This window comes from Pelmatolapia mariae, linkage group LG2 (genome assembly GCF_036321145.2).
Source record: "Pelmatolapia mariae isolate MD_Pm_ZW linkage group LG2, Pm_UMD_F_2, whole genome shotgun sequence".
Taxonomy (NCBI): domain Eukaryota; kingdom Metazoa; phylum Chordata; class Actinopteri; order Cichliformes; family Cichlidae; genus Pelmatolapia; species Pelmatolapia mariae.
Genome location: NC_086228.1, coordinates 12,579,526 through 12,650,155, shown reverse-complemented (window position 1 = coordinate 12,650,155; position 70,630 = coordinate 12,579,526). Strand labels below are relative to the sequence as shown.

The 70,630-nt window shown below is 41.5% G+C and overlaps 4 protein-coding genes across 5 annotated transcripts; 1 reads left to right on the top strand and 3 right to left on the bottom strand.

Moving 5' to 3' along the window:
* Positions 1-630: 630 nt before the first annotated feature.
* Positions 631-2,055, bottom strand: neurog1 (neurogenin 1). Its single transcript, XM_063485021.1, has one exon. The coding sequence runs from the start codon at positions 1,895-1,897 to the stop codon at positions 1,310-1,312; it is 588 nt and encodes a 195-aa protein (XP_063341091.1). The 5' UTR covers positions 1,898-2,055; the 3' UTR covers positions 631-1,309.
* A 12,372-nt stretch (positions 2,056-14,427) lies between these two features.
* LOC134640975 (polyadenylate-binding protein-interacting protein 2-like) lies at positions 14,428-18,439 on the bottom strand. Its single transcript, XM_063493116.1, has 4 exons — positions 18,316-18,439; positions 17,917-18,059; positions 15,679-15,858; positions 14,428-14,823 (listed from the first exon to the last, which is right to left on the bottom strand). The coding sequence occupies exons 2-4, from the start codon at positions 18,055-18,057 to the stop codon at positions 14,758-14,760; spliced, it is 387 nt and encodes a 128-aa protein (XP_063349186.1). The 5' UTR covers positions 18,058-18,059; positions 18,316-18,439; the 3' UTR covers positions 14,428-14,757.
* A 1,279-nt stretch (positions 18,440-19,718) lies between these two features.
* Positions 19,719-45,235, top strand: LOC134638322 (uncharacterized). The gene is made up of 44 exons (XM_063488833.1): positions 19,719-19,777; positions 20,321-21,299; positions 22,332-22,393; positions 22,811-22,849; positions 23,238-23,338; positions 23,715-23,758; positions 23,860-23,976; positions 24,419-24,544; positions 24,629-24,877; positions 25,749-25,873; positions 26,973-27,402; positions 27,477-27,674; positions 27,747-27,837; positions 28,025-28,041; positions 28,444-28,566; positions 28,782-28,910; positions 29,518-29,646; positions 29,729-29,859; positions 30,054-30,270; positions 30,493-30,604; positions 30,686-30,801; positions 30,905-30,943; positions 32,943-33,061; positions 33,300-34,116; positions 35,126-35,187; positions 35,359-35,397; positions 35,895-35,989; positions 37,705-37,748; positions 37,935-38,051; positions 39,210-39,335; positions 39,421-39,609; positions 39,934-40,058; positions 40,320-40,734; positions 40,811-41,008; positions 41,081-41,171; positions 41,359-41,375; positions 41,771-41,893; positions 42,066-42,194; positions 43,262-43,390; positions 43,473-43,603; positions 44,278-44,551; positions 44,645-44,783; positions 44,884-44,999; positions 45,128-45,235. Exons 2-44 carry the CDS (start codon positions 20,586-20,588, stop codon positions 45,185-45,187), a joined length of 6,864 nt encoding a protein of 2,287 aa, XP_063344903.1. The 5' UTR covers positions 19,719-19,777; positions 20,321-20,585; the 3' UTR covers positions 45,188-45,235.
* A 71-nt stretch (positions 45,236-45,306) lies between these two features.
* LOC134640963 (matrin-3-like) lies at positions 45,307-62,859 on the bottom strand. Of its 2 annotated transcripts, none has more exons than XM_063493096.1 (22): positions 62,697-62,859; positions 55,273-56,258; positions 55,055-55,116; positions 54,935-54,973; positions 53,389-53,450; positions 53,264-53,307; positions 53,057-53,179; positions 52,804-52,929; positions 52,348-52,464; positions 52,152-52,276; positions 51,396-52,057; positions 51,232-51,322; positions 50,997-51,133; positions 50,765-50,901; positions 50,598-50,670; positions 50,452-50,477; positions 50,238-50,369; positions 49,587-49,717; positions 48,488-49,502; positions 47,978-48,044; positions 46,667-46,788; positions 45,307-46,584 (listed from the first exon to the last, which is right to left on the bottom strand). In XM_063493096.1, exons 2-22 carry the CDS (start codon positions 56,221-56,223, stop codon positions 46,552-46,554), a joined length of 4,275 nt encoding a protein of 1,424 aa, XP_063349166.1. In that variant the 5' UTR covers positions 56,224-56,258; positions 62,697-62,859; the 3' UTR covers positions 45,307-46,551. The 2 variants fall into 2 exon arrangements, with proteins under 2 accessions (XP_063349166.1, XP_063349174.1); XM_063493104.1 differs by having other exon boundaries at positions 53,273-53,307.
* Positions 62,860-70,630: the final 7,771 nt, after the last annotated feature.

Genomic DNA, 70,630 nt, shown 5'->3' with positions numbered 1-70,630 from the left:
CATAGGAGGAGGAGAAGTCAGAGGATGAAGACAAAGAATAAGAATAAGAAGTAACAGAAGAAGGAAACAACGAAGAAGACTCCTGCAGTATGACTCTCGGTCAGATTACTCCTACAGGAGGATTATTCTCACTCTATACTCCTCTCTCCTTCCTCTTTTCTCCTCCTCTGCAGTTGGTAGCACTGTGTCCTCCCTCGGGTGTTCCCTGATCGTCTGTCCATCCTCAACACGTGCAGAGACAACAAGACTGCTGTGACTCCCAGAGGAGGAAGAGGGGGAAGAAGATTAAACACCTCCCTCCTCTGCCATAATATCTTTCATTATATTTTAATTTTGTATTTCACAAACACTCTTATTCTGAAGCGTTTCCAGGTCTCATTTTATTGTTTTATTTTGAAATTGGCTCTCTAATCGCTGGTACACATGCGCAGAACAACAGGCTGGTGCATCTGTAAAGCTCATTAAATCACATTAAATCCTTTAGTTGCAGTTTGCTTGTTTATGATCTTCCACCGCTTTTTATTTGTGCCTCATTAACATGACAGTCAAACTTTAAACGATCTCCGTGACGTGCTTCCACCTGCTGCTCTCAGCAAACCGTTATCTTATTAATATTAATTATCATTATAATAAAAATAAAACTCACGCACGATCCCTGAAGCCATTGTCTGCGCCCGTGCACGGCGGTTAAACCCGGATTAAACTCAGATTACTGCAGCATATCTGCGCAGACTGAGGCTCGGGATCAAGGAGAAGCAGGCAGAGGCGAGTTTTATAGAAACGTTATAACTTTATTATTTAGTAGAAAAGTGGCACCAAAGCTCCAAGTAAATAGAATAAAATCTCTTTATGTACAAAATACAAATTTCATGTAACAAAACGAAACGAGTCGAATAAATAAAAACACAGCAGAGAGAGGGTGTGTGTGTGTGTGGAATACATAATGAATGCGGGCAGCTCCTTTCAGTCTATTGTGGGAGCGTTGAAACTCGATTTCCACGCTCTCTTTTCTGCAGAATCACTCTACTAATTGTAAAATTGACTTTTCACCTCGGACACGAAAACAGAAAAACTGAGACTGACTGTAACCCGCAGACTGTGGGGGAGAGAGGGGGGAGAGGGGAAAGTGCAAAGGTTTTTGGAGAAATTTACAAAACCCAAAACTAATAATAAAAAACAGATCAAATTCAGTTCCTCTCATTTTCAGTCCATCCGTAGAGGCACGACGACGATGGTGAGGAGGAGGAGGTGTGAGTAAGGCAAATAGCGGCTCTCAGTCTTATTCCAGCGGGACCTCCGGGCTCATGGATCAGTAGATGCCCGGCACGAAGCTGCGGAAGCCGTACAGCGCATCCTGCCGCAGGTAGCTGTAGTCCTCGGGCGCGGCGGGGCTGCCCGGGCTGGAGGCGCAGTAGGCCGGGGAGGAGGAGGACGAGGAGCCGCTGGAGCTCCAGGAGCAGGCATCGCTGCCCGGGCTTGGGGCCTCGGCTAGGCACGGGCTGAGCAGCACAGGCGGCTCTCCGGCCTTGCCCGCCTGCAGGTCCGCGATGCGGATGGTCTCGGACAGCGCCCAGATGTAGTTGTGCGCGAACCGCAGAGTCTCGATTTTCGTCAGCTTCGTCTCGTCCGGGAATGCGGGCAGCACGCCGCGCAGCGCGTCCAGCGCGTCGTTCAAGTTGTGCATGCGGTTACGCTCGCGGTCGTTGGCTTTCAGGCGCCGGTTCTTCTTCACCACCTGCACCGTGGCGTCGCTGCGCGCGCGGCCGCGACGCCGCTGCTTCTTCTGCTGCTGCTCGGGCTGCGGGGACGCGCAGCGCGGGCCGCTGGACTCCTCGTCTTCGCTGTGCGGGAAGAAGTCGCAGCTGTTGCTGTCGATGTCGGAGTAGAGCGAGTCCATGACTGCGGGGAGAGGAGAGGAGGCGTGAGGGATCCACGCGAGAGGAATTCACCTGAAGTCTGTGGCAGTTCGGAGAGGCGCGCGTGTCTCTGCGTGTTTTCTGCTCTGGATCAGCTCGTGCGAGCCGGTGAGCCTGGCACACGACCGGCCTCAGCCCGCTTATATAGCGCGCGGAGGACAATGACCGGCCCCCTGCCCCCGCGCCCCCCTGTGACCCCCCCGGCCTGGCATCAGCGCGCAGGATGAGGGGATGAATGCTGCGGCAGGTCTGCCCCGTGCCGCGGGAGAAGCTCATTAACATAATGACGCCCGCGGTGTTTGTCCGCCCCGCACAGAGAAGCGTGCCGGTAATCACGGCCAGCCAATCAGAGCGCGCGGCCGTCCACGCGAACTACACGCAATGCCCCCCCCCCCCCGCGAGACAGAAAGGACCAAACCCACTACGAGAGTTTAAACCAAAAACATGAAAAAAGGTGGAAGAAGAAAGCAGAGGCAGAGAGACCTCCACCTCCTCCACCCCGCCGGGCTGAGACACGCTTCGGAGAATCCATCCATCCATCCTCTGCTTACTGCTCCACAAACACAGAAAGAGGAGCAGCAGCAGGAGGAGAAAGGAGCTTCATCCGAACAAAGAAAACTAGTCCTTTCTACCCGGAAGTCTTCGTCACTGTTCGGCTTTTTTCCTTAAAGTGAAGGAAACACGTCTCAAAGTTTAACTTGCACCTGTTCATTCTGTGCACCTCAGCAGCCATACAAAAAACTACTGTTCACCTTTAAATCCGACAGACGTGCAACTATGAAGCCTTTCACAATAAAAGTCTGACCACCAACAGCTTTTAAACATAAGATTAACAACTAGTTTCTTTCCCGTCACAGAATATATATTTTATCTTTACTGGAACATTGTGAAAAATCAAACCTGATTTCTGCATAAATGTCACTTTGGATAAAACCAAAAAATGTATCTCATGTTTGTTTAATTTCACCAGAGATCATTATATACCCTTGTGTCCAAAAACCTAGAAAATAGCCAAGTATGTGAACAAAAATAATTACACTCTCCACCAGAATTACAAACATGGCCTCAGAGCATGACACAGAGACACTACATTAGCATCACACTCCACAAAATACAATCAAATCATCTCTCTTCTTAAACACTTAAAAAAAAATAGAGAGTTTGGTTGATGGGGGGCTCTGCTATGGGAACATTTGCACTTCTGACCTCGGTGTTTCTAAAACTCTGAATGGCAGCATGTAAAATAAAACGGGAGCTACAACAGCGCCCTGAGGTGCTCCAGAGTTCACCGGCAGACATCACTAAGAGAGCTGCTAGAACGCTTCTGTAAGAGATAAATAGAATGTAAACCACAACCCCAGCATCTGAACACAAGCGTTAAAAATGACCTCGATCTTTGGGTCATTTTTATCTGACACGTCGGGCTTCGGCTGAACTGTTTCACCTTATGAAGTCTGGCTTTTTTGTCCGTCTTTTCATCCCTTCAGGCAGCAGTAAACCCATCCAGCGTGAGCGCACACAGACCAATTTTCTTTAAGTGTTTTTTAAAGACATCTTTATGAGACAGGCATACAATTTTCCATTAATTATTCCATTTATTCAGTATGCAGTCCAGCGGAGGAGAAGCAGAGACCTGCAGAGTCTTTCTGCTGCTTTCTTCTGCATGAGGAGGGGGGGGACACTCATTTATAAATAATTACACAATGTTTAGAGTCTTCAGGCATGTATAATATATCAAAGCGATTATAAGGTGAATTGTTCCATTGTGGCTGTCCGCCCTGCACTTCTTTTCACTCCTCTCCTGGTTTGTCCCTCGTCCAAATTCAGCTCCTCTGGCCTTTTGTGCTGCTTTCTTTCTGCCTCAGCCACTCTATTGGCATCATTCTTATTCAAATGGGCCCCAGCAGGAACAAAACCAAACCCAGGCTGCACACAAATCATCTCTGCCCCGGCTGCAGGGCCGGCACAAGCCTCCGTGAGGCCCCAACAACGAGCCAGCAAATCCTATTTCACCCAAAGAGGATAAAGCACGCTTAATACAAGAAGAAATCCAGTTTTCTGCATTTTACTGAAGTTTAAAAACAAATGTTTCTGAGGGGACATGTCTGCAGAATTTTACAGACCTCATGTTTGCTTTAAGGTTGGAAACTCTTTAAGGAGAAAGAAAAGAAAGGAGCCTTCAAAGGAAAGAAAGATGAACCCTTGGGGAAGATTTTGTTGAATGCAGAAAGAAAGAGTTAAAGAAGGAAAGAAAGGGAGTGGAAAGTAGAGAAGAAATAAAGAAAGGTAAGATGAGGAGAAACCCATGAAGACGAATAAGAGATGAAATTCAGAAACAAACAACTGACTGCAACAGAAAAATAAATCTTCCAGAGGTTAGTTTTATGTCTGCAGAATACAACTCAGGGAAATTTTTTTATGAAGGAAAGAAAAAAAGAGAAAAAGAGAGAAGATGAAATATTGTCAGGTCAAAAAGAAATAGTAAGAAAAAGGAGTGTAAGTGTACAACAAATCCTTTTCTCTGCAGAATTTGTCATGTTGCTTAGTTTGGTGCATGATTTTAATGAAATGTAAAATTCTGCAAAGTAGGAAGAAAAGAAACGAAAGAAGGTTGAACCTTCAGTGCTGAAAGAAAAGATCTGAGGAAGGAAAAAGGAAAAATGGAGTTAAGAAGGATTAAGAAATAGTGACGGAAGAAAGTAAATAATTGAACTTAAAAATAAAGAAGAAAGTGTGGGTTTGAATGAAATAAAAGCACCTGTTTAAGAAGAAGAAGAGGAAAATGGTGTGCAAAAGAAAGAAAGGTAAACCCCTCAGTGAAGAGTTTGACTTTAGATTAACAGAAGAAAGAAAAAAAGAGTTAAAGAAGGAAACAAAGACAGAAAACAGGAAAGAAAACGATCCAGAGGAAAAGAAAAACAAGGAAGGAAAGGAAGAAAGAGAGTCCGATTAATAAGAGATACAAACAGATGATTGTGAAAAACAGAAAGAAGAAATTCTTAAATCAAATCATTAAAACTCTTCAAATAAAATCAGAGGTCTGTGTCACTGACCTGACATGGACTTTATAATTTCCTCCAGGGGACGCTAAAAACCACCCAGACACCAGCTCTTCCCTGCAGACAGGAAACTCTCACCTTTATAATTTTTACTTCTGATTCACATACAGTCTGTTTAATCGCAAATCAGATTAAGATTTATTTGTTAAACATAAAAAAAAACACTTTGACTAAACTCAAACGATAACAATAATCTAATAAAGCCAGAGATGGGGCATGTTTTAACCCCAAACACCATCTTTTTGTAAATCTAACTAAGACGTGTTTAGTAGGTTCAAGCAAAACAAACACAAAGATCCAAACTGAACGCAGTTTCTAAACCTCCTACCTCTGAGTACACTCTTTGTAGGTTTCTAAAACAGGACTGTTATCTCTTTGTGGTTGGTACCTTCTCCGTAATGCTGAGACCAAAGACGGACGTAGTTTCCAAGTCTAAAAAGAGAAGCTAAGTGTCTTAAATCTGTTCTGTAGAAAGACTTTGGTCCTATAGAAGTCTGTCGAGAAAACAGTCCTCGGCACTGACCTCAGTAAAACTTTCCTGATGAGTTTTTGGCCTCAGTCACTGAATTAAACATGAAGTCCATTTTCCACGTTTTGGTCATTCGAAGTTTCAGAAAGGAGGATAATCCTGCTCGTGCTCGCTGGGTGAAGACTTTTTGATAACACAGTGGTGGATCTGTTTTTCATAGCAGGATGTAAACATGGCTGTAAATTTCTGTTAATACAATTTTGAAACCAGTGTCATGTGCATATTAGAGGAACTGCAGGGTCTGGGACATTTGGTTGGATAATTTGATAGAAAAAACTAACATCTAATGTATCTGCAGCTCAATAAATACATATGAGAAGAGGAAACTGAGGGGGATCAGAGTGTAAAAGCTCACTATAGTCCCTGGAAGCAGCTTGACCAAATAAATGTACCATTTTCTAGTTTTTAACCCAGAGTCATTTCTAAAATGGTCTTTTTGAGGCAGATGCTGCGCTGTCTTGTCTGAACCACACACAGAGGGGTCCTGCAGTGAGGAGGAGGAGCAGCTTAAACCCCAACAGACTGCAGAAGAAGAACAAGGTGGAGGTAGGTTTTTTATTTTACAGCCTCCGTCACTTCAAAGTGATCAAACAGCTTGTCGAGCTGCAGTTAAAGTGTATGGAAACACTTTACGGCTGACATCCTTTTGGCTGAGAGCTGACGGACACGTGGGTGGCACAGTTTAGATTTGCATGATGTTGTTTCTGAGTGAGGCTGAAGGATGAAGGTCATCGGTGTGAATATGGAGGGGGGGGGGGGGGGTTAGCTTTAAACAACCTGTTAAACAGCAGTCATGAAATGCAGAGAGGTGGGGAGGACCTGGGTTGACCAGTGACCTCTAAAGCTATACACCTGGAGCTTCTACAGCTCACCCTGGACCACTTCCCAACTGGTTGTTCCTAATGCACTAATGTAGCACACAAAACACACCTAAAAAGAGGTACAATAAAAACACTTGCCATGCCCAGTGAGGGGGTCATTACAGTACGCAGTATAAAGAAGTATATCTACTTCTAATGGGAGGAAACAGCTGTGAAAGTGACCACGATGATTGTTTTATTTCAGCACACTTCAGTGTAATTATTAAAATACTTTTCTCTTTTCTTTCTTTGTTTAAAAAAAAAACAAAAAAAAAACATGTTTTACAAAGGCTTGCTTTGTAAGATAATAACTAACACGGCTGCTGTAACCTGGCTGTAACTGGTATTTTGTCTGTATATCTGCATGTCGCTAAATGGTAGTCCTTGACGTCTTTAAGAAATTAAATTCTCTCGATAATCACAGTAATGTTTTTTTTATTTATTTTTCATTTTTATCGTATGGTATGATGTGTTTTATGTAAAGTGTGTTTTTTATTATGAATTAGTGTTGATTCAGAAAGAAAACAACACGTACGTTGTATTTTGTGTTGTATTTTGTATGGGAAGGTTCTGTATGAACACAGATGAGGACAGGAGAACAAAAAAGCCAGAAGAAAATACAAGTAAAAACAGGAGTGAATGAAAGAAAGGGAGCAGAGTGAGAGGTCCGTCCGGGGTGAAGCTCTGACAGGATTAAGTCTCAGCGACACGAGATGTGATTGAATTTCAATGAAGAGAAACACGTGAGAAAATGACACAGAAAGAAATGAACTAAAGGACCCCCCCGACTCCCAAACACCCTCCAAAAAAACAGAGGAGAGAGAAGCTGGAGGACTCTCGAGGCAAAAGAGGAATCAAAAACAAGTGATTGAGCTGAAGGAGAGAAAAAGTCTAATCTTCTCAGACTCTGATCGAGTAATCCCGTAACACAAGCAGAACAAAATCTATCACTTCACAAACATATTCTGGCTGAGAAAATCCTGCTCGAACGACTGTGGAGATGAACACAAAACCTCTGTGTGAGTGAAAGCGAAGAGAAAGATTTACATCAGTGTTTTTTATTTGTTGCTGCTGCTTTGTATTTATCAGACCGAGAGCTGAAAGGATTAAAAATAAAATCACACGGAGTGCCAAAAGTTTTCACAACGTGACCGAGCATCAAAATTGTAGTTCCTGAATTTGCCATCAGAGGCTCCAACAGCAAGGTTTCTCCCGTGACGTCATATGCACCTTGTTTGAGAGATATTCGCCAATATGGTTGCTAGGAAACATATAGGCTATTCCCGCTGTTACTGGTTGGGAGTTCGCGGTTGTACCTGGAGGTTGCTGGCTCTCGCTGGGTTAAATTGGTTTTAAAGATAGTCCTGCACCAAACACCTCACCATGTTTGCCACAGTTGACAGCAGATTGCCACGGTTACCTGTAGTTTTACATTTTTGTCTGCAAATACTTGCTAACTACTCGTTGAGCGGTAGTACAGCTTAATAAAGCGCTGCATAAAAGTAGTATAAACTTGTGCCAGCATGATTCAAAGGGTGCAACTTTTACTTTGAAAGTAGATGGTCTATATTTCCAGTTTGCGTCAGGCTTTTCACACCATAGAGTGGACATATAAACTACAGGCAGCTAGCAATTTGCTAGCAATCAATGATCTCAAGAAGGTTTACTCTATTTCCCTCACGACAGTGGTTGCCAGATGGTCATGGACCAGTCTCTAGGCCTGTATAAGGGTGAGGGTGGGAAATTTTGCTCCCAGGAACACAAATCGTAGGATTAGAGGTCTATTTCATGAACTGCTACTTCCTTCTAGTTCAAAGGTGCATCCACCTGCAGAACAAGAGAGCTTTAACCACCAGCAGTAGAGTTGCAACAAGTCATTAATTTCATTATTGACTTCGTATTCAGAGCCACAAACGTGCTTTTAAATGTCTTCTCGTGTTCAGCTAACGGGGACGAACTCTTAAACATGTAGTTTGCTTTGTAAAATCACAAGAAAAAAGCTGGAATCAGAGAACAGTTTATTTTACTGTTGTTTTCACTTATTTCATCCTTCAGTTGATCTGCTCCATATTTTCTGTTTGCTTTCCTTCTGGTGTCAATTATAATTTTTACTCATCTTCTTAGATTCTTCCTTGATCTCTTGCTTGTATTTCTTTATTTCCTCCTGGCTCTTCTTTCTTCAGCTTTATTGATTTTTTCATTGTAATTTTTTTACGACACATTTCCAACCTCAGGACTTTGAGTTGTAGCAGTCGAAGTGAGGGGAGATTAATTTTGAGCCCCTCATTTTTCAGATTTTTCCTGATACTGTTGCAGTTTCTTTTCTCCTAAAGAAAAAGAAGAATCTCGACAGCTGAGCAAAACAAAACAAAAAAACACAACAACAGGAGCCACACATACCCTCAAACCTGATGATGCACAGAGCAGTGTGACCCTCCTCCTCCTCGTCCCCCAGCCTTCAGCCCTGCAGCTTTCAGATGCAAACGAAGCAGACATATGGAGAGGAGGTCTCTCTCCGCTGTGGCCCTCCTAAAGATTCAGATTGTATGACAAATCACGTCCAGGGCCGCTCTACCTCCTCCATACTCCTCCACCCCCTGCACCCTGCAGCACACCCCCAGACAACAGCTTCATTAGCCTGAAAGAAGAGAGTTTTCGCAGCTTTGTCGAGTCAAGACTCACAGCTCCTTCTCCCCTTCTCAATTACTCCTTTGTTGGAGCAAATTCAAGTTATTGCACTCCAAACCATATGGCCTGCTCCTTCTCCCCCTCTCAAGCCTCGCTTGTTTACGTTTAACTTCACGGTTAAAATTCTTAATATTGAGTTTGTATCTTCACTTTAACTTTTATTTCCTGAAATGATTAATATTTCAAACTGTTATCTGTGACAATTAACTTAAATATTTATAATAAGCAGTGACATGTACAAGCTCATATTGTTCCAAGATTTCTGCACTTATTTCTTAAAAATAATTATTAAAATATTCTTTCTGCACTACCTGAACATAAATTTGTAGAGATAAAAAAATAACCAGAGGGAAAAAGTAAGAAAATGTGTGAGGAACATGTGATTATCAGCAGCAGAATTACTTTTGATAAATGTCTGTTAAAAAACTGTAAGGTGTTTCCTCCTTCTCTACGTTTCTGCTTCTTTCAGTGCTTAAACAATTCCTATCCACATAAAAAAAAAATAAGCTTATTTTTTGAAATGGAGCCTGATGAATTAACACTTTGCATCTCATAAAAATACAATGTTCAAACTGATCGCCACACCCCCAAAAGAGGGTGGAGCTTTGGGTGCCAGAAACAGCATTTGTTCCTGTCACCTTCCCCTCACTGCCGTTGATTCCCCATTAGCAGAACTTAACAGTGAGGCTCAGGAAGTGAAAATCCCATTCATATTCCCCATAAGGATTTTGGATATGATCCATAATGCTGTTACCATTTGGAGGAGACTCAATAATGAGAGAATGTGAGAGAATATTTGCATGGCATTCATTTTCATTCAGGCTTTCTTACTAAGATAAAATTGTTCGAGGCATCTGCACAGATGAGCTTCCGGGTTACGGAACAGTAGTAGCAGCACTTGTGGTGCACAAAGACTGAGCATTAAACATTAAACATATGGCACTCTGTCCTAAAGAAGGGACGGCTGCGAGATGTGATTTTCGACTTCTGCATATGCTTTGTCTTTATGTTTTTCACTACCTGACTCTTTATTAAAGACTCTCTATTAAAGAACAAACTGGAAAATGACCTGGTTTTGGAGAATCTAGCGATACAATCAGTTTATCTAGTTTTAATTATTAAAGTGTAATATTTGAAGATTTTTGGCTAAAACTCAAAATAACTGAATTAACTGAATGTATGGTGAGCTTTGGGTTCGGTTTGTAAAAGCTCTTTAAAAACATGCATCAGAGCCTTTGTGTCTATGCTTATAGAAGCTCCAGGTCAAAGAGTGATGCTTCAGTAAACACTCTTTACACTCCTCCTCTTCCTCTTCCTCCTCCTGCTCCTCCATCACGTCTCTGCGCACAAACACGATCAAATACAGTCCTTTGTCCCATCTGTCTGCTCTTATGAATATCTTCCCCTCTCCTCACAGCCGTCTTGTTGTTCAGGAAGGTTTTAATGTAATGGAACGCCACCGTGAATCAGGCGCATGAATGCTGCTGCCGCCAGCGCCGCGCGGCCTCCACCTCCATCAATCTGCTGATGCATTCTGGGAGCAGCTTCCCTTTCACTTGTCTGCAGGCTGTTTGCTCAGGGTTATAATTTACCTCTGCTTTAGCAGCCACAAAGGGAAGCAGTTTGGATTTATCTGCGGCTACCCGGCGTCATGACAACGTCACGACCAGAAAACACAGCACCTGAAAAGAGTCACCGGGCTGGACACCAACTCATCATGGAGCCTCCAATACAGAGTGTGAAGACTGCAGGTTTCCATAAAGAGAAGCCTTCATTTAGCATCCCAGCATCAATCAAACAGAAACACGTGAAAGAGATGTCTAATGGGTCAAACCGAAGCTCTGACGGTTATTTATAAAACCCAGTCTGCACCACACACATTATTCAAAGATGTACGTCAACACTCAGACGTCACCCTTTGGTTTGCGAAGCTTCAGTGGGAATATTTAAGCTGCCACCATGTTGTTTTTTTCTGGAGCCAGAAGGGACCATAAGTAGAAAAGAGTGTAGACTGCTAAGTTAGCTCCACAATTACCTGTGATATATGGGTAATGGTTGCTGTGGTGACGCTTACAATTAGTCTCTTTCTGTACAACAAGATGCCTGTCAGTCAATAGGCCACACCCCTAAAATGATATGAACTTTAAACTGGAATGCAATTTAAACAGGTGAGTTATAAAAGCATTCGGCCATTGTACAGATGTTATGAAGGGGAAATTGTCCGTGGAGAGTTTTGTATCAGGCTGTAAACATATTTATTTGTGCTGTAAAGTTTTATTTTAGCATGGGAGTCTATGTGGACTGACTCACTCCTGGAGCCTCTAGTGGACATTTGAGTAATTGCAGTGTTTTACAAACGTGTTAATAAATTCTCAATGTCAAATTGTTTTCTCCAAAGTTTAAGTCAGTATGTTGAAATTTTGAGATAATAACCTGAAATATCTAATTATGGATGGCAAAAAAAAAGTTGTTTGATGACAACTCAAATCAAAACTGTGGACCACCACAGGAAATCCTTTGTGCCGGTGGCAATAAAACTGTACAACTCTTCCTCACTCTGTAGGTGATTTTCCTGAGGATTAATAACAAAGCTATTATGTTTCCATCCAGACCGTGCAATATCACCCAACATTGAATGTTTGTTTCATCTCCCCATCATATGCTGCTACTCTTTTATCCATTTGCACAATACTATGTCACTTTTAGAATCACCTGCACTGATAGCTAAGCTAAGCTATTTATTTCTCAGGATATAGTTATATTGTTACTTATTACAGTTATTTGATATTATATTTTGCACTATCCTACTGTATATTACTGTATACTTGTATTCTATTGTACATATTGTATATCTATTCCTCTGCTCCTCTGTCTCTCTTGCTGCATTGAGCATGTGTATGGCGAAAGAATTTCCCTCGGGATAAATAAAGTTCTTTTTATCTTATCTTATCTTATCTCATCATGTGAATTTAAAAAGGATGAATCCAGTTGTAACTGTAGCTGATAAAGTAATCTTTTAATGGACAGCTAAGTGACTAAAACAGTTCCGGAGTTCTGAATGTTTACGCCAACCCTCATACACTCAAGATAACATTTTACTAATAAAACTATCTTACAGTTTGACCATGTTAGCAGGCAGGCTAGCGTTAGCTTAGTTTAGCAAGAAGAAATATTCTTTCTTTGATCCTGAAAACAGAATAATTCCTCCACGACTTCAGTGTCCTGCTGATGTTGAACCCCAATGTACGGTCAGATGGTTTCACTGGATAGAACAACTTTTTCTTATTATTTCTGCTGCACAATTAATTAAATTTAAATCTTGATTATGATTTTCACTTGACACAGTTAAATTAGCATGACTGTGCAATGTTTAAAGTGTGTGTTTTACCAATTAACACGCAAAGGAAAAGCAAATCAAGCGCTCCCCAAATCAATGCTTGATGATGTGCCTTCATGAGCCAATGACAGCTGTTCTCTGCAAAAGTTTTATTTCCGGCACAGCTTTGATTTCGTTTTGGGTTTAGGTGCAATTTTTTTTCAAATAACTTCTTTTAAAACCACAGCAGGTAGCTTCCCATACTGGAGTTGTCAGATTTTTTTAGGCCCATTTACCCTAAAAGAGATTTGTTTTTCCTTCCTTTTGCTCATTGGATAATTTAGGTGAATGAGGATGACCGATAATAAATGGAATCAACATGAGCACTGAGCATCGCAATGTCCCGTCTCTAGAGTCTTTCAAGAAACTTCTCAAAAGTCACTTCTGTGTATTCAGTACTCATGCTCATTTTAAACTTCAAGTGCACTTGTTGTCAAATGCAGTGATCTGATTGGTCCGAAAAAGGTGAAAAATATTTTTAACGCATTTAGCGTTAAAAATATTAACGAATTTTAGGCGTCCAGTGTGTAAAGGCTGTAAGAGTAATTGGAAAGCATGTAAAATGAAAAAAGTAACTTAAACCATGTTTCAGTCTGGTCCACTAAAGTTTGATCTGTTTCGTGTTTTGGCTTTTTTGTGGCCCAGATCTGGAATGAGAACCACTCCTTCCATGCGGCGAAAAGGATCACGCCTAACGAATGTAAGAAAAGGTCTCATCGGGTGTTTCTTTGACCAAACCCAACCGCGACGGTTCCTGAACCTGAACCTTCGTCTCGGAGGTGAAGAACAAGCAGCATGATATTCAGACTCCTCCTCCTCTTCTACCAGAGGAACAATGAGCCTCTGTTGAGGACTCCCAGTCGGACGCTCCGATGGAGATGATGAAGATGATGCTGAAGGTGATCACATGCAGATGGATGGGTGGGGATTGGGCGTCCTGACACCAACACAGGGGTCATGACCTCGCAGCACTTTGCAGACATCTGTGGCTGTTGCACATTCCCCAACATCTCTCTCTGACCAATCAGCACTCGGCAAGAATGTGTGACCTGCCACCCCTGAGGCCACGCCTCCTTTGATACACACACCCTCATCAGCATGCATGGCTGCAGTCCTGGTCTGTATCTGACCTGTCGGGCAACAATGGGGGGCTGCGGCTGATCTATGGCCGCCGCTGCTTTGTGCCTCTGTCACAGAAGAAGAGAGAGCAGAGCAAGCAGGAGGAACTTCCTGTCAGATAAATTAGTCCTCGCTCTATATTCCTGCTCAGACAGCAGCTCTGGAGGTTAGAAACCCTGCTGAGGGCCTACAGGCTGGGCAGACTCTGTCGCCCCCTGCAGGCAGAGCTGCGAAGCTCCCTTAAAACACAAGTTTTTAACTTTCAGTGAACTATTCGAGGTCAAGTGTATAGCATATAAATAAAATATGTATATTTATTTTTAAAAATGAGTATTTAACAATTTTAAAGAACATTCTAAAAAACGTAAAAATAATATTTTTTTTTACTTTATAAATGACCATACTTACATAAATCATATACTGCATCTCCATGTATGTTTGCGTTTCAATTGATCGCTGCACTTTTGGGGTGGTTCAAGACTTTTGCCCAGTCCTTTTTCCTCTCCTAGCTGTGTGGATGCTTTTTATTACCAAACAAACACTTTTTTTTCCTTTCATAAACATTTATTTCAAGTAGTATAAGAAAAAATAGATTTTTTTACATTGTTTTTGTTTATATGACTTTTTATACAGTACTTTCTGTGCATTTAGAAAAAAAGTCAACACGAGTTATTTGATGTAGGCAGCAGAGCGAAGACAAGTCAGAGCTGACAGAAACGCCAAGGATGCTGGGAAAAAGAGCAAGAAACAGCAGAACAGCCAGCTAAACAAACCACGACTGGAAAAGTGCTTTTAGACGCCACGAGGCGGCGAAGGCGACCCTCTGAACAGGAAGTCGAATTTTAAAAAGAAAAAAAACAAACAAAAAACAAGCACACGGTTTGATTTCAGGTTTTATAAAAGTGCCCCAAAAATAATAATTAAAGTGGAGACAGGAAGCAGTTTGTTCTGGTTTAGAGTCATACAAACACTCCTCTCAGCTGATGTACATTCAGAGAGTTCACACACACACACACACACGCACGCACACGCACACACACACACACACACACACACACACAACTAACTGTAACTGTGAACACATGCGAGCGCAGAACTTTGGCAACACGTCAGGCTGAAGGTCGAGTGGCAGCTGGAAAATACAGCAGACATCTTGGTGATGATGTCACAGTGCGGACTAGGGTTAGGGGGAGGGAGGAGCCTAGCCGGGTCACATGGCGTGTTTCTGGATGCCTGGGGTGAACTCCTTGGCATTGGGGTTCAAGCTGCTGGTCACCTGAAGGAGAGAAGAAGAAAAACCGTCATTGTTATTTCTGTGAAGAAAATAAAGAAACAGCGACTTCTGCTGGACAGATGAGGGTCAACAGTCAGAGACTAATTTAATAATCAACTAATTGGGAAGAAAAAAACCTGAGAAATCAATGAGTGTGGAGATGTTATCAGACACGTTCAGGCTGTGTCTCACTCAGCAGCTCTTTCTGTATTAATGATTTCATCCTTTTTTATTGCACTATTTTACACATTGTTGTATCATATTCAGCTTTACACATGTTTAATTCAGATTAAACGCGTTTCAGTGTTTCAGATTTTTACTGAATTAAAGGTCCTTTGTCTTTTTCCATTTGGCTATCCTAAATTATTTGTGTAGTTTTTATTCTATTTTTCAAACTTTATTTTATTTTATTAGTCGTTGTTTTTAATGTTTTGGCTCCTGTAACAGGATTTACCAATATTTGGGATGAATAGAGTATATCTGCTGTAATCCTACATTTCCATAATCAGGCCTACTTAAAAAAAAAAAAGAAAAGAAAAGAAAAGAAAAAGGTTTCATACTTAAAAGAAAGGGGAAAAAAAGAAGTTAACACTCCAGTGAATTCTGGGTAAAATATTCATTGTTTGCCTCTTCTGCAGAGCTGACCTGAGATGTAATTATCTCTTAAAGTTTTATCATTCCTTCAAGCAAACACACCAAAACACACTGCAGATAATAGTTTTCATCTGCAGACTGTTTTTTTTTTATAATGTGTTGGAATAATGTCAGCTGACAGGACGCCATCTTCTGGCGTCCTTTTATTCCTATGGCCAAAACACGAGTTTTCTCTGTAACCGATGGTAAAGGTGATAAACTCACCACCACATCCAGGTCTTTGTCGCCATCGAGGACCAGGAGGCTGATCTGCTCTTGCAGCTGGCTGACACTTTGAGAAGGGAGATCTCTGGACGGGATGAACCACTCCCACTCCTCCTCCTCATCCAGCATCTCCTGGAAACAGCGCTCGATGAACTCCTCCTCCCACAGCTCCTCCTCCACCTGCCGAAAACACAGGCAGAGAAGCAGCAGTCACACGTTTGTTGGACCAACAAAGAACCAAAACTTTTAACATGTCGTCCAACCCGAGAGCGAACATCACACAAGATAACACTTTAAGGGGAGATGCTACAATGTTCTTCAGGTGAATCTGCTCTGCACCCCCTTCTACTAATCCAGTTATCCTTGTTTCCTTCTCTGGCTAAGATGATGCTGGTTAGCAGCTCAATAAGTAAGCCCAGGCTTTCCTAATCTAGAGGCGGGGTTTGCAGCACCTGACCAATCACAACGAGATGACTACTCGAAACAGAGCGGCTGATTTTACAAATATAAATCGGAAACATTGAAAGAGTTTAACACAGAACAGAGTTAAAGTAACACAGCAGCTGCAGTCCTTCCTTTGTGAAACGTAACGCTCTCTAAAACACAGCTCCACGGACTCAGTTTCCTTTTTCCAAACAAAACATCCTTATGGAAATTTCCAACCGGACGCCTCCCACCTACTCCTCTGTTAACCGACTCCACACGCTGTCAGCTGATTGCATAATCAGGCCACTGCCTGACCTGAATTCCAGCTCAAGGAGCCACTGCATTGTGGTGCACACAGGCTTCAGCTGCTCAGTGTAATTTTCCTTCAAACTGCAAATTTCCACCTTAAAATCACAGCTACTTTTAAGAATGCACAATTTCTAAATGTTAACCTTCCTTTAATCTGTAAACAAAACCGTAGATTTTCACCTTAAAAAAGTGAATCTGTAGGCAATGACCTTTGTTTTCAGTTGAACAACACAGGTGTTGGAAATATTCTATTTAATCTGCTAACAAACATACTTTCACCTTAAAGTGCCCATTTTTGCTGTAAAAAAAAATCACAATTTTTGAAAAACAGATTTCCACCTTAAAAACCAAAATCAGCTGAGTTTGTATGTAAACATACGAAGTTTCTTTTTACCTTCAACTTAGAAGTCCAGATTTTTACCTTAAGATTTGTCATCTGTATATACAAGATGTACAACAGCACAATTTCTGGATTTAACCTGTAAAGATAATTACAGATATCCACTTTAAAAAGTCACCCATCATGCTTTTGGATACTTTCCCTGCCTTTAAATCAAATCAACCTAATTTCACTTTATCTCTCTTAATCTCAATAAACTACAACTTAAAATTCACATTACCACCTTAAAAATGAATATGTTTCTAGATACTTCTTAAATAAATAAGTCCAAGTTAAGGCTATTTTTTTCTTGTAACATAAACCCCAGAATTGCACTTTAAAAGTCTATCTATGGAAACTGATCTTCCAAGCAAAGCAGATTGGAATTCTACTGCAACACTATGACTAAAACAACAAAATTCTGACATGTAGTGTCCCTTAAACCTCGAATTCCAACCAGGAAAGTCTGTCTGCAGAAATCTACACCGTAACATACTGCTTTATCCGCATATGGGAGCTTCACATCAGACCATACCTTGTATGTCTCCCAAAATAAATCACCCTCAAGTCAAACCTTAAAGCAGTCAGAGGAGTCCGTGTGCAGATGCTGATCTTTCATTTTAAGTAGAAGAATACAGATTTGAGGTGTAATCTGTCTGGAAAATGACAGATTTCGATCTTAAAAGGGAAAGCTATATTTGTCTGCATACACAAGTTTTACAGAACAATTTCTGGGTGTAATCTGTAAACTGAAAAACAGATTTCCACCTTAAAAGTTATCTGAGTCCACCTTACATTGGACATAATGCATCTATAAAACAATAGTTAATAAAAAGATAATTAGTCTGTAATCTCAGGCAATAATTACTCTTTGAACTTGTTATTCAAACATTAGATTTCCACCTTAATAGTCAACTGAGTCTTTCTGTAGCTACTGGTTTGAGGTATAACTTCTCTTTAAACGCCAGCTAAATCTGTTCTACCTTAAAAGATCAGCCTGCTTTGTTTTTGGATGACTTTTCCTCCTCCATAATAAACTTAATTTCAGACTCTTTAACCATTTTTCCGCCTTAAACACAGATTTTTCACTTGCAGTCCAGGTCAGGCTCGGCCCAGCTCCTCACCTGCCTGTTGAACTCCTCCTCGTTCTCCATCCACATATACTCTGCGAACGGGTCGTCCTCGGCGTTGAACTGACTGGTGAGGATCAACTCGGTGCCGGTGGTCATGTTCGGGGCCCCGCTGCTGATGCTCGGGTCTTTCATGTCTACAAGGAGAACCAGAGGACACAGTGAGGGAGAGGGACAGGGGTCAGCGGGAACAAACACGTAGATTCGGCCGTTATGATGCTCGCCGTCATGGCCGCTGTCTGACGGACAACAATAGCAAGCAGCTAGCGAATAATTTTTGGCGAGAACAAACAGAAACAGAAAAATATCACCGCGAAAACACCACCGCGAGCACCCAGCCGCGTTGGAGGAGCACGGGGGAACGGGCAGCGGTGTTTTTATGAAACACAATACCTTCGGGGGTGATTTATTCGACGACAGAGAAGACAAACGGTCAACTCGCTGGAACTCGGTTGTTGCTGTAATGGCCGCGCTGCTTCTGTTTGTTTACATCTCCGCCGTCACCGTGCGCTCGCTCCTCATTGGTCAAGGACGTGTTGCTTTCACGAGCCTCATGGCTTAACGTCGGAAAATAGGAATCTAACAAGAAGACCAGATAAGGTAAACGTTATTTATATCAGAGGTTAAGAATCTCCTCTGGGTCTCTGTTTCATTTTTTATTCATTCACTAAATATCACAGTTGGGTACAGAACTTTATGTCTGGATACACATTATAACTGACGCTACACTTTAGCTTGTTATTTTTTATATTTAGTCATCAATGTAAGTAGATCACTGGACATCATGAATTAATATCAGCTTAGGTATTTCTCTAAATTGATGTAGCTACAGTTTCCATTCGAGAGAACAGGCATGGGTCTCTGTTGATTATTATGTTTACAGATGACATTGTGAACTGTAGTGAGAGCAGAGAGCAGGTGGAGGAGAGGTAGTCTGTGGAGAGAAGAGAAGTAAAAGTCAGTAGAAGCAAGACAGAATACATGCGTGTGAATGAGAAGGAAACAGGTGAAAAGGTGTACATGCAAAGAGCTCAGATAGTGAAAGTTGATGAGTTTAATTAATTGGAGTCAACAATCTAAAGCAATAAACATTGCACAAGGGGGCTGAAGAAGAGCGTGCACACTGGGTGAGGTGGAGTGGTTGGAGACGAGTGTTGCGGTGACCCATAAAGGGAGCACCCAAAGTATAAAGGTTCAGTAGGTGTAGGTGTTGTGATTCCTTTGTGTAGAAAGGTTTCAGTGTTGTCTGGATTAAAAAGCAAACAGTGAAATAACTATTTTGTGTGGGTTTACAAGTAGAGTAAAATGTTTGTAGATCTTTTACACAACTATAATCTGCCTAGGATAAGAAAGTCCATGTCTGAGCAGTCCTTGTGTAGCTGTTTTTTTATCTGGACATCCACTCACGCCCAGCATATTTCTTTGTTTTGTAATTTGATCTAATACTTTAAATTTGATCTAATTCTTTCAGTTTGAGAAGGGCTTTCATCACGTTAGGTCCTTTTCCGACCTTGAATGCAGCACTGTAGTCCAAACTGTAGTCCAAACTCTGAAAGCCCGCCTTCCTCCGAAAGTTTATAAAATCCACTGATTTAACAAGCCTAAACCAATTTTTTAAACCAAATACATATCCTCTATAGTGATAAGAGAACCTGAGAGAAATTATTAATATAGAGGAGCTAAGTGTGTGTTGTGTTAATAGTTATTTTCATAGAAAACATTTAAGCAGCGAACAGAAACAAAAACACCGCCTGATGCAGGAGGAGAGGAAATATCGCGATACTTCACGTCCTCTAGTTTGGTCACCTGTCTCGTGCTATTTACTAATCAGCTGCGCTCAGGTGTTGGAGAAAGGGTAAGAGTGTCCGTAATTACAGATAAATCATATTATACACGTAAATTCACAGTTAACAGCTTCATGCACAGTTTGCACGTTAAATATCAGATAACTTAAGGGTGTTAGCTATGCTAGTGTTAGCAGGTAGGAGGAGATGTATGTTAGCAAAGTTAGCTGCGCAGCTTATCTGAGTCGTTTTTGGTTTCATTTTTCTCATTAATGACAGCGTACTTAATCTTTTAGTTAACATGTCAGGTTAAACAACGATAGCGCCGTTAGCTTAGCTGTTAGCTCGACCCGTAAAGCGTGTTTGCTGCAGCTTTCCTTCTCCTCTCACTGTACCTGCACAGATGTTACTCCTGGTCTGTGTCAGGCTGTGATTCACTCAGGGGCTCGCTGTAATCTCGCAATCTTATTGATGTTTTCGTGGACTCAGAGTTTCTCTTCCTCAGTGAGGAGGTCTCCATCACTCTGTTTGCATCAGGTCATGTTCATCCTGCTGGGCTGAGGTGAATCTTTCTCTCGCTCCTCCTTTAACCGCCTCTTATGTTCCCTTTGCAGTAAAGATCAGAGTCGTGCTCCTCCGTCTGTGGCTCAGGGTCTCCACTGGCTCCTGTTTTCTTAGGAGAGGCTTTGTTTGAAGCTTTTTCTACCTCATTGTGTCTCAGCAGAAATAAGACTTGCCACCACAGAAGAAAAGGAGCTCCTGCTCACTTTGACCACATTAAGTTCCCGTCATCTTTGAAGACCTTTTCCAGCGCCTGTTTCCTTCTTTATCTTGGCTCTCTGTGCTGAATCCAGAGAGCGGGACAGACTTTTTGATATCATGTCTCAGAAGACGCAGGCTGACGGCACTCAGAAACACTTCACTGTGGGTCGGGGGCTCTTGGCCGCTGCAGAAACCTTGAACTTCAACATGAATGAGCAGCGTCCCAACAGACTGGTGGGGATGGGCATGGAGGGCCAGGACAGCAATGGGCAGATGCCCCAATGTGGCGGCAGCACTAGCAATCTTGGCAGCACCATGAAGCTGTTTGTCAGTTTGGGGTTGTCGCCCTCTGACCTGGACGCTCTGGCTGAAATCCCTGAAGAGGAGATCAGTGTGGAGACGCTGCCACACATCCTCAGACAGCTGAAGAGTCGCAAGGGGGAAGCAGGAGAGCGGCGGGCGGCCATGTCCTCTGATGCTGCGTATCGAGGAGGAAGCTGGGAAGAGGGGCACGTGGGGAGGATGGGCGGTTCTTCTCTGGGACAAGGTTCAGCCAAGTCCTCCACAGACTTTGGGTACAGCTCCCTGCAGGACGTCTCCTCCGGCCGGGGCTACGGCTTAAATTACAGCGGTGGAGGTGGGAGCAGAGAGAGGCCATACTCTGAGCTTTCCCACCGCAGTGGGCTCGGCATGGGCCCGTCTGAGCCCGTCTTTATGCAGAGGAGGATGGGCTCCCCGTCAAACGGAAAAGTCCAAGACTTCTTGGGAATCATGCCCCTCATGTTCCCCCACGTGTGCTCTCTTTGTGACTTTGACGTTCATTCCACCATGGTGAGTACGTCCAACCTGCTTCCTCTTTTCTTCTCGGACTAACTGTAAATGTTTGAGCTCCAGTCTTCCTTCAGTCAGTGACAGGCGCTGATTCAGGTCCGGTTTACTTCATATAATTTCCTTGTTGTATCTCCTCACAGCATGTTCCCTCTCTCCATTTTCTCAGCTGAAGCTCTCCAGCATTGAACAGTTAGATTTGGATCTTTCCAGCGGTCATCCAATCAAACCAAAAATCTCTTTTTATAATTAGTATCTGTTCACATGAGCTGGTAAAGCTGTTAATGTTACACATTCAGTCTGATTTACTTGATCTTTTCACTTCATTAGCTTTAACAAAGTCCTGGGAGGATCTTGATTTGCTCCTTGTGTCTCCAACATGAAACATTTAAAGCTCCTCACACATTCATGGACTTATCGAATTGGCAGCTTTTAAACCTGTGAGACTTTTGGCAGCTGGGGTCTTGTGTTTGTTTTTCTTTAGTTTGTTGTGTCGGGAGTGAGAAAGAAGGATGTAATCGATTATCACTCGAATTTGGAAATTTAAATTCTCTCTGAGAAGAAATGTACACTTTTTGGCTTTAAAGCAAACATTTTTAACATGGACGCACATGGTTCTTTTCAATGCTGACCAAACATAATTTACCAAAAATCAACAGGAAGTTAGTAATCTACTGACCAAAGTCACACAGTGAGCAGGTTTGATGATATGCGGGTGAGCTCTTCTTGCCTGTATGACTGTCACTGATGGCTTAAGAAAGCATCAAATACTGTCTGTTATAGTGATTATTGCACACAAAATATAATGAATTATTAGTTTTTGTAGGTCTTAAAAAGATATCAATCATGAATTTTTGGTTTTAAAATGGAAACCTGATGAAGTGCATTTAAATTGTTAGTAAATCTGGTCCTAAGTGATTGTCTGGATGACGCTATGAAGGTTAATAACTGTGTGAACTGTTCCTTTAATATACAGGTTGTATTTTAGGAGAAACGGCCTGTTGAGTGTCAGTAATGCTCTGTTTGTGTTTGTAGGAGTGGAACCAACACGTTAATGGACTCCGCCATGCTGAAAACAGACGGCAGCTACTGGACATGTGAGTCGCTCTTAATACACAACACTGAGCCAAAACAGATTATGTTTTGAATCTGTTAACAGCATGTTCACATCAGAAGAAATTAGGTTGGTTTTTAGAGTTTCAACACCCAAACCAACGCAAACATGCTCCTGTGCAGCCCTCCAAAATCCCAGCGCTGGACGGGGATGACTCTGGCGTTAGTCAGATTAATTTATGACATTGTACCTGGTAAGAAGTAAACTGACCTTTGTAGTACAGAAAATTTAAGGTTAACCCTGAAGTTACATGAAAGAGATGAAATCCTGCTCCGTAGTACCGATCTCTGTTTGACCTCAGCAGGAGATTGTAATGTTTCGGCTCATTGGTGTTGACTAAATGTCCCTTTGAGGTCTGTTCCTCTTTATCAGATGTGTAACACTGAATGTTGTTTTTCAGGTATCCAGAGTGGGACCCTGGTATGGGCCCAGGCAGAGGGTAAGAGATGCTAACATTAAGCTCCTCCTTTAGTGTTTGAGATGTTAGATTTAGAGTCCTAAAGGACCTCGGCATAACCTCGGAAAAGTGTTATTACTGACAGCCATGCCCAAACAGACTGTCCTGCACTGTTTTGTCTTTCTGTTGTTTGCATTGTATGTCATGTATGGTGCACAGCAGCAGAGAGAGCAGCAAGCATACTGTACACCTGACAGGCAACTTCCTGTTTGGTCAGATGGGCTTCATTAGATTAGATAAAGATTCAGAAACTCTTCTGCCTCCAGAGGGTTCACACACTGTCTCTGCAGCTTGGTGTTAACAAAGCTTTGTGTTGTGTGTTAATAATCCAGGTGTCTGATAACTGACGATCACATGTTTTTAATTCCAGTGGTCGTCCCTGGGAGACCCCCAACCTGTCTGCAGGACTGCTGGGACCAGCCCCCATGTCTTCAGGACCAATGGCAGGGATGTCCTCGAGCTGGGGTGGAGGTGAGGGACCCACGGATGTCTTATTTTATCACTATTAATACTATTAGTATTATTTTAAGTCATTTATCACTTTCTCTCTGTGCGGGGAGTCACTATTTTATTCATAAAGATGGTTTCAGACAGCTGACGTCAAGTCTTTAACTTCCAACCGATCAAGTCGGGTTCTCCTGTGAGCTCAGTGTTACATTTATATGCCACGCTTGCTGACTTTGGGATATAAATGGTTAAAAAGCTCAGGTACAGTAAATACAGAGAGCCATTAAAAAGAGTGGGTGAGGGTTAAGAGACCCGGCTGTTTAGTGCCCTCAGAAAGCTGCAGACACTTTTTGAAATCTGTCTTTTCTCATGTGCGAACATCGGTGTGTTTGTGTGTCAGGAGTAGGTGGAGGACGTGGTTCCGGTCCATTGGGACAGAATAAGGTGAGTCTGACCTCCTCTGTCTGTGCTGTGTCTTCCTATGGATCAGCTCATTTCTGCAGAGCTCAGCTGGTTTCAGTAAAGACTGTGTGTCGTGTCCTCAGCTGAGGAGCAGGGTGGTGGTGGTAAAATATGAAAGGAAGCCTCTCAGCGACAAGACCCTGTTCGCCCTCGCCGAGCGCTTCGGCTGCCTGAGGGAGCACCTCATCCTCAAGAACAAGGTAGGAAAACTCACCTCGCTGTTTCCACCTCAGTTAATTCTAACTTAGATGTAAACGTTAGTTAAACTTTCTTCTTCATAAATGTAACTGAACAATACAATCAGTTGCCTCACCAGTGACTCTTTCATCCTGCACATGAACTCCATCTCCTCAATCTGAAACTGCAGCTGGCAGTCCTCATTCTCCTTCGCAGCCTCACTGAGCTGAACCCGCTCACAGAGGATCTCCACACCAGGAGGAGGACTGCTGGCACCAGCTGCAGTCCAAGATGGTGGAAATGGAGTCAGACCGAGCTTGTGATAAGAGACTATAGATAGCTGGAGATTAAAGTCTAAGTATAATCCAGTAATAACAACATTAAATACGTGGTTGTGAAACTTAAAGCAAACCTCTCAGAGGAAAACTGAATTCAGCATTGAAGTCTAATCTTTGTGACCATCAGGCTTTTCTGGAGATGAGCACACATGAAGAAGCTCTGGACGTGGTGAACTACTACCAGCAGCATCCACCGTCGTCGTACGGCAAACACGTCACCTTCTACCTGTCCCAGACCCTCATGTTCATTGAGGTAACATCGCCCTCGCTTGCTAAATAAAACTCACCACTTCCCCACAGACTCAGATCCTTAGAGGTTTCTGTTTCTAACCCGCAGAAAGACGAGCGACCGATGGATCGACTGATGGACCGACCGACAAAGCGGCCGGTGGACCGACCAGGGGACCAACCGATGACCCGGCGGGTGGAGCGGCCGATAGACAAACATGAGAAAGAGGTCAAAAGTCAAGGCAGCAAGGTGGTCTTCTTCTACCACCTGCCCCGAGAGGACGAGAAGAAACAGGAGCTGCTGACCCTCGCCGAACGCTTCGGTGTGGTTGAGAAACACCTCTTCTTAAGCGACCGGGTAAATAAACCAGAACAGGAAACTCCAAAAGTTGATTCTGTTCATCTGGACGTAGCATTTTGTGGGAGAAATGTTTCGTCACTCATCCAAGTGACTTCTTCAAGTGACTTCTTCAGTCTCAGGTGACTGCAGGTTTCCCCAACCTTATAAACAACCTTATACATCGGGGAAATCAAACAACCTCTGGCGAAGCGGATGGCACAACACAGAAGAGCTACCTCGTCAGGCCAGGACTCTGCAGTCTATTTACACCTACAGGCCAGTGGACACTCTTTCTATGATGAGGATGTACACATCCTGGACAGGGAGGAACGCAGGTCAAGGAGGCCATTTACGTGAAAAGGGAAAGACCATCTCTGAATCGAGGAGGGGGCCTAAGGGTACATCTTTCGCCATCTTACAATGCTGTGATTGCAGCCATTCCCCAACTCTCTGTGAATGGTACTCATGGCCATTGATCAGTGGGCTTTGATCAATGGTCATGAAAATTTGCATAATTAATTAAGGAACTGACCTCCCAGCCCATTGTTCCTTCACTGGGCTGGTTTCAGTCATTATGCAAATGTACTGTTTATAAGATTGGGGAAACCTGCAGTCAGCTGAGACTGAAGAAGTCACTTGGATGAGTGACAAAACATTTCTCCCACAAAATACTACGTCCAGATGAACAGAATCAACTTTTGGAGATTTACTTACCTGGATGATTGAGCAAGCATCAAGACAGAGCAGGAAACACTGCTGCTCTTTGAGTGCTCATGAGATGCCAGCATTACTACAGAAAGTGTGGAGATCAGATTGGGCTGAGTATAGTCTGTGATAAGGTGAAATAAGTTTGAATGATGGCTGCTTTTGTGTTCGTCTGTGTGTCCAGGCGTTTATTCAGCTGGCAACTGTGGAGGACGCAGAGACGCTGGTGAAGCATTACACCCAGAACCCCCTCGTCTTCAATGGGAGAATAGTCCGTCTCAACATCTGTACCAAATACAAAACCCTCAAGTGAGTACCCGGCTTCAGACACTGCTACCATGACATGGTGTAGGAACTGTAAACACATACATGAATGAGATGCAGTGAAAGGGACAGATACACCATTTTTGACTGAAGGTTGTGGGAAAGAAATGAAATAAAAGACAGTTACCTGACCTGGTGACTGGAGGTTTATTCTACTGAAAGAACTAAAAGTGAATGAAACTATTAACCATTGGAGGTCATTTTACATAAGACATGTCTATAAACTCTTTCATAAGCTTCCCCCAGACCACTCAGTTATTATTTTGGACAAACACTTTAGCGTATTTAATGAAAGTGTGAATATTGTCAGAATTAGATGCCCTTTTAAAATGGCCTTTTATTGAAACAGAAGGAATTGAAGCTGGAGGATGAGCCTGGTATCTGTCATATGCCCTAAATCAGAGATGTCAAACTCATTTTTTATCTCAGGCCACATACAGCCTACTTTGACCTTACATGAGCCATAAAAAACTCTCCTTTCTGCCAGTGTACCGAACCATAACTATGCATCTAATCCATGAGATATTTTAATATAAGAAAAATGGGCGTGTATGGGGAGCATCTGTATCAGTAGTTAAAGCTGCAAAACGTATAAAAAGACACTTAAAGATCTTCCTCCAGATGTTCCAAAGCCATCCAGTGGGCCAGATTGGAGTCTTTGCCAGGCTGATTCTGGCCCCCAGGCCATATGTTTGACACCCCTGCTCTAAATTGTGGCGATACGAGCTGTGAAAATGTACAAAGAATGCATTTTTTCAAGTCAATTATAAGAAAACATGCAGGGTACCAATGGTTGTTCCTGTTCCTCTGTGTCACAGACTTTAAACTGGTGCAGCACAGCTGATCCATGATATTTCAGCTTTCGTAGATCATAGCAGACGTCATGTTGAAAACAGCAGGGTGTCAGCAGAAGTAGCTCCAGATTAGCCAGTGAGCAAACCCGACTCTTTGATTAAAAGTTAGAAATTGAACATCATCTCTGACCTTGTTATGAGAGGTGGTGTTAGCTGGCTAACTGCTAACACAGTGTATATATGTCAGGATACACATGGAAGCTTAAACTCATACACACTCGTTCATACAGTGTGAAGCACAAACAGGGCGGAGGAGACGGTTTGAGCCAGAAGAATGGCAGAGCCGAGTCCTCCAACTCCAAAACCTCCTCATCCAGCTCCAGGAGCAGACAGGAAAAGAAGGAAGAGGAGGAGAAGGACAAAGTGAAGATGGTAACAGAGGAGGAGGACGAGGATGAGGAAGTGTCAGGAGTGATGGAAGGAAGGGAGGACGGAGAAGAGGAGCAGGCACCTGATGGCGAGGAGGAGGAGGAGGAGCAGGCACCTGATGGCGAGGAGGAGGAGGAGGAGCAGGCACCTGATGGCGAGGAGGAGGAGGAGCAGGTACCTGATGGCAAGGAGAAGGAGGACGAGCCTAAGGGAGCAGAGTCTGTGAAGGAGATGGTAGAGGAGTTTGAGGATGCTCGACAGGAGGAGGAGGAGAAGAAAGAGGAGGAGAAGGTGAGAAAACAAAAAAGATGAAAAAAATATTAAAGCCAAAAGTGATTCCTGAAATTAAACCGAACTGCACACAGGTTACCGATGATGTCACTAATGACACACCTGGAGACACAGGTGAGGTCAAGCAGGAGGTGGAGTCAGAGCCACAAACGGAAGCGGCACAAGCAGAAACCTTGGCCGAGGAGCACAAGGGCAAAGGGGAGATGAACATGGAGGCGGCAGAGAGCTCGGAGGCGCCAGAGGCAGCGGAGGGAGATCTACCCGAAGAAGAGGTGACGCACCTGCTCTGTCCTTCAGTCTGTAATCCAGGAGTGGCACAGGTGTGTTAATGATGTCTCTTCCAGCAGGACTTCCCAGAGAACATGGAGGACTTTGTGACGCTGGACGAGCTGGAGGAAGACAACGACGAAGCCCACGGAGAGTCGGACAATATCGGTACCTGATCAGATCAATATTTAGAGATCAAAGTTAACACTTGTACCTGTAATCTGCTGCAGCACCAGCTTTTCCTTAAAAAAGTCATTTTCCTTCATGGATGTGAGGACGATGTCTTCAATCGAAAAAAAGGTGTTTGAAATTAAAGCACATCTTCCTCTCTGTTTGTGTCTCCTCTTCTCTGCAGACAACACGAGGCGAGGGGTACGTACCCGAGCGCCGTCGCTCTGATACCTTTGATATTTGACTTCATGTTTCTGTGGATCACTGCATGTCAAGAATCTCAGTTTTTCACTTTATTAATACATTTGAAATATTTTCACCTTTTCTGTGGTCCATTATTTTACAACTGAAGGGTGGAGAGCTCACTGTGTATTGGTGAATTAATGACTCCCTCAAGTGGAGGAGTTCAAATGGTTTGTGAGTGAGGGGAGATTGACAAAGTTCAACTGCAATTGAACTTTTGATTCACAATAACTTTAGTTTTATATGAAATTGCACTACTTTTTGACATTTTATGAGATTTCCAACATAATCTGTGTTCAGAAACCTGTTTTCATTCACTCTGTTTCACTGGAATTCCTCAATTCTTGCTCCTCCCATCAGGGTATGAGGGTGGTGAACATCGTCGGCTTCAGGCGAGGGTACCAGTACCTCAACGAGCTGCTGAAACTCGCCCAGCCTTTCGGGAAGGTGGTCAAACACCTGGTGCTGGACCTGAGACCCGAGGTACTCTGTTCAGTGTTGAGTGAAAGTTTAATCCTGGACATTTGTATCACTGCAGTAAAGCAACTTTTTCAAACATCAGTTGAAAAATGTTCCAAATGCAAATTTGGAGAAGTGGTAAATATAGAAGTGGTAAACGAACCTGCATCCAATTGAAGTAGTTGGATATTTCCTGAAAAGTATTTTTAAATATCGCATTGTCTCCTCTCCCTCGTCAGGCGTTCCTTCAGTTCGCCACGGAAGAAGAAGCACGGGCAATGGCCAACTTCTACAACGGGAACATCACGGCATCAGTGTGCGGGCGGACGGTGAAGATCAGTCACTCCATGAGCTACCCCACCATCCAGGTGATTTATTTATTTTTTTTAACCTCCATGTTATGTTTTCATCTGATTTATTAATTTCTACAAAATTTGAAACCTGAGAATAAGGTTTGTGTCTAAAATGTTCTAAATACATACACCTTAGCCAGACTGCAGTGGTCATTGGTTAAAGCTAAAGTATAAAAAATAAATAAGTAAAATTAGCTTTGAGCAGTCATTTAAAACAAACCCCAGATTCAGCTGTTCCAAAGTTTACGAGCTACAACCTCAAAGTGTGATCGGCTCTGGATTTACAATAAAATCATGGATCAATTAAAAGATTCTGATCAGATGATCAAACGGCCGACTGCTGTTTTAAGGTTTCAGCAGGTCTGCTACATAAGCAGGTGCCTGGCTGTGTTGGGCTTTATGTTTATAGTAAAACTAAAATGAATTGTGACTTACACTGGAAATCAGTGACAGGAAGCAGGATCAGAGAAGATGTGGATCTTATTAGTGTTCCAGATTATTGTGGGCCAGTAAAAATGTGATATTTGTGACATTTGTCAGATAAAAGAAACACGACTGTATGAGGACATGTCGGTGTTTGTTTATTCTTTGTGGGCTCATTTTCTCTGTGTTTGCTGTTTAGTCCGGTTCCAGCAAGGTGGTGTACATCGGGCAGATCCCCAACAGCAAATACACGGACGAGGAGGTCCTGAAGCTCGCCGAGCCATACGGGAGGGTCAAGAAGTACTTCCTGAACAGGATCCGGAGAGAGGTACGGAACTGGGACAAATGCACATCCAACCTGAATCCACATAACTCTTGCTGCTTTAAAGCCGTCCGATGCTTGTCCTCAGTGTTTCCTCGAGATGTACAATGCCAAGGACGCAGAGAAGATGGCTGCCGATTATAAAACGAAGCCACTGAGATTCAGCGGGAAGCTCCTGACCCTCTACGTGAGCAGGAAGTACAAGCAGCTCAAACACGGGTGAGTTTTTTCTTTTTCTTCTTGTGTGCTCGCTGCACGAGTTTGATTTATTAGTTTCTCTTCACAGCAGCAGTCATCTTCAGGCCTTTTATCTAAATGTAAATCTGGAGATGACACCAGTCTTTTACAGCTTGTTGATGAACTTTGCTTTAAGCTGAAGCCTCTGAACCCCTCAATCACGTCTGTCCATTAAGCCATAGAGTGCCGAGCACCAAGAAGAGAGCGAGCGAGAGCCCGCCACTAAAATCCTCCCATGACAGCGAGGAGCCTCCAGGGAAGAAGCCCAAAGAGGAGGTCAAACCAGAGGAAGAGGAGAAAAAGGAGGAGGAAGTGCAGAGCTGTGAAGTCAGTGGTGAAGAGACGGTGATGGACGAAAATTCGGGTGCTGAGAAGCTGAAGGACAGCGAGGACGTGAGTCGTTTGTACAGGTCGTTATTGAAGTGTTCGATCAAAGACGACTTCGGTGACATCGAATTCATTTAAACATCTTTCCATCAACTGACCAGAGATTTGAGCTAATTGCTAACAATGGGGAAACTTTGTTTTTACACATTTTAATTATTTAAATACATTTTGATTAGAAATAAAACAGGTAAACAAGAGGAATCTTTTGTTTTTCTTTTATTTTCACAGATGGAGACATCAACTAATCAGAATGAGCAGACAGAGGCTGTTCCTGTCGCTGCGAACAAAGCCAGCGCAGCGTCTCTGCCCCTGCCGCTGTACGATCCCACCACACCCATCGGTGAGAAAGCTTCGCCAGGTCATCGTCAGGTTCACGTAAAAAAAAAACTCGCCGTCATCATCGTCATTGTTACCATTTCAGGTGTTGAACATGTGAAGGCGGGGTTTTACTGCCGCATCTGTTTCCTGTTTTACTCCAATGAAGACACGGCGAAGAAGATGCACTGCAGCAGCCAAGCTCACTACAACAAGCTGCAGGTGCCCACATAATGATACACCTTAGACCTAGCCACATTATAACATACCTGAAGTACATATGCGACACTGCCCCACCCACATTACAGCATATGTTTGTTTTCAGAAAAACCTGGAGAAGGAGCAGAGCAAAGCAGAGAAGAAGGCGCTGCCGACCTGAGAACACCTGAAGCTGAGGAAGAGGCGTGAATGTCAGATTTTTTTTTAAGGTTTTAATTTTGTTTCTTTAGCCATGTGTGAAGCACACATCTGAGTGACTTCCTGCTGCTGCTCTGTGGGCTTTATGCCTCAAAGACTGTTATTGATTAGTTATGTTATTGATTGGACAAAATAAAATGTTGACCAAACAGTTTTAAAAGTATAAAAACATTTTGCCTGTGCAGGTTTTTCCTTTGATTTTTGAAACATCTGGTTTTTCAAACTAACATCTGAACAATAAATTATTTTTTTAAGAGTCTTAGATGTGAATATTTGTTTAACGTCTGAAACGGACTTGACTTTGTTCTTGGTTTCTCAATAAAATGTGTTAAAATGTTGTTAAAATAGACATTTTTATCTTGTATTTTTATTTATTTAGGGTTAGCTTTTTTGGTAGTTTTTTTTTTTTTTTTTTTGTTCCAAAAATAATAAAAAGAAGAAAAGATTGTACTTAGGTTTCTGCATGAGGCAGCATGTGGTTGGCTGGGCTTCCACTGTAATTTACCCGGTTGATCAGGTGATCCATCTACCTGGATTATTTTCTGCGAGGTAATCAACCTCACTCTCTCAACAGTTTTCCTCACTACCTTCCTCTAGTTTGACTGATGCTGCTGTGCAGAAAAACAAGATGTTTAAGCAGAAATAAGTAAACCTGTGAAGCAAAAATAAAGGTGAACGAAGGAGATTTATTTCCTTGCTGCTCTTATTTTTTTATTATCCTAAAATTACAAAAAGATGACATTCAGGATGAGAGTGTCACGCAAAATCAAACGCAAACAAGTCCCCCCCCCCCCCCCCCCCCCCATAGATACTACACTAACATTTTAGAGATGTTTCTAAAAATAAATCTTAAAAAAATCAGCTGTTTTTAATTACCATTTATTAAATAAATTAATATACATGAATATTAATTGTATTTACATACAATTCATTCTAAAATGTATAATAATTCAAATATTAAGATAAAACTACTATTATTATATTTTATAATAATAGTTATACAAATATAAATGTTTTAAAAACGTTAAAATGGTTTTAGTATAAATTTGAATTTATTCCTGTTGCGCTGATATAGTTATCAGTTGTCAGGTATTATTTTTTGACACTGTATTTAAAACTGGCTGCAGATTTTAGAGCTTTCATACGATATACAAACTGAACAGACACCTTTTGTTTGAGCGTTACATTCAGACACGTGATCGCACTGAGACATACCATTAAACGGAGCACGGGGGGAGAGTCCATTGTTTAAACTTTATTCACAAGCCCTGACTGTCCTTCCAGCTCATCAGTCTTGCTGATAATAAAAAAGTAGTTTAACTAACTAGTAATAAAGACAGAAGAACTTACCGAGCCCTCTATTTGCACTAGAAAGAAGAAAAAGAACCGCGAAGAGCAGAGAAACCTCAATTAAAACCCGCTGTGAGTTGAGACGAAATATCGCGATACTTCATAGTGTGCAATATTCAGGTGCAATTGTTTCTCACGCAGGCTCATAAATAACTGATCTAAAGGGTTTTGGAGAAAGGGTAAGAGCGTCTGTGTCTACAGATTAATCCACATTATACACGAAAATTCACAGTTAACAGCTTTATGTACAGTTTGCACGTTAAATATCAGATAATTGAAGGGTTTTACCTATGCTAGTGTTAGCATGTAGCAGGCGACGTGTGTTAGCAATGTTAGCTACCTTAGCTACACAGCTTGTCTGAGTCATTGTTGGTCTGCTTTTACTCACTTTTGGACGCCTAGTTTTAATTATCTATGCTTTTAGTTAAAACATGCCAGGCTAAACAGAGTAGTGTTTATGGATGATATTAGCGCCCTTAGCTTAGTTTAGCTGTTAGCCCCTCCCCCGTAGGCGTGTTTGCTGCAGCTTTCCTTCTCCTCTCACTGTACCTGCACAGATGTTACTCCTGGTCTGTGTCAGGCTGTGATTCACTCAGAGGCTCGCTGTAATCTCGCCTCTTGTCGATGTTTTCGTGGACTCAGAGTTTCTCTTCCTCAGTGAGGAGGTCTCCATCACTCTGTTTGCATCAGGTCATGTTCATCCTGCTGGGCTGAGGTGAATCTTTCTCTCTCTCCTCCTTTAACCGCCTCCTATGTTCCCTTTGCAGTAAAGATCAGAGTCGTGCTCCTCCGCCTGTTGCTCAGGGCCTCCACTGGCTCCTGTTTTCTTAGGAGAGGCTTTGTTTGAAGCTTTTTCTACCTCATTGTGTCTCAGCAGAAATAAGACTTGCCACCACAGAAGAAAAGGAGCTCCTGCTCACTTTGACCACATTAAGTTCCCGTCATCTTTGAAGACCTTTTCCAGCGCCTGTTTCCTTCTTTATCTTGGCTCTCTGTGCTGAATCCAGAGAGCGGGACAGACTTTTTGATATCATGTCTCAGAAGACGCAGGCTGACGGCGCTCAGAAACACTTCGCTGTGGGTCGGGGGCTCCTGGCTGCTGCAGAAACCTTGAACTTCAACATGAATGAGCAGCGTCCCAACAGACCAATGGGGGTGGGTGTGGGCATGGGCATGGAGGGCCAGGACGGCAGCGGGCAGATGCCCCGACGTGGCAGCGGCGGTGGCGGCAGCACCAGCAATCTTGGCAGCACCATGAAGCTGTTTGCCAGTTTGGGGCTGTCGCCCTCTGACCTGGACGCTCTGGCTGAAATCCCTGAGGAGGAGATCAGTGTGGAGACGCTGCCACACATCCTCAGACAGCTGAAGAGTCGCAAGGGGGAAGCAGGAGAGCGGCGGGCGGCCATGTCCTCTGATGCTGCGTATCGAGGAGGAAGCTGGGAAGAGGGGCATGTGGGGAGGATGGGCGGTTCTTCTCTGGGACAAGGTTCAGCCAAGTCCTCCACAGACTTTGGGTACAGCTCCCTGCAGGACGTCTCCTCCGGCCGGGGCTACGGCTTAAATTACAGCGGTGGAGGTGGGAGCAGAGAGAGGCCATACTCTGAGCTTTCCCACCGCAGTGGGCTCGGCATGGGCCCGTCTGAGCCCGTCTTTATGCAGAGGAGGATGGGCTCCCCGTCAAACGGAAAAGTCCAAGACTTCTTGGGAGTCATGCCCCCCATGTTCCCCCACGTGTGCTCTCTTTGTGACTTTGACGTTCATTCCACCATGGTGAGTACGTCCAACCTGCTTCCTCTTTTCTTCTCGGACTAACTGTAAATGTTTGAGCTCCAGTCTTCCTTCAGTCAGTGACAGGCGCTGATTCAGGTCCGGTTTACTTCATATAATTTCCTTGTTGTATCTCCTCACAGCATGTTCCCTCTCTCCATTTTCTCAGCTGAAGCTCTCCAGCATTGAACAGTTAGATTTGGATCTTTCCAGCGGTCATCCAATCAAACCAAAAATCTCTTTTTATAATTAGTATCTGTTCACATGAGCTGGTAAAGCTGTTAATGTTACACATTCAGTCTGATTTACTTGATCTTTTCACTTCATTAGCTTTAACAAAGTCCTGGGAGGATCTTGATTTGCTCCTTGTGTCTCCAACATGAAACATTTAAAGCTCCTCACACATTCATGGACTTATCGAATTGGCAGCTTTTAAACCTGTGAGACTTTTGGCAGCTGGGGTCTTGTGTTTGTTTTTCTTTAGTTTGTGGTGTCGGGGTTTCTTCTGGGGCATTAGGTCTGAACTTTTAAAAAAGGAATTAAGGTCTTAAAATGTTCTATTTCCCAAGCCTTTGCTAAAGATTTGAGAAATATACACATGGTATTTTATAACCTTCTTAAAATCAGTGACACTTTTAAAGGTTACTGTTTTGTCTAGCCAGTTTAGAATCCAAAGAGATCCACATTACCCTTTTCTTTTCTTGGAAAAAAGGCATCAAATGCTGTTTTTCTTTTCTTTTTTTAAATCATTTCTAAAAGATCTTAAAAAGCACTATTTTGATTTTTAAAATGGTACAGGAACCATTTTATCATACCCTTTAAGTAACAGGTGATAACATTTTTTTTTTTTTACTTGTACTTTTTTGGGTTTTTTTTTAAACTATTCCCTGGGTGCTTTTCTGATTGAACCACTTAAGGTTAATAACTGTTTGAACTGGACCTTTAATATAGAGGTTCCATATTAGGAAATGAAATGGTTTGAGCGTCACTCATTCTCTAGATGTGTTTGTAGGAGTGGAATCAACACATTAATGGACTCCGCCATGCTGAAAACAGACGGCAGCTTCTTGACATGTGAGTCGCTCTTAATACACAACACTGAGCCAAAACATTGAAACCATCTGCAGTCAGTCAAGATGTGTCACCTACTTGGTTTATGCTGGATTGAACTCAGAGGTCTTTCCCTCTTTAATAGATGTTTAATATTGTGTGAATGTTTTTTTGTTTGTTTGTTTTTTCTTTTAGGTATCCTGAGTGGGAACCCGGTATGGGCTCAGGCAGAGGGTAAGAGACACTGATACTGTTAGTAAAACAGTAATTATAGTGTAGAAAATATATTCATCTGCTGCTCTCTGTAATCATGACTGAATTGTGGACTCCATTTCTAAGCTAAGTGATAGCAATGACAGCACTAGCATTTCTAAGTTAGCTTGTGCTGTCATTGAAGCACTCAGAAGTGAAATAATGACATGGACTAGCAGAGTCGGCCCACATGCTGCTACAGGCAACTGAGGGGGACATTACACTTCAGTCTGTTCACACACTGGAAGTAAAAATACTTTAATACTTCAAATTAAAGTAAAATCTGTGATAGACTGCAGATGAGAATCAGACATCATATCATAAAAAATCAAATTCTGGGGTTCACAGACTCTTTGCAGCTTCTATAGCTTGTTTGTGCTAATTGAGTAATTTTTATAATGTATTACATCATATTATATTTTGTTCTAATAATCCAGATGTTTGATAACTGACTCACACCCTAGTTCATTTATTTCCAGTGGAGGTCTCTCAGAGACCCCCAACCTGTCTGCAGGGCTGCTGGGTCCCGCCCCCATGTCTTCAGGACCAATGGGAGGGATGTCCTCGAGCTGGGGTAAGATACATGCAGATGCCTTTTTCTTCTTCTAATTATTACTATTATCATTATTGCTGGAGGTTTTAGTCCACTCCAGGACATAAATCGGTCTTAACTTATCCTTATGTATTTTTTGAAATCCTAAAGCAGGAGGGCTGATCGTGATATTTTAAATCCATCATTTTTTTAATATAATGAACGTTTATTTGTTCATTTAATGTACTGACTTCACTTGCATCCTTAACTTAGTCTTTTTACTCAATTTAATTTAGTTACTTTAGCTTATTATAATATACTCATTTATTTACTGTACTTATGTAATTAAAGGAATTAAGTAAATTATCTTTAATTTTGTTTCAATATCTAGTTGTCTGTCTTGTTTACTTTACTTATCTTACTGTACATGCTGTACTTACTTTACTTACTTACCTAGTTCTTATTTTCCCTAATTTACTAGCTGTACTTGCTTAACATATCTTACTTTACCTTCTTTAGTTACGCACATTCTTTTCTTACTACACCTAGTTTTGTTACCTACTTTACTTATCTTAATGAATCAGCCTAGCTTTCTTATTTTTCTTATGGACTTGACTTAGGTTTGAACAATTTGAGAACAAGGTGACGCAGGATTTTGAAATTCATACCATAGGTGCATCTACTAGGAGGCTGAGAGGTGGCAGAGGCTGCCGCCAGTATTTTCTTTAATTTAGTTTTACTCTTACCATCCTTTACTTACTGACTTATTTAACTGTCTGTACTTTATTAACTTACTTTCTTTTCTTACTTTTTTCGATTTACTCAGTGTACTTCTTTGTTTATTTAGTCTACTTGTCTTACTTAATTACTTCATTATTTTTCTTTACTGTTACTATTTTTGTTTATTTACTGACTGTACATACTTACTCTACTTGTTGTGTTTTACTTTTTTGCTTTTCTTCCTGTAATTTGTTTTCTTCCTTGTCAGACTTTACTCACTTTATTAGCTGTACTTACTTTACCATATTTTCTTTACTTTCTTTACTCTTCTCACTTCATTTACTATTTATTGTACTCGCTGTATTTAGTATATTTTATTTACCTGCTTACTTTACTTACTGTGATCACTTTAGTGAGTAAAATAAATAAACTATAGTTGCTCTACTTGGCTTACTTTACTCAGCTTTCTTACTTTACTTGTTATACTTACCTTATTAATTTGGTTAGTGTACTTACTGTACTTACTTATCTTACTTTATTTACTTGCTGACTTACCTTACTTATTAAACTTAATAATTCTTCTGAAAATGTTCGGGCACAAAAACCATCACAGATAAAAAAAACAGACGTCAGGTGCTCAAAATAATCTTTAGACTCGAACATTAGAACAGGCTTTTCCCAGCAGAACGCCATGTAATAAATACTCACAATGAAAATGGCGGGCATTACAGCTTCTATCTAAAAATGTATAGATTCAGGCGTCGTGTACTCCAGGTACACTTCACGCAAATCGAGTTGCCCGAGATTCACAGAATTTACAGAAAATGCGCTATTTTGTGATATAAAGCGTTATCAGGATGGGAAATGTTTTAGATCAGGATATGAGATTTTGGTCATATCGCACAGCCCTAATTTAATATAATCAGAGCCTTTAAAAAGTCTATTTCTGTATGAAATATAAAAAACCCTGCACGGTCATTTTGGTCACTTAAAAGACCCTAAATTGGTGGCCTAAATATTGTGTTTTTCTGTGTCAGGTGGAGGTGGAGGTGGAGGTCCTGGACAGCTGGGTCTGAATAAGGTCAGTCTGAACACTTGTGTCACCTGCTGTGTCTCTGATCCTGTGGATTTCAGAGGGTTTCAGTAAACATATTTCCTCCCTCCGTGCCAAACACATTGTTTAAAAGTTCACGTCATCCAGAATATCTTTGAAAAGCTTTGTGGTGCTTCGGTGACGGTGCAGCAGTGTTAAATGTCACGTCCTCAGCTGAGGAGCAGGGTGGTGGTGGTGAAATACGACAGGAAGCCTCTCAGCAACAAGACCCTGTTCGCCTTCGCTGAGCGCTTCGGCTGCCTGAGGGAGCACCTCATCCTCAAGAACAAGGTAGGACAGCTCACCTTGCTGTTTCCACTTCATTCATTTCAAATCAGAGGAAGGGAAAAAATTACCTTTTAATAATTTTTAAAAATCATAGGGAACAAAAAAAACAAACAGATTTTGGATTTAGATTGGGACACTAACATGAATTTGATGTGGAAATCAGCTGTACTCATGAAATTTAAGTAAAAATATCACACAAATTAAAAGTGCAAAATTCTGAGCACCCCTACGAACTCTGAGGGGCTGTAACTGGAAATATTCATTGTGTGAAGGTAAAATTTTGCTGGGCTTTGCGAGGTTAGCTGATTCTGTCGGGATTGGGTTGGAGGTAACGATTGATTTTAAATGTGACGACTCATGTAATTTAATATAAATCAGAAAGGGAAGACTAATGAGTCGTAGGAAGGTCAGTCAGTCTTGAAGATGTGTCAGATGTCTGGACTTTTTTTTTTCTTTTTCTTTTTTTTAAGAAAATGCAAATAATTTTTTTGAGGAGGTGTTTGAAGTATTTGTGTTTTGCCTCTGACTCAGAAGAACAATTTTCTAAATGTTTTTTTAAAAGGAGGGAAAAAGAAATATCACATTAGCGCATCTTAAATAAAATGGTGTAATATAATAATAATAAGAAGAAGAATAATAATAATAAGAATAAGAATAATAATAAGAATAAGAATAATAATATATGCCTCAATAAAACAAAGTGAGCTTAATAAAAATCAAACTAAAATTCAGTATAAGTTAATAACGTACTGACTGCAGCAAGTTAAAATCTACATAAATGGCAAAAAATGATGTCTGGATCAAATATAATCAAAGTTAAAAAAAGAACAAAATGTTAACTACAAATTTTATTTAAATTAAGCTGAATATATCACATAACTCATAAAGTTAAACGGGTCAAATAAGGGTTGATTTTTCAGAAGGATTTTTAAACAAGCGTACCAAATAAACCAGAAAAGAGAAGGGTGACTTGAGGAAAAGCAAAAACTTCCCCAGAAAGTCTGTATAGGGAAAACTTTGACCATCGCTCAGTCCAAGCCCTCACACTTTACAGAAACGAGCCAAGCTTCAGTATCGTCGTCCTAAAGATCACAAACCACTGGATCTGACCTGTTTCCTGTTTCACGGTAAGACCTGAAGTCTAATTTCCGTGTCCATCAGGCTTTTCTGGAGATGAGCACTCATGAAGAAGCTCTGGACGTGGTGAACTACTACAAACAGCACCCGGCATCTCTGTACGGCAAATCCATCTCCTTCTACCTGTCCCAGACCCTCATGTTCATCGAGGTAACGTTGCCCTCGCCAGTTAAATAAAACTCACTGCTTTCCGACAGACTCAGACCCTCACAGGTTTCCATTTTTTGACCCGCAGAAAGACGAACGTTCGATGGACCGACCGATGGATCGACTGATGGACAGACCTGTGAGGGAGGTCAAAGGTCAAGCCAGCAAGGTAGTTTTTTTCTCCAACCTGCCTCGCGAGGATGAGAAGAAGAAGGAGCTGCTGACCATTGCTGAGCGCTTTGGCGTTGTGGAGAAACACCTCTTCTTAACAGACCAGGTACTGGTGCCATCGCAGACTTTAAGCTTTAGCAAAAAGGAAAGTTTGAAGCCTTAAAAGTCAAGCAGGGATCTGTCTGAATCCAAACTTCTCATCCCTCGACCACCACCCCAAAATTTTTCAAAGACACCAGTCTTGCTTAAACCTGGCATGTCAGCCATGTGGTCTGGTAGTCCTAACTAACATTCGGTTATTCATTAATGTTTTTTTTAATACTGCTTTTCGTGATCGCGGATAGTGTGGAAAGTGTGGTTTTTATTGGTCACAAAATTGGCCTGTACGCCCTCCATGAGCTAAAATGAGTCTGACTTTCCATGTGTGCAGGCATTTATCCAGCTGGGAACTGCAGAGGACGCAGAGATGCTGGTGAAGTATTACACTGTGAACCCCCTCACCATTCGAGGAAGACGGATCCGCCTCAATGTCTGCACCAAGTACAAAACCCTCAAGTGAGTACCTCAGACGCGTGATGGCCGTGACATGGTCTGTGACCTGGTGCAGGAACTCTTGAGTATGATTCTTTCCTCTTCTGTGGAGTAGGAAACACTAACAGAATTTTGTAACTTAGTTTAAGTTAACAAAAAGCAAGTAAAGAAAATAAAGTAAATTTGACAAAAAAAAGTAATTATAGAAAGTAAATAAGTAATTAAACTAACTTGAGTAAGAAAAGTGAAGTCAGTAATGCATTAATGTTTCTGTGCTTCACGCAGTGTGAACGCAAGGAAGGGTGGAGGAGACGCTTCGAGCAGGAAGAGTGGCAAAGCCAACTCCACCTCCTCAGGCACCGGAACCAGGACCTCCTCCAAAACCACCTCATCCAAATCATCCACCTCCAGGTCCAAAGAAGACAAGAAGAGGGAGGAGAAGGAGGAGGAGAAGAAGAAGGAGGAAGAGAAAGAGGAGAAGAAAGTGAAGGCAGAGCCAGAGGAGGAGGAAGAGGAGGAGGAGAAGGAAGTCTCAGGAGTGATGGAAGGAGGGGAGGATGGGGAGGAGGAGGAGCAGGCAGCAACTGATGGAGATGGGGAGGAGCCAGAGGGAACAGAGTCTGTGAATTTGACGGTAGAGGAGTCTGAGGATGCTCGACAGGAGGAGGAGGAGGAGGAGGAGAAGAAAGAGGAGGACAAGGTGAGAAAACAAAAAAGATGAAAAAAAAATATTAAAGCCAAAAGTGATTCCTGGAATTAAACCGAACTGCACACAGGTTACTGATGATGTCACTGATGACACACCTGGAGACACGGGTGAGGTCAAGCAGGAGGCGGAGTCAGAGCCACAAACGGAAGCGGCAGAAACAGAAACTTCGGCCGAGGAGCACGAGAGCAAAGAGGAGGCGAACATGGAGGCGGCAGAGAGCTCGGAGGCGCCCGAGGCAGCGGAGGGAGATCTACCCGAAGAAGAGGTGACGCACCTGCTCTGTCCTTCAGTCTGTAATCCAGGAGTGGCACAGGTGTGTTAATGATGTCTCTTCCAGCAGGACTTCCCAGAGAACATGGAGGACTTTGTGACGCTGGACGAGCTGGAGGAAGACAACGACGAAGCCCACGGAGAGTCGGACAATATCGGTACCTGATCAGATCAATATTTAGAGATCAAAGTTAACACTTGTACCTGTAATCTGCTGCAGCACCAGCTTTTCCTTAAAAAAGTCATTTTCCTTCATGGATGTGAGGACGATGTCTTCAATCGAAAAAAAGGTGTTTGAAATTAACGCACATCTTCCTCTCTGTTTGTGTCTCCTCTTCTCTGCAGACAACACGAGGCGAGGGGTACGTACCCGAGCGCCGTCGCTCTGATACCTTTGATATTTGACTTCATGTTTCTGTGGATCACTGCATCTCAGCTGCATGACACTCCCTCTAAATCTGATCCTCTGAGGTCACACTGTAACTCTAACTCTATTTAGTGCTTCGTCAGAGGCGTTTACTTTGATAAATACTCTGAGTTTATAATAATCAATATGTTTATAATGGTGTTTGCTCAAACCTCCACACAGAGGAAAGTTTTGCATTAATAATGATTTTTGATCCATAATATCTTTGCTTTTATATGTAGTTGTGCTACCTTTAGACATTTTGAGATTTCCAGCATAATCTGTGTTCAGAAACCTGTTTTCATTCACTCTGTTTCACTGGAATTCCTCAATTCTTGCTCCTCCCATCAGGGTATGAGGGTGGTGAACATCGTCGGCTTCAGGCGAGGGTACCAGTACCTCAACGAGCTGCTGAAACTTGCCCAGCCTTTCGGGAAGGTGGTCAAACACCTGGTGCTGGACCTGAGACCCGAGGTACACCAGAACTCACTCACAGTATTTAAAATATTTAAAATTAGAGACTAATTTTGAAAATTAGTAAAACTAAGGAGAGCTCCTTTCAGTTGTTTCCGAAGCATCTTTTAAGGTTAAGGCGTACGCCTTGGACGTTTAAACACCTCTTTGTTTGTCTCCTCTCCCTCGTCAGGCGTTCCTTCAGTTCGCCACCGAAGAAGAAGCACGGGCGATGGCCAACTTCTACAACGGGAACATCACCGCGTCGGTGTGCGGGCGGCCGGTGAGGATCAGTCACTCCATGAGCTACCCCACCATCCAGGTGAGCATTCGGGCTGGTTTTATTTCATTACACCGCGCGACTTTGTTTGACATGCCGGGTCAGACATGTTTGAAACCTCTATGTGACGTTCATGTGTCTGAGTCTGCTCTGTCACAGAACTGAGCCACGAACAAATGAAATGCACCGCGTGAAACTTCGGCCATCTAAAATCCAAAAAACTGACAAAGATAAAGACAGCCTCCAGTTTTAATCTCCAGCGTATATTTCTGAGCTTCTAGTAGGGCTGTGCGATATGACCAAAATCTCATATCCCCACAGAAGACAAAGGCTGTTAATGGTCCCACAATCTCATTTTAAGCCCCAGATTGTGGAATGCCTTACCTCCATCTTTGCACTGTCTTGATTTTGTTGATTGTTTAAAGAAGCAGCGGAAGACTCATTTACTCAGAGTGGCTTTTAACCAGTTTTAAACTACAAAAGCAGGCTGATGATCTGACTGTAACATGTTAAACTTTTAGTATGGAGTGAGAAAGTATTTAAGGGAACTGAACTCCTCATCTTGAGTTTTAAGGTCATTTCTGATCCCTGTAAATACAGACGAGGTCTGAAACATTGTGAATCTCGAAGCCAGATGTTTGAGCTTCTGCGCAAGAGTCTGTACATTTCACACTCTTTCCCTCATAACATTTGAAACATGACAGCAACTACTCCAGTTTAGAAAAGGGCTTCAAGGATTACTCCCAGTATGCTTCATGTTGGTAACAATGGACAACAGGGCAGTGGATGAATAGTCAGTTTTGCTTAGGAAGGTTCCTGACTGCTTGAAGTGACCCTGAAGTGTCTGAAGTTAAATTCTCCACATATCAAAAAAGTAGCTTCAATGCTTCCTCAAGACCGTAGATTTTTATAAATACTCTTAATTCCAGATTATGAGCTAGATTAACTGACTCAGAGTGTATTTAAGGTTCTATAAAGCTCAGTTTGCATCAGTGACGTCTGTTTTATGGCAGCCTTTAGGATTATAATGAATTAATTTTGAGACCTTTTGAATTTCCCCTACTCCTTTCTTTGATTTGATCACGTTTTCTTTTCTGCTTGCTGTTCAGTCCGGTTCCAGCAAGGTGGTGTACATCGGTCAGCTCCCCAACAGCAAATACACAGACGAGGAAATCCTGAAGTTCGCCGAGCCATTTGGGAAGGTCAAAAAGTACTTCCTGAACAGGATCCGGAGAGAGGTACAGAACCGGGGCAAACGCACGCCTGAACTGAATCTGTTTAATTACTGCTGCTTTAAAACCGTCCAACATTTTTCCTCAGTGTTTCCTCGAGATGTACAATGCCGAGGACGCCGAGAAGATGGCTGCCGATTATAAAGCGAAGCCGCCAAAGTTAAACGGGAAGCGCCTGACAATCTACGTGAGCAGGAAGTACAAGCAACTGAAACACGGGTGAGTGTCATCGTCGTCTTCTTTGACCCCTGGGTGCATGAGTCACCGCTAACGGCTGTTCGACCGGCGACCAAATAAAAGCTACAACCAATCTAGAAACACTCTTTTACCACAAGCAGCAGGAACTGTCGCTGGAACATGTTTCTGCCATTAACTACTGGAAAATCCTGTATTTCCAGAATAATCACCAGGCTGACATCTGAGTGCATGATGTCATCACTGTGCAGGAAACAAAAAAAAATTATCACAAAATTATCATGAAAACTTCGACTTGTTTAAACTTTAAATACTGTTTTTATGTTGAAGTGTCCCCGAGAGCCTGCCCTCTAAAGTTAGCCAGGGTTTTTCACTCTTTGGTTTGCTAATTTTGAGAAAAACGTTCAATGGTGAAAAGTCAAACAACTCTTTCTGATGTTTTATATGCTTTGTTGAGGTTCTATGAAAGCCTTGGGACCAGCTGACTGTCGGGTCAGACGACTATTCTGTAGTGTTGATGAAACATCACATTTTAAAGCTTTGCCCAAGCGCCACGCCTTGTTAGTCCAAAGGTTCTGTTCAGTTTTATCTGTACTCCTGTTTTTGAGGCTGTGGTGAAGAGCATACAGAGGTGCATGCTGGGAGTTTGTGTTTCTGTCACATTAAACGCTCTCTCTCATCTCACTGTGTTCGCTCAGCCATCGAACGCCGAGCACCGTGAAGAGAGCGAGTGACGACTCGCCACAAAAGTTCTCGAAAGATGCCGAGGAGCCACCGGCCAAGAAACCTAAAGAGGAGGCCCAAACAGAGGTGGAGGAGGAGAAAAAGGAGGATGTGGAGAATCAGAAGGAGGAGGAGAAGCAGCAGGAGGAGGAAATGGAGACCCCTGATGTGAGCGAAGAGACGGCGGTGGAAGAAAAGTCGGCTGCGGAGAAAGTTCCTGAAGTTTCTGCTGAGAGGAGCGGCGAGGACGTGAGTCGTTTCTGAAGATCTTTAATGATCAATAACGGCGTGATTATTGATTACTTAAAATACAGTTGGATTAAACAAATTCTCTCCCCTCAGGAGAAACAGGAGGAGCTGGTGGAGCAGATGGAGACATCGACCAATCAGAGCGGGGAGACCGAGGCTGCTGCTCCTGCTGAGAACAAACCCAGTGTGGCATCTATGCCGCTGCCACCGTACGACCCCAACACGCCAATCGGTGAGGACACTTTCTGATCGCCAAGCAGTCGGCTGGTTTGTTTAAAAAAAAAAGAAAGAAAAAAAAAGTCGTCATCATCGATACGATTGTTTTCCTGCAGGTGTCGAACATGTGAAAGCAGGGTTTTACTGCCGCATCTGTTTCCTGTTTTACTCCAACGAAGACACAGCAAAGAAGACGCACTGCAGCAGCCAGGCGCACTACGACAAGCTCCAGGTGAGAACCAGCCCCGCCCCACTCATAGCTCCACCCACACATGACCTTTGAGCCTGAATCAACTCCACCCATCTGACACACCTGATACACGGCTCCGCCAAACAAACTGAAGTTTGTTTGTTTTTCAGAAATACCTGGAGAAGGAGCAGAGCAAAGTGGAGAAGAAGGTGAAGACGACAACGCCGTGAGAACACCCGAAACTGAGGAAGAAGTGTGAATGTTGGACTTTTTAAAAAATCTTTGTTTCTATAGCAACGTTTGAAGCACACATCGGAGCGACTTCCTGCTGCCGCTCTGTGGCATTGAACCCCGAAAGACTCGCTGTTTGTAGCCACACCTCCTTTTTTTTTTTTGCTTTATTTCTGCAGGTATTGATTAGACAAAAGAAGAACCAATAAAAGAGCTAAACGGTCAGGAAAAGGAATACTGTGTTTAAGATCTTAATTTTAAAACTAAACAAAAAACCTGATACCGGTACAGGTGTTTACACAGCTGTCAATCACTTTCTTTATTCATCTAAAAACATCGGATCAACAGATGGAATCATCAGGCGACCTCAACTCCCCCTCTGCTCAGATCTTTCCCATAATTAAGCTACAGCGTCCTGAAGATGGACTCTCCCCTACACGTCACCTGAGTTCACGCAGGTCACATAAAAATGTGATTTTATTCCAGATTACCTCCGTGATCTTAAAATATTCAGAAACGTTCTGCTCCAGGCTGTCAGACACTATAATCTGGTTATTTTCAAAATAAAAGACCCAGTGTTTTGTGCTGTCGCCATCGGTCTCATGCCATTTAGTTACGGCTCGATTTCTATCACTTTACCGCAGTCTCACCGCTACATCAGTGTCACGTTTGTAAACAATGAAGCGACAGATCAATGGCTGTGATCGTGAACTAGCCTTTGAACAAATCCATGGCGGTGTCACGACTTCCTGGGCTGACATGTTGAACTGTAAGTCTCTCTTTGTTTGGAGTTTTCTGTTTTAGAAAAATAAAATAATAAAACCACAGCTGTTCATGTGAGATTATTTATTTGACAACACCACAGATTTTCTTAAATTACATGGTTTCTGTGAAGGTGCGGCATGAGTACAATTGGACAAAAACAGATTAGAGCCCAGGGAGCGGTTAATATTCTGACATTACAGCCTCTTTAAGACATTTTTCTTAATTTAACAGCACCTGAACCTGGTGTTTGTTTCTAAATCTTCTGGGTTGACCAATCAACACCTTTTAGGACCAGAGCACGTGAGTAGGAGAGAGCCTGGAGCTTAACAACAGAAATCTAAGAAACTGGCTTTTTAGAGTCACAACTCACTCTTTCTCAAACATACAGTTTCTGTTCTGCATGACATAAAACTTAAATATTTATACATTTTGATTTTTCAGCAGAAGCTTTTTTTTTTTAAAAAGATCTTTGTACAAAAACTCAAAGTCCAGTGGAGTACAGACAGAAATCAAATCATGTTTGGGATCTCAGTCTCGTTTCAGCTCTGATATAAGTCAATTAATAAAATCTGAAGGTAACCAATTTTTCTGCAGATGTTCAGCTCGTCCACGGATCCCTCCCAGTCTTCTCCTGAAAAAAACAAAACAAAGCCTTAAGTTTTTATTTTTCAGCTGAATTTAAATGAACATTAAAACCTTTTTTTCCCCTCCACCTGGTATTTGCTGTAATGCGACAGGCTGCTGCAGTGCTGCTGTTTGGCTTCATCCTCTTCAGCGAAGATCCGCTGACACAGGTTACAGAAATAACCGACGACCGGTCGCACGAACTCCGTCCCTACAAAACAAACACAAGCGACAGTGAATGCACCGCTGCCACACGTGTTTAAACTTCCTTATTATGCAACCGGAAGCAACAAACTAAACTGTAACTAAATAGGATTTCAAATAAACTCAGAGGTAGAGCTGGACGATATAATATTTTTTCATATCACGATATGTTTTTTTCATTTCAGGCGATAACGATATATATCACGATATAAGCCAAATAACTATATTTGTAAGATTGAAATGTGCCATTGCTCACAAGTAAAATGTGAAATAATCTGCAGCTTGTTTTAATTAAAATATTTATTTCCCATAATAAGTTCAACAGGGTAGATGTACTTAAGGAACATGAGACTTCAGTTTCAGATAAATAAAGGCAAATATTGCAAACTACACAAAAGGCAGCCGCTAAAGCGTTTAAGTTTCAAAATAGAACAAACAAAACAGACTACTAAATTGTCAATTCTACTTAGAAACAAAATATTAATTCTAAAAATAAATCTTAGTTTGTTTTACAGAAGAACAGACAAAATTGACTAACTTTTGTCAATATCAAATAAACTGAGAACTAAAAGGAAATTCTCAATCTCTCCTTGTTGTATAGCTTAGCTTTTCAAACAGTTTTAACAGTTACTTTAGTCTGACAAAAGCCGAATGACGAATTAGCGCTTTCAGTCAGAGATTGAGCATGCACCGGTTTATTGTATTTCCAGACTTGCTTTCGGCACAATTTACAGTGCGCGCTACTCTGTTTTTTGTCAGACTTGAAATAGCCGAAATACCTTCACACTACGGAACTTCTATGGCCCTTCCGTTCAACAATCTCTCCGGCATTGGAACCATCATCGTTTTTTTCTTCGGTAACCTTCGCTCACGCTCTCGGTTGATTTTTCTCTAGTCGGCAAACTCATTTCCTTCATTACCTGGGCAGCCCGGCTGCAAAAACAAATACACATGTGCGCCTTGGCACTTGTGCTGTACGTAACAAGTCACGTGACGTGATGCTGCGGCTGTGATTGGTTCGGCTCTGCGCTACTTAATTTGGATTGGCTGTTCTTTTTTTTTTTTTTTTTTTTTTTAAAGAGGACAAGAGAGATGAGGCCTATCGCAATAGTTTAATTTTTCTATCGAGAAATAGTTATTTCGCAATACATATCGTTATCGTTCTATCACCCAGCTCTACTCAGAGGCTTTCTTACCAACAGGTTTGGTGGGTTTCTGAGGTTCAGCAGCGCCCTTTGCAGGTCCAAACTGGGGCTTCACGTCCTGAAAGTAACAAATCAGTCATGAGCTTTAATCCTGCACTTCAGAGCAGATTTTCATTTATTTATGACCAAAAATCTTTTTCCATCATTAACCGTGTTTTTAACTGCTTCGCAATATATTTAAATTTAAAATCTATTCATGGCACAGGTAATTTTAGTAAGAAATATTTCATGGCTGAGGCAATTTGAACAAAACTACATATTTAAGACTGAACTACAGATAAAACATAAAATAAATGGAGCTATTTTAACAGCTGATTCAACATTTGAGATCTGTTGAACACGATGGGAATGTCAGCCTTTTTAGAAATTTTTACGAACTGTTTTGGCGTTTTTAAACTACTGAGAAAACATGAAATAGCATTTAAGACTTTGATGTTATCCTGGGGGAACTAATATTTCTGTTGAGCTGGTATCACAGCACCTTCGGGCTTTCAGTTATACCTGTTCAGGCCGTGGTTTCGAGGGCTCTGTAGAGGAGACTGGTGGACCTGGACTCTCTGCATCTTTCACATTTGGTCTTGCTTCCATACAAACGTCTATTGGTGTTTCCTGCTCCTCCTGCTTGAATGTCTGTGGTGTTTCCTTTTTGATATCATCTTTTTCAGGTGGTGCGTTATCAGCTGCCGGTTCCTCATTTTGTTGAGTATTTTCTTCCTTTAGTTCTTTCTTCACAGTTGTCTGAGGCACTGAATTATTGTCAGGAGCTCCTTTTGGTTCCAGCGTCTCGCTGTCTGGAATCTCTGCACACGATGACCCTTTCTCAGGCGTCTTTCTGCCCGCGGATTCCTTCTCCAGACCGTTTTTAAGGTCCTTTTCTGGAGGCTCTTTGTCCAACGATTCCCTCTTTGGAGACTTTTTGTACTCAAACTCTTCTTCTGAAGTTTCTCTGAATGTAGACTTGTTTTCCGGAGTCGTTTTGGATGCGGACTTGTTTTCCAGAGTCGTTTTGGATGCAGACTTGTTTTCCAGAGTCGTTTTGGATGCAGACTTGTTTTCCAGAGTCGTTTTGGATGCAGACTTGTTTTCCAGAGTCGTTTTGGATGCGGACTTGTTTTCCGGAGTCGTTCTGGATGCGGACTTTTTCGCTGGAGTCTTTTTTATTGTAGAATCCTTACCTGAAGTTTTTTTAGATGGCAAATCTTTCTCTGGAGTCTTTTTCCCAGTGGATTTCGTTTCTAAGGTGTTTTTGACGTCCTTTTCTGGAGACTTTTTGGATGTGGACTCTTTCTTTGGGGTCTTTTTCCCTGATGTGTCTTTCTCTGGAGGCTTTTTTGACCCAGAATCTTTTTCTGGAGTCTTTTTGCCTGATTTCTCTGATGTCTTCTTCGGGGACTCCTTCCTCCCTTTAGACCTCCTGTCGGTCTCGTCCCGGTCCGAGGTCTTGGATTTGCTTCGTTTCTCGCGCTTCCTGTTACGACTGTCCTCGTCATTGCTGCCATCCGAGTGAACAACCCATCTGCAGGAAAGGGGTAAAGTGTGAATTTCATGATTAAAAGTTCACAGAAAAGAAATTAGGAAGAGTGAAGAGGCAGTTTCGGACCCGTTGTCAAGTCTGTAGTATTTGGTGGAGATGCGGGCTTTGAGTTTGGGGCAGTTGTGGATGGCTGGTTTGCTGACGAGCTCTTCAACAGCTTTCAGGGCCGCTGAAGAACTCGACATCTCAATGAAACCCTGAAACACAAAAAGAGTCTGAAAATGGTCCCAAAGGTAAAGAATCCACTCAACTCTGAACTCTAAGGGTCACAACATAAACAGGATCATCGTAATCTACTATAACTGTTACTGCAAGTAGCAAATACCAAAGCCAACATACACAAACACAGAAATGTAAGATAGCCTCAAGCCAACTTGGCTGGCCAATCAACTTCCACATCAATTTTTTTTCATCCAATAGGATGGCGGAGCCTGATGATGCACAGGGATTATAATCATCATTCCTATTGCTGATCCAGGCTGAATCAACACACTGTTTGGATTCCTCTATCAGCTGACAGAGGTCATGAAAATGACTGTGATGAATGATGTATATGATCAATGTATCCTTTATGCAGTTTGTATTCAGGCTCATAACTGTATCAAATTTGATTTTCATTTACAGAGATATTCACTTTGTATCATGTATTTATAATATGTATTTAAATTTTAAAAAGCTAAAAAAGTATTTCTTATCTCATCTCATTTTCTTACTGACCTCTCGTCGATTGCCAATCAGGTAATAGCGCACCACCTTCCCAAAATTTCTCAGCAGTTGGAAGAAGTCGAAGAGGGCGTAAGTAGGTGGCAGGTGGCCGAAGTAAAAAACCCTGCTGGATTTCGATGTTGACTGCAAGCAAAGAAAGAACAAACGGTTATATCAGCAACATATCAGACAAAAACTCAGCCGTTATATTAAAGGTAACACTTACCTTGGGTTCGCCTGCTGATTCTCCACCTGCAACAAAATCAAACAGGAAGAATATCAGAAACTGAACAGTAAGCTTTAAAACTCAACCAAACGTGCTGGTATATATATTTTTTATTGTGTTCAGCATCACAAGACTTCCAGTTATACCTTGGTCATCAGAGTCATCTTCTTCCAGTTCATCCAGAGTGATGCAGTTTTCCAGGTCTACAGGGAAGTCCTCCTGAAAAAGCACACCGCTCCAACTGAATCACTTTTTTTCCACTTTATAGCTTAAAATATGTCCACACTAACATGCTTATCTAAAAAGTCTTTACCGAATCCTCCTGTAGAGGAGTCTCTGTCGCTTCCTGTGACTCCTCTACTTCCTCCTTCTCTTCCTTCTTTATCTCCTTCTCTGACACAGGTTTCTCCTCATTGCCAGGCTCTCCACCCATCACCTCCTTTACTTCATCTGTAAGGGAGGGGTTTTTTTTAAAAAAGTCAAGCATTTCCTTTGTTTTCCTTTAAAGGCAGCTTTTCCGTGAAAGCTCAGCTCTCATTTTCTACCTTTTTCAGGTGCTCTCTCTTCAGGACTCTCTTTTTTCTCTTCCTCTTGCAGAGCCTCCTCATCGTCATCCGCCAGATTCTCCCCATCCTCAGCAATCACCTCCATCCCCTCGATGTCGCTCTCCTCTCCAGGCAACCTGAAGATCAAAGTGGCATCTTTAGTTAAGACTGTTCTAGCAGAGGCTTTTCTGCAAACAAAAAAACAAAACAAAAAACAGCAACATGAGGAACTCACGCTGCCTCCCCCTCCACTTCTTCTGTGTTTGAAACTTCAGGTTTGGAGTCTTCGAGAGGAGACGGTTGTTCTTTGGATGTGGACTCTGCATCTGTGTAGAGAATAAGATTTAACACCAGCCTGTCTTGAGTGACCGGTCCCGGCATCGTGTTGCGTTTTCTTACCTGGTTTCTCTGGTTCTGCCGTCTTTTCTCCGTCATGTCTGGAGGACTTGTTGCTGGATCTCTCTCTAGACCTGGATTTCTTATCTCTGATGGATTTTTCCACGGATCTGGATTTGCTTCTGCTTTTTCTTTCTTTGCTTGACTTTTCTTGGGTTGTAGACTTGGTTTTTGTCTCTCTACTGGACTTGTCTCTGGAGGTGGACCTGGTCTTCTGGTCTCTGTTGGATTTTTCTCTCGATTCGTCTCTGGACCTGGATCTGCTTCTACGCTTCTTCTCTTGGGACCCTTTCTTGCTTTCGTTGTTGGATTTTTCTTTTGTTTTTTCTCTGGACCCTGACTTAGACCTGGTCCTGGTCCGCTTCTCACTAGTGGACTTATCTCTGGACCTGGACCGGGTTCTGCTCTTCCTTTTTCTATCCAACTTGTCTTGGGACCTAGATCTAGTTTTGGCATCTCTGCTGGATTTTTCTTTAGATTTATCCCTGGACCTGGACTTGGACCTTGTTCTGGTCCGTTCCTCTTTGCTGGACTTGTCTCTGGATCTGGACCTTCTTTTCTTATTTTCTGTCGTTCTGTCTCGGCTCGAGCTCCTTGTCCTCTTGGTGGTACTCTTCTTCGTACTTTCATTCTCTTCTTCGTACCGCTTGGCTTTTGAAACCCGCCTACAGGACAGACCAGACAGCAGGACCATTATCACTGATCATCCCCTGGATGATAATCCGCCAGTTACCTTCCTATCGGGTCGGTCGTACTCACATGAGAGTCTTGTACTCTCCAGAGAAGGAGACAGAGATCAAGTCATTGTTGATCCTCAGAGTCTTGGACAGATAATAATCCACCAGCTTCTGAGCATCAGGGGCATTCTTCATCTCAACGAACGCCTAAAAACAAACAAATAAACAATGTTTTTGTATGTGTTTTCTAAAGTGACTATTTCATGTGACTTCCTCACCATTGATGGCAGGAACAGGGTGTAGAGCGGCGGGCCGAAGCGTTTGATGATACTGATCAGGTCGGATTTTCCATCTTCTCCTGATGGAGCGGGCGTGAAACTCACCACCCGGGAGCTCTGAGGAGACATCAAAGTGTGAAGAGACTTTATCAACAATGAAAACAGACGTTTTTCTAAATCTCAATCTGTACAACGTCACAAAGAGGGAATACTCTATACTCTCATATGGCCCGGCTGTAACACAGAAGCCCCACCTGCCTGCAATCAGGGATTTCCCTGCATGTAAAAAAAAATGTGGACACCTCTCGCTGTGTTTGTGAGACTGGAGCTTTTCCAGACTGAGATCTTTTTCTTAGTAATAACCACACATTTGACACTGGGAGTTTCTGTACTTTTCATATGCAGGAAAAACTGTAAAGAGGCGTTTCTGAAACACTGGACGTGTTTCTCTTCTACCTGGAGAAAGTTGAAGGCGTTGGAGACGCTGAACTCGATCTGTTCTCCGTTCACAGTTGGAGGATAATTGCTGTGAAACTTCACCAAGTCTTTGGCCTGATCGACGGAGCCCATCTCCACGAAGCCCTGCAGGGTTTAAACCCACTTTAATAACGCTCAAGTGCAAAAAAGAGAAAGAAAGCTGCTGCTCGTCTTTAAATGAACGAAAATGCAAATATCATCAGTGTGATGATGAAGAACCTCGCAGACTCACCAGATACGGAAACATGATGACCTTGACGATCTTCCCGAACGGTTCTGCAAGCTTCCTGAGGTATTTCTCATCGACAGACTGAGACGGAAACTTGACGCACACTACCTTCCCTTTCTCCAAAGTCTGACAGGAAACAAACACAAAGACTTTCAGCTGATTCAGGAGGGGCTAAACCGAACCTCATTAAGATCTTAGACACGTCTCTACCTTCTTTACCTTCTTCTGCTTCGACTTGCTATTTGACTGCGATGCTGCCGAACAGAAAGAACAAGTTTAAGCAGAAAAACTTAAACGTGTAAACACAAAGGCACAGCTGACTGATGCAGATTTACTTTGACTAGCTGCCGGGGCGCCTTTTCCTCCATCTTTCTTCTTCTTCTCTGATTTATCGTCCCTAAAAATGAGAAAAAGAGGACGATCAAACAAATTCAAAACCGAGCCACTGAATGAACAACAAACATCCTATCAATAAATAAAGCTGATCGCAGCAGCTTTGGATCAATATCAGGACCGCCAACATCTGGACCAAAAACCCGTCCTTCAATTACTAGAAAAATAAAAAATTGATTTGCTGATATTGCACTTATATGTTTGAGACGTTTCTGACTTTATTTTTATGAAACTTTAATAAAATTGTAATTTTATTACAAATACTTTATATGAAAAAGTAATATTACATACAACTAATTATTAATAATTAATTCATTTTAATTTATCAGCTGTTTTTGAGATTTTTAAATATATTCTGACATTTTACAAAAATACTTTTAAGTAAATAAAATCAATTTATTATTTAATAAATCCAGAATGTAATGTCTATGATATATTGCACTACATGCTTCTCAACATGTTTTGGACATTTTTCAGATTTTATAATCACTATTTATAATATTTCAAAAATGCGATTTTATTTCATTTATAATTTACATTTTAATTGTTTATTCAAATATTTTTGTCCGGGTCACAGCTTTTTATTAGTTTTTTTTCCAGACTTACTTGGCTGTGCTGAATGAATATCGCTCATATTTGCCATTCTTTTTTTTAAATTTTAGAATTGTTGTCTCAGTTCCTTAAATTAGTTTAAAATAGCTAAGCTATGCAAAAATGGCCACATTTCATCCTGGAGCCAAAAAATGCTGCATTGAAAATCATTGATCCCACATTTATCTTGACATCAACCAAAGCATTTCTTTAATGTTGGATCACTCGCCTTCAATTTGAAATTTTTATTTTATTTGTCCACCAGGTGGCACTACTTTTTACTATTCAAAGCATGGACACAGTAACTGCAGGCTTACGTAGCGATACTCATTTTTGGTGGTCACAAGTCAAAAAGTTAATCAATTCAAATCTGCTGGATGCTGCTGCAAGCCCCTCTCATCAGCAAGCGTAAGGGCAGTGTGAATTTTGAACGAACAGAAGGAGAAGAGCCGGCAGCGCCACGTGGGAAGCTTACACGCAATAACCAGTGTGTCCATTTGCAGCCTCTGCTCCACCTCAGCTGGGGTCCCTATTCTTTAAAGAACTATATCATTAATACTTGACATTTATATTTCAGGCTGAAGTAGTTTTAAAAGATCGAGCAATTTAAAATGGGGGAAAAAAATCTTACTAAATAATATTTTTACAGTCGTTTGTTGAAATGTGGCGCTTTTTAAATTATAAATTATATGTCATATCATTGTAAATTGGTCAATGTTTTTCAGGGTTCATTAACATCCACGTTGTTCAGCTGATCATGCTTCTGGCTTGCTGATTATTTATTTATATCAAAAAACCAACATTTCATCTTTGAGACATGTCAAAGTTTTCCACTTTGATAAAATTCAGCTTTCTGTTCAGAGGCGTGAGAACGATGACGTGGTTTCGGTCACTGACCTTCGGACCGTCTGCATGCGGCAGTCCCAGTTAGGAAACCTGTGGAAGAGATGGGAGAGCGTTATTAAACCCCGTAAGCATTAGATGGAGAGACTTGGCGTTGATGTGAAGTAAACTCACTGCTGCAGGAGGCTGAGCTGTCCATCTGCATGGTGCCTGCCGGTCACGTGCTGAATCCAAACCTAAAAACAACAGGAAGTAAACCCGTTACCATCTCTCTTTGTGGCACTCCGGTCTCGTAGGACACGTGCAGCTCCCATCATCCTTTGCTGCTGAATGCAGACCCTCACACCACCCACACAGAGTGCAGAGAGAGATTCGAGGACAGGTGCACTTACCTTCTGCGACAGCACAGTGATATCACACAGAGAGCACGAGTACGGGAACGATGGCGGGACCTTCCCGTGGAAATCCAGAGCTTCTTTCCGTGTAGGCATTGAGGGCGAGGACTGACTGCTCCTCGTGGAGGATGTGTCACGGCGGCTCGCCTGAGGTTTGGACTGGTACTCGCTAGGAAGAGGAGAAGCCGTCACCAGCGCCGATGACCTGTAATCAGCTGGTCCAGCCTCAGAGAATCGAGATGACGGCGCTCTATCTCCTCGCCTCGCTGGGCTGTAAGAAGGAACTGGACCAGTCTTACCATAATCAGAGGGGCCCTGCCTGTGGTGGAAGTCCACCGTGTACCCCAACGGCGATGATAAGGATGACGATGGTGGCAGCTCTGCTCGGCCGGAGCTCACGGTAATCGGATTATTCCAGCGATCCATGAGCTTCTCCGAGGGAGGAGGTGGTGGTGGCAGGTCGTCCAGCGGGTACTGGACCGACGTGCGATGGAGCTGGTCCCAGTCTCTAGAGGAGGAGGAGCTGCTCGTGGCGGATCGATGGGTGGAGCTGGGAGGGTAGGAGGAAGAGGAGGGGGGAGACGGAGCCCGGGGAGGGAAAGGTTTGACGGTCCCTTTCTTGCATTTGATCTGTCTGAGGATGTGTGGCAGAGACTCAATAGTGAGGACGTCTTCGGGCAGCTCGGCTAGCAGCGCCAGATCACTGGGCTCCAGACCGCAGCTGCTCAGGATGCTCAGAACATTGTCCTGCGATGACTGTAGCACTCCAGAGCCCCTGGACGAGGACGAGGAAGGGCAGGAGGAGGAGACAGAGAAGGAGTCTTGTGGCTGCCTGTAAAAGTCGCGGTCTGCTGAGGAGTGGCGGTAATCCACAGATCTGTAAGGCCCGGGATCAGTTCTGAAGTCGGTGTCAGACGGCGGCTTTCTGTACGGGTAATTCTGAGACATGATGGAGAGCTGTGGAGAAACGCTCTGGGCGTTTCCTGCAGACAGAAGGTGTCAGGGAAGACAGAAGACGTAAAAGGTGATGTGAAGGTGGAGGACGAGTTGCCCTGAGAGAAAACACTTAAGAGTGAACACCACGTGCTCAGGAAGTGAAGAAGGAAAAAAAACATTATTTTCTAGATGGTGTCACGTCTGCCTTGGCTACTTTATGATAGGAAATTTCTGATAATGTAAACAAAAACATAAAAAGTGTTCATCCTGATACAGTTTTGGTGAAAGATGAAGTACACCCTCTTTCAGATGTAAGGTTTTAAGTATGAGGACATGCAGAAGCAGCGTGTGAAAAACGACACACCCAGCAGCAATAACTGAGTTATCGCAGTGGAGGAGTTCTGGTCAAACTCTTCTTGCTTCAGTTCATTGAGGTTTGCAGCAATCATTCATGCACAGCTCTCTGAATGTCCCACCCACAGCATCCCAGTCAGGCTGAGGTCTGGACTTTGACTGGACCATTGCAGCATCGGGATTATTTTGTTTTTCAGCCACTGTTGGAGATTTGCTTCTGTGCTTTGGATCACCATCCTTCTTGACAACTGAACATCAGCTGAGCTTTAGCTGTGGGACAGGTGGTCTCACGTTTGACTCAAGAATACTTTAGTACAGAAAAGAGTTCACTGTTCATTCAGGGACTGCAAGGTACCCAAAACATGAACCTTCCACCACCGTGCTGACAGCTCGTTTGAGGCGATTGTGCTTTGCAAACCTATGTTGTGCTGCCATGTTCTTCTCAGAGAGAAGAGGCTTTCTCCTGGAAAAACCTTCCAAACAAGCCACACCTGTTATTCTAATTGTGCTGTCATGAACTTTAACATGCTAACTGAGGCCTGTAGTCTGACACGGAGCTCTTGGGTTTTCTTGTAGTTCAGCATTGCACGGGCTGAGCTTGGGTGAATTTGCTGGGACGTCCCCTCCTGGGAAGATTGTTCTGTTAACACACCTGAGTAATCCAGACCAGCATAATTCCGCTTCGATGAAGATCAACTAATCAATGTGTTTGATTACCAGCACCCGGCTGCTACTTACCCTCTTCATTCCCATGGAAGCCGTAAGGATGAACTTTGTTTTTCACACTCTGCTTCTGTCTAGGTTTTTGTGAAATAAATAATGACACATGTAATATGTCATCTGTTGCTGTTCATCTGAGGTTGTATTTAAATGACTTTAAGGCCCTCTAAGAATCAGATGATTTTCATTACATCCTGATACTGAAAACCTTTGAATTTGAAGCAGGTGTACTTTTCTTTTTAATGATAGATGTACACAGTTAACGTAAAATTACGGCTGTTCATATAACGATATATATCGGATGACGATATAAAAACATCTATCTTTTCATTTTACGCTATCGTTTGTTTCGTGGTGTCGCAAAATAAACTGTTTACGGCAATATTTTTTCATCGTTTTGATGGTCACTGTAGTGGCTATATTAATTTCTTAAAGTTCTCTCTTTCTCTTATATTTAATATAACCACACTACGGACCGACAAGCGCCTGTTTTATGCATTGTAGTTAGTGATGTTCGATTCGTGAACGAATCGTTCAATACTCGAGAATCACTTTACTGACTCGTGAATCATGATTCACAAGCGCAACTGACTCACTGACTCATCCCTGTTGCTGTTAGCAAACTAATTCCATTAGTAGAAATATATCTAGCTTATAATTAAAATTGTGGGGAAATAAACAACAGCCAGTTTATTAACAAAAACATTCCTGGTCTGAACTGGAAGAAAAAACCCTGAGTAGAAGCTCACATCAAGACAATAGCTCCTCGGTTCACAGTAGCATTGCTCAGCTAGCATGCTAACAGCACATTTGAGGTACTCACCCCCTCCCCCTTGCTGTGCTGAATCATAGCATAAGCAAATCACTCAGGACTCACTAACCCCCTTCCTCCTGGCTCACAGCTCAAACGAGTTGAATGAATCACTGAATCACTCACCCCCTTGCTGTGCTGAATCATAGCATAAGCAAATCACTCAGGACTCACTAACCCCCTTCCTCCTGGCTCACAACTCAAACGAGTTGAACGAATCACTGACTCACTGACTCACCCCCTCCCTTCCTGTTACGAATCACTCACTGGGCGTTTATCAATATGCGTACTTGTGCGTACTTGCGTTCTCGTGTACTCGTGATACGTCATCAGTCGGAGACCAAGTACTGTTCCAATTCAAAGTACGCATCACGCCGAGAACGCGAAAAAGTCCCGGATGTGTTCTCGATCCGCCCGTTTTATCGAGCATGCATCGGTGTAGACTTGGGACAGCTAAATATCCCAGAATGCATTTCGTCCAAAACTCAACAGCAGACTCCCGGCACATCGTTTCCAACCCCCCCCCCCCCAAACCGCTCGCGGACTTCTCACTACTCAGGTTAAAGAAACCCCAGCAGCTGTCTATAGTATTGCGTGTCCACTAGAATAGAAATAAAAGCGTTCTAACATCTCACCTGCTTGTTTTTATTAAGGTATGTACACGTATGTACATGTACACTATTTTTATTAATAGAGGTTTCACTACTGAGGTTAACAATGATATATAAGTCTCTTAGATCACTTCTAAATGTTAATGTTTGGTTTATTTCAGTGTTTTATTTGTTCCTGAGTAAACCGGTTTGGCTGTGATTAAAGTTAAGCTTCATAACATGTTACTTACAGTTAAATTAAGAGGGGACGGCAGTAAAAACTCCGGACCTGTGACATCATCACGTACGCTGGTGTTCCGACTGTACAAATCACGAGTCCGTGCTCGCGTACTTGAGAATTGAGAAACGGCCCACGAGTCCGTGCTCGCGTTCTCGGCGGGTACGTACTCCCATGCGTTCTCGGCGGGTACGTACTCACCGAGAACGCGAGTACGTACTCGCGTACTTGGGCATTGATAAACGGCCACTGACTCACCCCCTCCCTCCTGGCTCACAGCTTCTTCTTCTTCTTCTTGGTTGGCAACCAATGTTAAGGCACTTTATCGCCCCCTGGCTCACAGCTCAGTGGCCATTTAGATGAGAAAATATATATTTGACACATTTAAGGAAAATACAAATAAAATAAAAATTAATAAATGTTCCCTTTAGAATTTTTTTGTTCTTTTTTGCTCTAAAGAAAATAGTTGTTTTCTTTTACAATCATTCATCTTAGCAGTAGGATTTGCATTAAAAGATAAACAAGTTTGAGTGAAAATATACATTTTTGCACTCTCTGGTCAACTGACTCAGTGACTCAAATGACTCAAGAAACCCGATTCACTTTGGTGAGTGACTCATTAAAACTCGATTCAGTAAAAAGAATCGAATTTACCATCACTAATTGTAGTTAGCAACAACGATGGTAAAACCATCGCGTGTCCGCTGGTTTAGTTTCCATATAAACCTTTCACAATAAAGCTCAAGATCCTGTTGAGACTTTTCAAAATAAACTGAATCACGTGAAAGAGTATGCACAGTATTTACGGATGAGAAGCCAAAAAGAGCCGTCAGGTGCTAAAAAATAAACCTTAGACTCAAACGTTAGAACAGCCTTTTCCCCGCAGCACAATGTGTAATAAATACTCACAAAGCAAACGGCGGCCGTTACAACTTATGTCTAAAAATGTATCGTTTCATGCATCGGTTAAAACACTCGACTCTAGGTACACGACGCCCAGCTGGAAACACTTAACGCAAGTCGAGCTGCCCGAGATTCACAGAATTTACAGAAAATGTTAAATTTTGTGATTTGTATCGTTATCGGGACGATAGATGTCTTATATCGGGATATGAGATTTTGGTCATATCGCACAGCCCTACGTAACATTATAGAAAACCAGAAAAGTGATAAGAATATATCCTGCTGATCCCTAAATGCTGTTAGATCAAGCTTCAATAAAATAAAGAAGAAATTAATAAAAATAAACACAGTTCTTCTTTAAGCTGCTAGCTTTAGAGGTCTGTACAACAGATTATCTGCCATCATCTTCTCCTATCCCAGCACCCTCCTCTGTCACACCAACTCTCTGCATGTCCTCCTTCATTAAATCCATGAACATTTTCTGACGTCTTCCTCTTTTCTTCCTGCCTCGCAGCTCCGATATATCCGCTCTCCGTCCTCTGCAAATGTCCATGATACCAGATATTCAAACCTATCTAAACTTTTACTCTGTCTGCTCTTCACATGTCCACCTCTCCACCTCTCATTCACACATGTATTCTGTCTTGCTTCTACTGACTTTCATTGCTCTTCTCACCAGAGCATATCTTCACCTCTCCACACTTTTGCTAGAGATCACAGTGTCGTCTGCAAACATCAAAGTAAACAGAGACTCCTCCCTGAACTCATCTGTCAGCCTGTCCATCACCACTGCAAACACGAAGGAGCTCAGAGCAGATCCCTGATGCAATCCCACTCCCACCTTGAAACCATCTCGCTGTCCTCATTTATATCCTGCCCTTATACCTTCACTTCTCAACCACTCCTGACTTCCTCATGCAGTATCACAGTTTCTCTTCTGCCTACCATATTCTTTTGACCATTTTTTTTATTATCAGTGTTTTGTTTTGTTTTTATTTTTGTTTTCTGTTTGTTTGTTTGTTTGTTTGTTTTTTGGTGGGGGGGGGGGGGGGGGGGGGGATTGGTGTAACCCGGATTAATCCTCTCTGATCAGGGGCCCGTTCTTCGTACCTTGCTTACTACATCCAAGATCAAATGACACATCCAAGATCAAATCATCGCGCTAACCTTGAGCTCGCTTATCCGGTTCTCCGAACACACCTGTTGTTGACGATTAGTATAGCTGGATGAAGTAATCTGAGATCACTGGGTGGCTTAAAAGGGGCTACGCATCGATAGTAGAAACATTGATCGGCAACCCTGTGATTGGTCGGCGAAGATGTCGAAGGAGCGCGCTCAGTATTTTACGGCAGCAGACCAAGAACTCTTGATTGAGGGATATCAGGAGTTTCAGAGTCTAATTAAAACGCAAGGGAATACTGCAAAGGCTGCAAAAGCAAGGAGAGAGGAATGGCAGAAAGTTGCTGACAAATTAAACTCGTAAGTAATTTATTATATTACATTATATCATGTGATATTATATTATACCACATTATATTATATTACACCATATCCTCTGTCACATTAGAGCCACAACAGGACCCACTAGAACATGGGAACAAGTAAAAGTGAAATATAAGAATATTCTACAGAATGGTAATATTTATCACTTATATTGCTTTTAGTCTCTTGAAAAGAGACCCTGAAATAACCTGTTTGTTTGTTCATAACAGCAACCAAGAAAAGGGCAGAGCAAATAAAGACAGGTGGTGGTCCTGCACCCCCTCGTCACACCCCGGCTTTTTGTACTGTGACATTTATTGACATTGTGGGGTTTTTTGTGTGTAGTTTTACATAACACTCCATCACTTTTACTTGTTCCCATGCGAGGGGTGACTGAAGCATGCACAGTAAGTTGGGAAATATATATATATCTATATATCTAGAGAGAGAGAGAGAGAGAGAGAGAAAGAAAGAAAATAATACCCTCACGGGAATATCGATATCTCTCTATGAGCACACTGTCGCTCTGAGCTAAAGGATCCTGTCTATCCCGCAATATACGCTGAATTCTGAAAACTCTCCTTATCAATCTTGCACCTTCCGCAATGGGTTGCTCGCGTACAAACGGACAGGACATGGCTGCGACAGACTTCCCAAATCCACCTTCGCTTTTATAGCCGTGGTCTCTCATCTTGATTACACGAAGTCATTTACTATTACTACTCTAAAATATGAATTACATCTGACATAATCTACTACATGACATAGAATGATTAATAGTACATTTCCCTTTTTTTCGGAAATGACCTGTATGTATCTGTATGAAATCAATAAAAGAATGCTGCATTATATTTAGTTACATTGATAATATTTATTTATGGTAAAACAGTGGCGAAATATCGCTGTTGCTTTCATATAACTGCAGCGGACATACCTGAGTGGCCGCGATCTAATCCTGTTTACATAAAGTAAACCTGCTCCCGAGCAGGTTTACGCTTACGGATCTGTTGCTATGACAGCAAGTCCCAGATGAGCTTCGGAGAACCGAACGATCCAAGATCACGCGAAATCGTCAACATTCAAATCCGGCTAACTTACTTAGCGAGGTACGAAGAACGGGCCCCAGAGATGTGTTAACAGTTCAGAGAAAGAGGTTTCGAGGAAATTCAGCGCTCAGTGGTTTCATTATCAACGAACTAAAAGTGTGATCTAAAAAATGCCGAACGAGCGTTTTCATGTTTTCTTTGCCGAGTTTTAATCAGAAACATCGTCGAACAAAACCGAACCAAAAAAGCCCTCTAATTTCTAACCTGTCTGTGCAGAAAAGAGCTCCGCTAACAGTTAGCTAGCGGCTAATGTAGAGGAGGAAATAAAATCAGCGGCTCACCTCAAATCAACGCTGCACCCTCTCAGGTGATCCACGCAGCTCCAGGCAAAAAAACAACTCGTGGACCCGCCGCTGGCTTTGTTTTCCACGAAAACAGACGCAGAAAGCCGACGATTAAATGCCGCAAACAGCCTAGCTGTTTCGCCTGCTACTTCTTCTTCTTAGGTTTACAGGGGTCTTTGCATCGATGCATTCTCGCCCTCTGCTGGTGGGGGGAAAAATGTTGAAACAAAATAGACCAATTAAAATTTTCGTCAAATTGAATTACCAAAATAAAAAAAACTTTGGAGGAAAACATATTTATTATTAAAATATAAAATAAGCTAATATATTAATATATTACACTTGAAATTATTTATTAAAGAAAACATTAATAAACATGAAAATAATGCATAATATATACATAAATTTAAAATTCATAAAAAATATATTACGGTAGGTTAGTAATATATTATATATATATATTGAATATTATATCTAAATTAATACAATACGATATTTTCAGAGATAAAAGTAACAAAAACTAAAATTTATAAATAATTAATAAAATTAAAACATATTTATAGATTAAATGTAAAATAACATGATGTAAAAAAATGTAAGTAATAAAATACAGTACATACAAAAATGTATGTACTAAAATAATAAAGTAATAATAAAAATAACAAAACAATCATTTAAGATAAAATTAATGCAAATTAAATAAAATGTATATAATAAAAATATTAGAGAATATGAATGTAAATAAATACTAATTAATCAAAATAACTAAAGTTACTTTATAGCATATCAACATTTTTTGTCACACATAATGTCTGAATTAACTATTTTAAAAAATAATGAAAAACAAGGAAGCTGAATAGTAGCATCAGAAAACTAATTTTAGTGGACGCAAATCATGTTCTGATTGCCCCACTTGGCCTCTGTTTGAGAAGCACTGGTCTATAGAAATATATTTATTGTATTTTACTGACCTTTTCACTCAGTGTTTTACTGACCTGCTATATTTTACTAAAGTGAACACTTAATTTGTTGTAATTTTATGTGTTGAGCTACTTTATTTGTTAGAGGGACTTATTCTTTTATATTCTTATGGATTGTGTTTACTGTTTATATACAGTAAAAGTGTATATGATCATATATGACGTATATGATCAAATCTACCAAAAGTGATTCAGCATTTTGCTTTTAAGTACTTTTAATGTACTTTGTTTTTTTTTTGTTTTTTTAGTTTTTTTAATTAGTTTGTATAGTTTCAATTTCTGTCCTCCAAACTTAAAATCTTAACTTGTTTTTTCTCCTACTGGTGCTCATCTGATAGATAAATGAAATGTTTTGGGATAAATTTGTGGAATTAAGTTTGAGAAGTTTATTTGCAGTAATTTTTTTGTTGTGTTGTTGTGTGTAACCACAAGGTGGCGATCTAAGACTTCAGTGAGCTTGTTAAACGTTTACCTCTCCTCCTCCTCCCTGTGTGGATTATTGGAAAACTGAGGCAGATGAAGAACACAACATTCAGATTCAAAGCTGACGGTAAAAACAAATAAAAACATAAAATAATAAAAAGACGATATACTTCACATATGACGCTCGCACTAAATATAACAAATTTAACTAATAACAAAAACATTTATTCACAGAAAGGATTAAAAAAAACAAAGTGATGTTAATAAATGTATACTAATATACTGATAACCAGGCGGTCTCTAATGAAACACACAAAAAGTTAAAATCATTTTAAAAAGCTAAATTAAAAAATAAATCAAGAAATAAACAAAAAAAGGAAATTTGTTTTAATACAGTAAATATACGGCTGTTACAAAATATAAAATAATGTAAAATACTGCAATTAAAAATAAAATGATCACTGGGTAAATTAATATAAATACATATTTAAATATTAAAACAAATTACATGTTTTATAAATTAAAAAGGAACAAAACAACGAGCTATACATTTTTGATAAAACAGTAAAATATTTTAATAAAAGGTTAACATGATAAAATATCAAAATGAAAATAAAATTTAAACAAAAACGTAATACAATAAATATAGTAACAACAGAATAACATAATTTGTTTAAATACATTGAATTAATAAACTATATAATATATAATAATATATATATGTGTGTGTGTATTGTAATGATCCAAGACAAATCGAGATTTCACTTCACTTTCACTTCAAGATTTCAAACCAGTAGAAGAAATACATGAAAATTATAACACTTACAAAAAAAAGGGAAGAATCGTAAAAAGGAGAGAAAGAAAGAAGAAACTGAGCCTGTCTCATTTTTGTTGCCTTAAAATCAAAAACAGAAAATTTACTGTTAAAGACACAAATATCATAAGAATAAAGACAATTTATTCAGCAACAGATACATTACAAATATGACAGTAAATTATGTTTCAGCTGAAACAAATGAAGGTGAAACACAATAAAAACAAAAACATCTCACTGAAAAATTGCTGAAATAAAAGTAAACTTGTTATCATTAGTATGAGTCATACAGCAGGTGGAGCCACAGACCACATGTTGTACACCACTGAGGCCACTATCAGAGCTGTGAGTACAGCAGAATGTGTACTGTAAGTACCATAAGTATTTGTACTGTTTCAAATAACTCAGTAAAATACTCTTCTTTTTGTGTCTGAACTACGCAGTAAATTCATACACAACCCATCCTCAATAAATTTCACAATCAGTCCATTTATCAGCGCTGCTTATCGACTAAATCTGAACAATTTGTAATTTGTAAAATTTGTAACAATTTGTAAATGTAACATAAAACATGCAGTATTTAAAACATTTCAGTCACAAAACAGAGGGAAAAATCTGTCTTTAATGTATTCAGGTTTTCAGGATGCATTACTGCTAAATGAATACCAATCTACATATACATTTATACATAAATGATACATCAAGAAATTCTTCATTCATGGAAATGGTGATGATATAAACAGTATTGATACTAGTCATAATAGCTGTAATAATTTTAATAATAACACATATAATTTCAACGATTATTATTATTATTATGAAAATTCTTCATTTGATACAAATCATTTCCTGTGTATATATATCACTGTGCAGCAGTGCTGCTGGTGTAGTTCAGTTGTGTGTTGGTTCCATGCAGAGCCGTCAGCCCATCAGTTACATGTTGTAACTGTTTATTGTCACCAGGTGGAAGCATGACAGACAGCTGTCCTTCAGCTGCCGAGGAAATTTATACAAAGAGCTTTAATTAAGTACACACTATAATGAACTTTACTTCCAATTTTGATAGCAAAGTACTTTTCTACAGGAGCCTCGTCTTCTTAAGTCATTATCGGTTTCAGCAAATGAAATTATTTATTTAAAGAACATAATATAATATAATATAATATAATATAATATAATAATTAGTAGTTTTTCATGTAATATTCTTGCATTCTTTAAATAAAGTAAACAGGGATAAAACATTGTTTTGTAATTATACAGCAGCTAAGTATATATTTGTCCTTCTCTTGAACTGAACGCTAACTGGAGCTAAACAGTTGTGCTTAAATGAGCTGTTAGCCAGTGTAGGCAGCTTACCGAGCTAAAGCTACATCTGCTTGGTGTTTGCCAGCCTAATGTGTTTCAAAGCTTGAAGCTGTTTTTTCCGACTGAAATAAAGCAAATGATTATTACAGCGTTTAGCTTTTCTAAGTGTTATTTTTGGTGTGTAATGATGTATTCAGCTGTTATTCAAGGGGAAAATGTTGGAGCCCACAGTGAAGGCTTACGCTTACTTGAAGTTTAATTTATTTATAATGTAAAAGAAAAGAAGCTGAAAAATCTCCACAGTCAGCCTCATACATGGAAACAGATAAAAAATATCCAGCAGACACTCGTCCATCGACTGATTACAAGAAGTTTGTGTCTTTAATCAGCTGATTGGGTCCAACGTTTGCTCCTGAGGGGATAATTAAGATCCTGCTTCTCAGTTAGTGGGAGTCATATCTGACAGCAGGTGCTTTTAAAGGAACAATCCCTCCAAAATTAAAGCTGACTGTGGGACCACGTCGTGCCCTCTCCAAACCTCCCTTTAGATTTTTATTCTGTGATAATGACAGTAATGAGGTGATCTTTGTTTCTGCTCTCTGTCACACTCAGAGATGATAAATGGATGTTTCTACATTATGCATGGTTGTTTTGTTCGTCGGAGCACTTACTGTCCAAACCTGATGAGATCCTCTCCTTCAGGTTTCTGCCCCATTTCCCTCCTCCGGATATACATCTGCAGCGGCATTAATGTTTAAATCAAGTGTTTTGTCATTAAAATGGAGGAGCAGCTCACATCACTTCTCTCAAACACAATCCTGCTAAGTGAAATTAAAGTTAAATATTCATCAGTGAAGTTAATCTGCATTTGTGTAACAACAGCTCGAGCTAAAGTGGCTCCTGAACATCGAGGCAAGTTTTTAAACTGCTCCCCCCCCCCCCCCCAACCTACAACTTTTAGGCCCATATTTAGGTTCACCATGCAACACATGAGTCAGAATTCACAATACATAAAAATAAATGGCCGGAAACTAATTTAAAGATCATGCTCCACTGTGACCCGTGTTAAAACAAAGACACATGCATTCATCTCGTTTTTGCAATAATCTCGTTAATGTTTGGACCTCTACTACATGTTAAAACATCAGCATCTGTCCAGTGTAGTTTGCGCTATTATAACGCACGAGATTACGCTGCTAGTTCAACCGGGTTTCCTCAGAAAGCTGATTTAAGAAATTTAATTAACCATAATAGACTTTAGACAAACTAACAAACAACTCTTGTGCTCTAAGAACTCGCCCTGAAAGTTAAATCACCGTAAAAATAAATGTTAATCAGAAGTCATCTGAGGAGTCCTTATTGCTTAAAGGTCGTTTAAGAGCTTCGTAAGGAGCAGAGACATGAAATAACATGACATAAAATCCTGTTAATCTTCACCTTTAATCTTCAGGAGATCCACTCATCATGACATCCAAGAGAACCAATAAAAACAAACTGACTGAACAAGGCGGACATATTCAAGGTGGGTTAAGAAACAATGGAGAGTTGGCGACTGTTTCTTGACTGCAGTAACTACATGTGCAGCCAAACTTTGATCGTTTTCTGTTTTCATTGATTCCATTACTGTAGAAAGGAGTCGGATTGTGCATGCAGGTCTCCGGTGCATGCACACTGCAGAGGTTAGTCAATGATTATAATGTCACATCATACTAATCGACAGGTTCGACCACACTGGATTCTAGTCTTTTTTAAACCACTGTGAAGGGACGTCCACACAGGAAGCAACCAGCAGCGAGGTGATGACCAGAGACCACAGAGAATCACTGACATGTCTGCTGAATGCTTCCCATGTGGACAGAGCTTTGAGCTGGGAATGCTTGCTGATATTTTTAGGGTAAGCTACAAGTTCTCTGAAAGTTTGTAAATGCAGGACCAGGTGATTTTACTTCAACTTGGCAGGTGCGATGATTTTGCAACAAAAATATGACTATCAAGGCAAAGTCATGCTCCTCCTACACCTCCCTTGTCTCCACCTTTACGTCCTTTTTTAAAAAGCACTTCTAACTGTTAATCTAAGAAGATTTTAACGATTGTAACTGCCTCTCTACACTCTGTTAAATGTCATACCTCACTTTAATCTGCTAGCTATAAACCACCATTGAAGGAGGCCCTCTTAGAGCGGTCTCCTATTAGCTGCTACAGAAGAATCTCCAATTCCACTGTGCTCAGCAAAACCACTAAAGAAACTGTTCACAAGCAGTCAATGGAGTCAGAACAGGGCTCGGTTCTAGCTCAATATTTAGTAAACAATCCCTCTATGACATCACACAGAGCCAAGATTGAAAAAATAAACAACAGTGAAACAGTGAAGTCTGAAGGCTGAGCTTTCAACTGCTGGATCTGTGTGATGCCATCAGTAATGTCAGGCACAGAAGCCCTACCCACCTGGTGTTTAAACCTTCTGTTTCAGAAGGGCAACCAATCAGAAGGAAGTTGATTGAGAGGAGGGAGGGGCTAAAATAGCATTTTTCATATAGATAATGAACCAAAACCTGATGTAAGACAAAGACAGAACTGAAAATCATCATTGAAATGTCAGCTATTAAGCACTGAGGCGCTATACTGAACAACAGTGCTGATATGTAAAGTGTAATATGACAAAAATGATATTGCATCAAAACATAAAAGCAGAATTAAATACAAATGTAACTGGATTCTCTGCTGTTTAAACACAGTGACATTTACCCAGCAGCAGCAGCAGCTTCGACAACAGGCGAGTCATCACCGAACAGATTTACTGTCGCCCAAAGTTTTTACAGTGCGACATAAAAACACGCTAAGGTCATGTTTTATTTATTTGTTCCATCATAATTAGCCATTTAAATAACCGTGCTACATTCAGGAGGACTATTACACTGAATCCATCCCCTGGGACCCATCAGGCCTCAGAGAGCCCAGCAAAGGGGTCCAAACTGAGGTCTGCAGCCCTGCAGGAGGTCACAACGGACTGATGGAGCTGTTTCCTTATCCCTCTGTTTGATGAGTGTAGTTTGTTTTATTTTAATACTAGATAACAGAATGAATGAGCCCTATGAAAACTTGCATCATAAAAAAGCTGCATCTTTTAACAATCAGTCCACCTTAACCTGGATTGAGGTGGACTTTCTGGATTTAAAGCGTTTGTCATGAGCTTCTTATAACAAACTCAACTAATAACTAATGTTTAAACTCTTAAAAAATTTACATCTTGTACTCAAAAAGTTAAAGACGCTGCACTCGGGTGGAGGTCAAAGGTCGCTGCACCTCATGTAAGATGTGAGTTTTATGTTGCTTTTGCTGTTCAAAGTTGCGTTCTCCGATCTCCTTCACGGCTTCATGTTTCCTCCGTGTTCGACAACCTGATTATTTAGTCTGATCTTCATCAACAGGGCCGCGATCAAAGTCACGTCTTCATCACTTTGAGCCGCCGTGAAACGAGCTCAGCATCATCCCTTTTGAAGTGTGACACCCTGCGGGTTGGCGGCAGATCCGCCGACGTCACCGCTCGTCCCGCAGGACCACAGACGCTCCGAACACAAAGACGGCTGTAATTACAGCGCGTCTCAGGGGTGAGCCAGCGCTGACCTGACAGGAAAGTTATTAATAATTTTATAATGAGAGGCATCAAAAAATGCCACCTACTCTCAGATCAGTGTCTTACACTCATAATATTTACAAAGGAAAATACAGGTATAAACATACTTCAGACTACAGCTGATTCTGAAGCCTGGAGAACAGGTCAAAGCGAGACAACAAAACGAGCACAAGATTAATAAAATGTCCTGAACCTGCACTTTTTTTAATGACCAGCAGGGGGCGACTCACCCGCTGATCAAAGAAGTCTGATTCTATAGAAGTCTATGAGAAAATGACCCTACTGCTCACTTGATTAATGACTTCAGTGAATGTTTTAGTGATGACTTTATGGTCTCAGTTGCTGTTTTTAACTCTTATTAAATAAAAAATAGTTTTCATTTTGTAAATTTTGACATCACTAGAGTAAAAAAAGACGATAAAGCCGGGGACGAGCTACAGTGTCACTAAAAGGTCACTGCCATGCTCAGTTTCTCAGTCAGAGCCACCCTCGTTCATCGCCTGTTTAAAAACACATAGCTGACAGCACAGTACTCTGTCCAACTTTTATAGTAAGTCTGTCGTGGGTTGTTACCTTTTTAATAAGGTAACAACACTGCAAACAGGTACAAAATGAACTGTAACAACTGTGAAGTGCAGTGGTTTCTTTATCTTCAGTTGGTTTTCATCAGGGGAAACAAGTGCACATAAAAACACACAGATTTAAAAAATAAATATATTTTCATACAGAACAGAACTTTTACTCCAACCTGGAGGATTAAAAGTTAAGGAGCTGA

Coding starts and splice junctions, on each gene's coding strand:
- neurog1 (XM_063485021.1), bottom strand. CDS start 1,897: ATGGACTCGCTCTACTCCGACATCGACAGCAACAGCTGCGACTTCTTC.
- LOC134640975 (XM_063493116.1), bottom strand. CDS start 18,057: ATGAAAGACCCGAGCATCAGCAGCGGGGCCCCGAACATGACCACCGGC. Junction 15,859..17,916: donor AGGAGGAGTTCAACAGGCAG/GTGAGGAGCTGG, acceptor TGTTTTCGGCAG/GTGGAGGAGGAGCTGTGGGA. Junction 14,824..15,678: donor ACAAAGACCTGGATGTGGTG/GTGAGTTTATCA, acceptor TCTCTCCTTCAG/GTGACCAGCAGCTTGAACCC.
- LOC134638322 (XM_063488833.1), top strand. CDS start 20,586: ATGTCTCAGAAGACGCAGGCTGACGGCACTCAGAAACACTTCACTGTG. Junction 27,403..27,476: donor AGAAGAAAGAGGAGGAGAAG/GTGAGAAAACAA, acceptor AACTGCACACAG/GTTACCGATGATGTCACTAA. Junction 33,062..33,299: donor GTTCATCCTGCTGGGCTGAG/GTGAATCTTTCT, acceptor TCATCTTTGAAG/ACCTTTTCCAGCGCCTGTTT.
- LOC134640963 (XM_063493096.1), bottom strand. CDS start 56,223: ATGTCTCAGAATTACCCGTACAGAAAGCCGCCGTCTGACACCGACTTC. Junction 51,134..51,231: donor GAAGTGGAGGGGGAGGCAGC/GTGAGTTCCTCA, acceptor TTTGATCTTCAG/GTTGCCTGGAGAGGAGAGCG. Junction 50,478..50,597: donor AGATGACTCTGATGACCAAG/GTATAACTGGAA, acceptor ATTTTGTTGCAG/GTGGAGAATCAGCAGGCGAA.